Source organism: Marmota marmota, unplaced genomic scaffold, assembly GCF_001458135.2.
Source record: "Marmota marmota marmota unplaced genomic scaffold, marMar, whole genome shotgun sequence".
NCBI lineage: Eukaryota > Metazoa > Chordata > Mammalia > Rodentia > Sciuridae > Marmota > Marmota marmota.
This window is the reverse complement of record NW_026000174.1, coordinates 20,011,591-20,066,164: the sequence shown is the minus strand read 5'-3', so window position 1 is coordinate 20,066,164 and position 54,574 is coordinate 20,011,591. Positions and strand designations below refer to the sequence as shown.

General features: G+C 37.1%; 1 protein-coding gene and 1 pseudogene across 1 annotated transcript; one reads left to right on the top strand and one right to left on the bottom strand.

Moving 5' to 3' along the window:
• The first annotated feature begins 9,833 nt into the window (after positions 1 to 9,833).
• On the top strand, positions 9,834 to 10,790 carry LOC107157751 (olfactory receptor 2AG2-like). Its single transcript, XM_015504141.1, has one exon. The coding sequence runs from the start codon at positions 9,834 to 9,836 to the stop codon at positions 10,788 to 10,790; it is 957 nt and encodes a 318-aa protein (XP_015359627.1).
• Positions 10,791 to 21,488: 10,698 nt separating this feature from the next.
• On the bottom strand, positions 21,489 to 22,076 carry LOC107157741 (annotated as a pseudogene).
• Positions 22,077 to 54,574: the final 32,498 nt, after the last annotated feature.

Genomic DNA, 54,574 nt, shown 5'->3' with positions numbered 1-54,574 from the left:
AGCAATGTACTAGTGTACCCTTTTCCCCACATCCTCACCAGCACTTATTGTTGCTTGACTTCATAATGGCTGCCAATCTTACTGGAGTGAGATGGTATCTTAGGGTGGTTTTGATTTGCATTTCTCTGACTGCTAGAGATGGTGAGCATTTTTTCATGTACTTATTGATTGATTGTATGTCCTCCTCTGAGAAGTGTCTGTTCAGGTCCTTGGCCCATTTGTTGATAGGGTTGTTTGTTATCTTATTGTTTAATTTTTTGAGTTCTTTGTATATTCTGGATATTAGGGCTCTATCTGAAGTGTGAGGAGTAAAGATTTGTTCCCAGGATGTAGGTTCCCTATTTACCTCTCTTATTGTTTCTCTTGCTGAGAAAAAACTTTTTAGTTTGAGTAAGTCCCATTTGTTTATTCTTGTATTTAACTCTTGGGCTATGGATTTTGCAGGGAAATGGATGGCATTAGAGCAGATTATACTAAGTGAAGCTAGCCAATCCTTAAAAAACAAATGCCAAATGTCTTCTTTGATATAAAGAGAGCAACTAAGATCAGAACAGGGAAGAAGAGCATGAGGAAAAGATTAACATTAAACAGAGACGAGTGGGGGGAGAGAAAGGGAGAGAGAAGGGAAACTATGGAAATGGAAGGAGACCCTCATTGTTACACAAAATTACATATAAGAGTTTGTGAGGGGAAAGGGGAAAAAAAAAACAAGGGAGAGAATTAAACAACAGCAGATGGGGTAGAGAGGGAAGATGAGAGGGAAGGGGAGGGGGGATAGTAGGGGATAGGCAAGGTAGCAGAATACAACAGTCATTAATATGGTATTATGTAAAAATGTGGATGTGTAACCGATGTGATTCTGCAACTTGTATTTGGGGTAAAAAATGGGAGTTCATAACCCACTTGAATCAAATGTATGGAAGATGATATGTCATGAGCTTTGTAATGTTTTGAACAACCAATAAAAAAAAATACAAAAAAAAAGAAATAAACATGAATAAAACAGAACCTCCCATAACAGGAAGGAGAACTGTAAGGTTCCCTGCTCTGATGTTGAGTCCCACTTCTCATTAAAGAAACCAGAATTGACTAGAGCTGTGATTCCACTGCTCCCACACTTTGTGAAGGAAGCTGCTCTCTGTGGTGCACTTTTCTCTGGAGCAAACACGCTCTTGGCCTTAAGGACACAAACAAGTGAATAAGAAGTTAAGAGACAGAGTGGACAGAGAGATGTAACAACAGACCATGAGGGTTCTAAAATCCAGATGGGAAACTGCAGTTGGAGTTTCTTGATTAGGTTTCTAGATTCAAGGGCAATAATAGTGTCTGCTTCTACTCCCTGGGCTCTTGGTTCTGCCCTCTGAGTCATTCTTCCTTTTTCATGAATTCAATAAACGTTCAGACTTGAGCAGTTTGTCAGCTTGCTTCCTGCCAGTAGAATTTGGGAGTGGGGTGAGGGGATATAACAGCCTCCTCTTATTTTGTACTCACTGTTTCTCTTTCAATTCCAGCTGGCAGGCTCTCTTCTGTACTAATGTTATGGGCCTTGGAGATCAAACACAGGTGTTTATTCTCTGGTGTTGAAGATCAAACACCTCAAAATGTGAGGCAAGTGTAGAAAGAAAGTTTTACTTAAGGAAGTGATAGACAGACTTCCAAGAGAAGTGGCCACAGAGCTTGGTTTCTGCGGGGTGGAGGTGGGGGGAGGGCACATCTTGTTCTTGTATAGACCTCAGAACCTCTCTTTTAATCATTCCCTTTTCTTTCTTCTCCATGTAAGTGGCTGGGGGCAGGGAAGTGGGAGTTAGTTGTTAGCAACCCAGAGTGCCCAGGAGCATGATAGCAGGTTAACTACCCATTGTCTTCTGTTTAATAACCAGTTATCATCCTCTGTGGAACCCCATCATTTCTTACCTACACTGAGTGCCTGACCTTTGGCCTCTGCCTTGGTTTGCTGAGGAATGTGACATATCCTGTCCACTCAGGCCAGGTGAAGCTGCAGGCAGTTTGCTTTATGTTTAAGAAAACATGTGTGGGGTGGCTTGGCACCATGGGACCATTTTATAGAATTATATTCTTAACCTGGTATTCCCTCCATTCTCATCTATCTGTCCCCTTACACTAATATTCTCAAGAACTTCTGATACATTTCACAGGAGCCCCACTCCATGAGACACAAGCCACACTCGTAGGTGATTTTCACATAAATTCTCCCATATGTTAGCCTTGTGCTAGTTTTTGTGAAGGATGGTGTCCTAAAGCTTCCTCTGGGACTTCTGGTTGGATTGATAGCACTGTGCCAAACTCTTAGCTTCTTGAAAGAGTTCATTGTGTACCAGATTACTCCAATGTTTTGGTATTTTTGAGGTTTTAGCAAAAGATTGTCTAAGCATACCTGTTGTTACAAAAATCTCAGTGCTTGTCCCTAATGCCAATCCAACCATGAAGTTATACTTTTGAGACAAGGATGAATAATTTTTTGCCTTCTTTCTATTTTCAATGTTGTTAGATTTCTTCCCTGCAATTTATATTAACAGAGACCAGAAATAGTTAATACTTATAAATATTCACAGATTGGATTGTAGGGATACAAATAATATTTATTGTTATTATTCTTGACATATTTCTAGTCAAACAAATCTCTCTGTAAACATAAAGGAAAGAAATTTTTTTTTATCTTTCAAATAATCCATTTCTATAGAATTTTCTTTAAGTCTTACATTTTTAACTGAACATTACAATTTTATTATACAGCATAAAAGAAAGGAGGCCTTATGAATACCTACAGTTTATTAGGAAAAAAGTGAAGAAAACACATGAGTAAAATTTTTCCATAATGATAATGGAATTACTATCCATGAAATATTTTCTATGTAGCTCAGAGAGAAAGTTGGTTTTTAGCAGGGGTCAATTGATTCGCTAGGAAGAAATATTCCTCCAGAGCTGATGACTAACTTTAGGGAAGACCCAAGGAAACCTCCAGAAGGAAGAGAGCAATCATCACAGCTGCCATCTGACATTCCCTTTCTGCTCCACAATTCCAAACGCCACTTAGTCCAAGCTGGGGTCCAAGCTGGGGAGGGCTTCCTGGATCATTGTTTTTGTTTTTCTGTCAGAAAAAAAGATGTAGACAAATTCCCTCAGTTTATTCCGAATACAGCTAGAGTTCTTCCAAAGGAATTTTAACTAGAAAACGAAAAAAGAAACCCTAGAAGCCTGGATGTTGCGACACACGACTAAACTGGAGAGTGTCACTCCAAGTGAATGTGGAGACTTCAATAAAGACACAGACACAGAAAGTACCTTTTCCTTGTGTTCAGTGACTGCTCCTCACTCGCAGCTCCTACAAGGGGGACAAGGCAGGCAAGAAAGAGGAGGAGCACACCTCGAACCCAAGTATTTTTGGGGAGAAGTCATTCAAATGAGGCAAGAGGTAGAGTTTCAGGGGATTGAGTCTAGCTTTGTGATGTCTTGCTGTCAGCAAATTGACTGACATCTTGGAAGGTCACACCCATCTTATGTGCTTTGTATGGATTATAGGCAGAGCGGGCGAAAAGGACACATACATCCCAAGCCCAAACAGAGAGGCAACATCAATCCACTCGAATTTAGGAGCTTAATGCTCACAATTCACATATACAGAGCCCATGGCTGGCTCACCACACCTGGAGAAAAGTTTGCTGAGCACATTCCTTGATTCTTCATTCTTTGCCAGAAAATGTTTCCTGTCCTCAAAACTGAAAGCTGAGTAAGACATAGTCTCTACTCCCTGGGATCACACTCAGTGGTCTAAGGGAAGCAGACAAGATTGTGAAGGTTCCAATCAATGGTGTGTAGTAAATGTTTAACTCTCAGGAAAAGAAAACTCCTGATTTGGAATGTTGTCATTACTGGGGATCAAACTCATGGCCTCATATGTGCTAGGTAAGTACTCTTCCACTGAGCTACACTATTAGCCCATAAGTCCTGTTATAGCATTTTCCCATTTTCATTACATAAATACATTTATTAAGCCCAAATGAAAGTTACCTATTCCAACTGGAAGTTGGGAAGAGATGCATAGTAACAGCATTATGTAGTACATCCTCTGTACATATATGATGGACAAACGTGAAACGAGAGCATAAATAATAGTACAATATAGTGCAATATCTTAGACTGTTCAGTTTTTCAGTTGCACTACCTTTGGTTTTAATATACTTTATTTAATTGCAAATGTGCATGGTTTCTTTTTTTAATTAAGATGAATTTCACATAATATGAAATCAACCATTTTAAATTCTGTAGTCCACTAGCATTTAGTATATTCTCAATGTTACAGAACAAGCATCTCTATCAAGTTTCAAACTTTCATTATCACAAAAGACATCCCCATTAAGCTTTTGCCCCCCACCTTCTCACCTTCCATAGATCTTGGCAACCACCAATTTGCCTTCAGATCTGTGGTTTTATGTATTTTGAATATTCTTATAAAGGGAATGACACAATATTTCACTTTTTCTGTATGGTTTTTTTCACTTAGCATAATGTTTTTAATGTTCATCCACACTGTGGCTACATCAGAACATCCTTTTATGGTTGATTATGTTCCATTGTATCAATGTATCACATCTTATTTATGCATTAATTAATGGGCATTTGGGTTATATTCATCCTTTTGGCTACTATGAATACTACCTCTATGGACACTTGTGGATAAGTATTTTAACACTTATTTTCAATTTGGGGTGGTATACACATCTTGTTAGACTTCCTAGGCCATATTATAATCCACTATTAATCTTTTAAAGAAACTGCTAGACTGCTTTATATGACAGCTGCACCATTTCACATTACTTCCAACAATGTATGACAGTTTCACTTTCTGCATGCCCTTTCCAATATTTGTTAGTCCATTGTTGTTAAACCTATCCTAGTGGATGTAAAATATTCAGTGTAGTATTAATTTGCATTTTTCTAATGCCTAATGATAGTATACATCTTTCAATGTGCTTTTTGGCCATTTGTACATATTCTTAGGAGAAGTATCTATGCAATCATATGCCCATCTTTAAACTGGGTTGCTTGCCTTTATGGTAATGAGTTGTAAGAGTTCATTTTATATTCTGTGCATTAAATCAATATTGGATATATATCAGGTAAATATATTCTTCCATCCTTTGGACTGACTTTTCATTTCCTTGATCATATGCTTTGAAGCACAAGGTTAATTTTGCTAAGTCCTCTATCTCATCTCTCTCTCTCTCTCTCTCTCCTCCTCCCAACCAACCTTTGGCTATTGATGTCATGTAAGAATCCATTGTTGAATCCAAGATCATGAAGATTTATTCATGTTTCCTTGAAAGGAATTTACCTGTTACATTTATGTCTTTGATTCATTTGAAGTTAATTTTTTATAAATCATGTGACATAGGGCTCTGACTTCATTCTTTTGGATGTGGATGTCCAGTTGTCTTTACATAAAGCTAAATTTTGTTTCTGTCAGTTTTCTCCATTGCCTTTCCGTTCTCTGTTTCATTCATCTCCTTAGGTCATTGTTAACGGGCCTTTGAGGGTGACTTTGACTTCTTTCTTGATATTTTTTTACTTCCTGGCCATAATAAAAGCAGTTTTTCTTTGTTACTCACACCACTCCACTGGTATAAAGTACACCAACTGAGTCTCAAAGCAAGGATGAGCCCAGTCCTTGACTGGAACTCCAAAATAAAACTTTTCTCTTTGTAAGTTATTTTTTTTCAGTTATTTCATGATGGTAATGGGATGCTAACTAATATACCTATTTGTGGGTATGTTCCTTTTTATACTGGTGAAAATAAATAGGTGCTATATTTCTTCTGTTGTGCAATAATTTTCTTGGGTTTATCCTTTTTAATACTGAAAAGAATGAAAATTTGATTTTAACTTTCTTCATGTTGAAAGTAAAAGGAGTGAAAACTTTAGCAGCACTTTTCCAATATTACTGGTAAAATGAGTGATTAAGGAGTGAAAAATGAGAAGGATGAGGCAAAGATTTGGGTGAGAGATGAGAAATGCCTGAATCAAAGCCATGATGGTGGAGCCCAGTGCTGCGCATCCTTATCCCTCTGAGCAGCTGAGCCCACTGGGCAGAGAACACTAGGCACATGCCCATGTGCACATGCATGAGAGAGGGTAGAAATGAGAAAGAAATAGAAAAGCATATGAAGATCCAATAAATCACTGTAGGATGTTAACTAAGGTCAGTGAAGGAAGACCTGATGTTAGTATTGTTAACTCCCTCCAGCTGGTAATAGCCCATACAAGGGCCTCATAGAGGGAGATGGAGAGTGGTAGCCCTTCCAGAAGCCAGGCGATACACTCTATGATTTGGACAGAAGAAAGAATAGGGGTTACTTGCTTCTTGGACCAGTTCTGGACACCATCTACTTAGTCAGGACAGTCTCAGCAAGACCTCACGGGGCAGAACAAGTCCTCAGGCTTCAGAGCCCATAATCAGTGAAATGTTGGGCCTAGAGACATGCCCAAGAGGATTCATTAAAATCTAGTTTCCTGAAGTGGCATTTTCAGGGGAGAGCATGCCACCTGAGAGGAAGAGACTGCAATATGTCCCCCAGGACAAGGCCAGAGACTCACAATTGCCCCAGGGAGAATGGGGCTAGCCACTAGTGGGTCTCTTTTGAGTAACTCCTCCTGCATCTTTTACCTCAGTTCCTATGGTGCTTAACATTTTCATGAATCCCAACAAGAGAGGAATATATGAATATATGAGTACAGGGACTCAAGAATTCAGCCCAAATCACTCTATGACTGTGAAGTACTTTCTCACAAGGAGAGTAGAGGGGAGCCATTCTGAGCGATTTAGTTCCTCCCTTTCCTAGGATCCTGCCCAAGATTCTCAGCTTCCTGTCTGCATCTGTCTCTTTCCCCAGGAAGGAGTGTCAATGATAGTGACCAGAAGAGTCCTGGTCCCAATCACGATCATACACATACCTATATCCCACCCTGCCAGAAGAACCACCTCCTCTTTCTTCATCATCTTGACCTTTTGGAATCCACAAGTGAATCCCAGGATCCTTGCTGAGGTCTAGCAGTGGTATTTTTCCCCAATTGAGGTAAGGGCTCTCTCTGTTTCTAGGCAGTAGACCCTCTAAGTCTTGAGAAACAGAATCAAGATGGTACATACTCTGCAGCTCAGATTCTCTAGTGCCTTAGGCTTTACAGCTCATTCACTCCTTTCTGTACAAGGTGACTGTAGGCACTTTGAATATGTGGGAACTTTTGCAATCATTTATTGCCACTGGTCAGTACAGAGTCTCTAGAATTCCTGATGCTGGCTTCCCAATAATATTCTCAGTACTTACCCTTGGTGCACCTGATTTTCCTGGACTCTAGTAGTCTGATGAGGTCCCCCAAGGAAAGCACCTTCAAAGAGGAATACCTAACATCAGCTGAAGTTTCTCTTGAACATGCCACAGAAATCCAACTAACGTTAGTAAAAATGTTTAAATATACTGATCAATGACAGAGAAAAAACTTATAAAAATATGCTTCTAAGCTTTAGCATTATCTGAATGGAATGACCATCTACAATGGTCCTCTATTCATCTCAGCCTCTGCTGACTGCTCTTGGTTTGAGGTACCTATACACCTCCAACAATTTTCCAGAGAGAAAGTCCTTCCTTTGTTGGTCCAGTTGGTGCTCCCTGGCCTTTCTCAAGTGAGAAACCAGTGAATGGGAAAGGAGAGAAAGCAAGAGTCCTGTAACACAGAGAGCTGGCATGTAGGTAGGAATCTGGAGGCCTGGTGACACCTCCTTAACAAAACCCTGCTTTTTTTTTCTCCTCTTTGACATCTCTCCAAATACTGGCCCAGAGATCTGGAGAAAGGTGCTCAATTATTTCTTTCCCTTTATTTCTCTATCCATTCATCATTTTATTCACCAAAATCAAGAGCATTTCAGTTCTCATAATTGCCAGGAACAGTGCCCAGAATTGTTCTTGAACATCTTAATTTTTTCCCCATATGTGGTATTCCAATCAACATTCCTCAGTTAGTCATGTACTTTTGGTTTCATGAAGCAGCAGGAATATCACACACCACAACGAAGGGTGAGGCTTCACTTTAAGGAATATTTCTCTGGAGGCCTCCTTGCCTAGCGTTTTTTATGGCAAAAGTGCAGGAAGGACATCACTATACTGTATGTCAGTGTCCTGACTTTTACAGCACTATCTGCTCTCTCTTTGTTATGCCCTAACTGTTTTTGACCTTGCCAGTTTCTATTCATTCTCAACCTGTAGCTTATATCCAACTTTGTTGGGGAATCCTTTTGTGAAACCTCCTTTATTTGTTTTGAAGTATGTCATATTTTCCTTTATATATTGATTATTGCCATTGGATGAGGCAGTTGCTTTGTGATTAGTTTCACATCTATGCAATTATCCTAGCATCAAGTGTGCTACTGGATACATCAAAGGTCCGTAGCAAATACCCCTGATGAGTGAATTAAAGGAGCTGGATTATATGGGTGTCTGGATGTCAAGTTTTTATGATCCCAACTCTGAGATAACAAGGGTGTTGACATAAAGAAAGATAGGAAACAGTGCACATATTACAAAGGAAATAAAGGGAAAGAAATAGTTGAGCACCTTTCTACAGATCTCTGGGCCAGTATTTGGAGAGATGTCAAAGAGGAGATAAATTTGATATATTTGTTATATCATAACAAAGATGATAAATTTGTTAGTGAAATTTTCTCTTCTCTTCCAGAGTGTCTTCTACGTTCTCCATCTAACTGTGAAAGATCTGCATTCATAAAGTGCATGCTGAGTGGATACCATCACCCCTCTCCAAAACATTCCTCCTCAGTCCCTTCCATTGGTAGTATCATATGGATTCCAGATTCAGCAAGGCCAGCATCCTTCTATATGCTCCTAAGATTTGTGAAGCAGAGAAATGTATTTTTTATGCTCAGAGTGCTTCTCTGAGTCCCAAGTAAAAGTATAGCTTTGGGCCTTTCCTACAATGCTTCCTCTTTAGTAACTCATTACTTTTATGATATCCCACAAAAACAAACAACTTCTATGTCTCTGTGAATCCTATAATTTTATTTTTTTGTCTCCTCCTGAGATTGAATATATAATCACTGACTTCAAATAGGTAGATGTCTTTTCCACTGTTCCTACTCATTTACCTCCAAAATCTGCATCACTCCGACCATTCAATTAAGCCCAGAATTGTTATTCTCTAAAGCAGAGTCACTGTATCCCTATCAAAGAGGAGTGGATGGCTCAAGTGAATAAGAATCAGGTGGCCCAAGAGCCCTGAAATCCTACTAGTGGGGAAGGTGTCAAAAAACAGTGGGACCATAACATAAAGACAGACATCAGGTCAAGGGGAGAAGATGGCAAACAGTTTTTATGAATAAAATTTTAAAGGTAGAATTGTATCCCCAAGTAGATTTTAAGCAAAACAACAACAACAACAACAACAACAACAACAAAACCAGCTAGCTTTAAAGCACTTCCCAATGTTTTTGTTTATTATGGAGAGAGAGATGTTTTCATCTATGTACAAAAAATCTTTGTGCTTATTCTCTCACATATCTGTTTGGAGATAATTCTTAATAATTATCATCTTCTGACATGCATATTTTACATTTAGATGGAGGCATATCAAAATTCAATAAAAGCATTTAGAAATTCAGAATCCAGTGGGGGGAAATTTAGCTGAGAGAAGGAAAAGATGTTTCATAGAATTTCTATTGACCTCTGTCTACTATATTGGGGTGGTCCAAAGGTAGGCTAACTTCCTCTGAGATTCCATCTTCTTCTTAGCAATTAATAGAGCCATGCAAAATGGAGCTCTGGAATTCCTCCTCCACCTGGGGAAGCAGCTTCATCTTGGTGGGGATTCTGAATGACAGCGGGGCTTCTGAATTGCTCTGTGCCATGATCACAATCCTGTACATGCTGGCTATAGCAAGCAATGGACTTCTGCTCTTGGTTATCAAAATGGATGTCCGGCTCCATGTGCCCATGTACCTCCTGCTCAGGCAGCTCTCTCTCCTGGACCTCCTGTTCACATCGGTTATCACTCCCAAAACCCTCCTGGATTATCTGCGGAGGGAAAACAGCATCTCCTTTGGAGGTTGTGCCCTTCAGATGTTCCTGGCATTGACTCTGGGTGGTACAGAGGACCTCTTACTGGCCTTCATGGCTTATGACAGGTATGTGGCCATTTGTCATCCTCTGAACTACATGATCTTCATGAGGCCAAGGGTCTGCTGGCTCACAGTGGCCACATCCTGGATCCTGGCATCCCTGAGTGCTTTAGGACACACCATGTATACAATGCATTTCCCTTTCTGCATGTCCTTGGAAATCAGACATTTGCTCTGTGAGATCCCACCTTTGCTCAAGTTGGCCTGTGCAGATACCTCCGGATATGAGCTCCTAGTTTATGTGACAGGTGTGACTTTCCTCTTGCTACCCCTTTCTGCCATTGTTGCCTCCTACACACTAATTCTGTTCACTGTGCTCCACATGCCCTCCAATGAGGGAAGGAAGAAAGCCCTTGTCACCTGCTCTTCCCATCTGACTGTGGTTGGAATGTTCTATGGGGCTGCTACATTCATGTATGTCCTGCCCAGTTCCTTCCACAGTCCCAAACAAGACAACGTCATCTCTGTTTTCTACACAATTGTCACTCCAGCCCTGAACCCTCTCATCTATAGCCTGAGGAATAAGGAGATCATGGGGGCCTTGAGGAGGGTTCTGGGAAAATATGTGTTGCCAGTACACCCCACCCATTAAGGAGGGCTCTTGGCTCTTGACTTGTGTCTTATTATTTTGTCTCCAAATGAAATTGCTATGTTCCTTCATTCTTGACTATTATACTCTGTCTGAGATGATACATACACATTTGAAAATTTTCCCTTATTTTCTACTATGTAGCTCTTGTGTATATGGAACTTAATCTGAATGCATTAGGGCACTTATCACCCTGATTTTGAAGCTTCATATGAAAAAGGGACTAGGAAAAGGAAAAGCTTTGAATGGATGTCTTTGACTCACTCTGGTAAGGAGTCATCTTGACACATACCAAGGTAGCCATGGTAGGAGACTAACTTTCCATTTCAACATTGTGTAGTAGTAGGGACTTGGGATTGCTTTGGGACTGAGCAAAGTCCAATGGCCTCTTAGCATTAAAGGACTGTTCCCTTTGAACTAGATTCTTAGATAATTAGTACATAGAAGGTCCACAGAAGATATATTAGACTTGCTGTTTATTAAGATGTTAGCAACTGGTAGGAAACAGTAATAGAGATGTGATTGCATTTGTATTCCAGCCCTGAGGAGTCAGTCATGCTGACTTCATAAATAAAGGCATAAACCTGAGTTGGTGTAGTGGACGGGGCTAAGAAAAAAGATCTTGGCACTTTAAGTTGAAAACTTTCAGACTCTCTTTGACTTTGGGGATATTTTTACAGTTCCTAAAATTGAAATTAAAGAAATTAATAAAATAGAATTGAAAGTAACCATGTTTAACAGAAAATTAGGGATATAATAACAGTAAGCAAAATCTGTTGTATATATTTTGTTTGAATTCTGTTAAATGCACGTACACATATGTGCTTTGGAGCATTGAAATGACTGCAAGGAGCTGATATCCTTGAAGTGAATGTATGTGATGTCTCTGTCCACAGGAAAGGAATTATAAAATATATAACTCACTTTCTAGCTTCCATAAATGCTCTTTCTTTTATCATACATTTTAGTAGTGTGGGAAGATTTATAAGAAAATGTAGAAACTTGAACTCATTTCTTGTAAAAGCTCCAAAATACCTTACCTATGTAAAGGTTATCACGGTTAGGAACAGTGTTTATGAGAACTCAGAATTTCTTGTTTTCTTTCCAAAAATAATCTTAAATTGTTTAATCTATTAAGCTAAACCATAATATAAAACCTAATGCTGATTAAGCCATAATATAAAACATAAAGGTAATTAAGCTAATTTTATGAAAAAATGCAGAGTGCTGGGGATGTGGCTCAAGTGGTAGCGCGCTCGCCTGGCATGCGTGCGGCCCAGGTTCGATCCTCAGCACCACATACAAACAAAGATGTTGTGTCTGCCGAAAACTGAAAAATAAATATTAAAAAATTCTCTCTCTCACTCTCTCTTCCTCTCTTTAAAAAAAAAAGAAAGAAAAAATGCAGAAATTTAGAAAGAAACAAAAATCACCTCTAAAATTGTTTTGTTGTGTTTTTATTATGTGTACATGTATTTTACTGAATTTATATGTAAATGATAACTCCTTTTGTCATTTAAAATTTGGTGAATCTTCTTCCTTGATATGAGGGTATTTTTAATAGTAATGAGAGATAGAGAGGGGACCAGAGCACCTCAGTTTGAATCCCTGGCTCCTTTTTATCCTCAGTGGGCCATAGGATATTAAATTAAACCCTTTGTACCTCAGTGTGCTCAACTTAATAGTGGTTTTATTTAAGGGCCTGCTCTCTTGATGTCATTGGGTAGATGGAATAAGATAATAAATGTCAGGCATTGAGACAAAAGCCTGGTTAAATTGTGCTTAAAATGTGTTTGCTGTTCTATGGAAGAATAAACAGTCTTCAAAACATTTAATCTTTAGTGTGTGTGTGTGTGTGTTGTTTTTTTTTAAGTAAACACTTGCACATTTTGTTCATTTTATTTTATCTGCAAATGTTTTATCCATTTGTGGTGTCCAATATGATATCTTGATATTTGTATACATTGTGAAATTGCTAAATCAAGCTAATATATGTTTTACCTCACATACTTACATTTTTTTGTGATAAGAACAGTTAAAATATACTTTCTCAGCAATTTTAAACTACACAATGTATTACTGTTGTTGCTACTACAATCACCATGATGTGCAATAGATTTCTTGAATTTCTCCCTCTTAACTTTAAGCTTTTATTCTTTGTCCAGCATCTCTCTGTTCCTCCACACACCAAATACTCCAAATTCCGGTAACCACCATTTTTGCCTTCCCTTTCTATGTCTGACTGTGTTATATTTTATATGTAAGTGAGTTCACACAGTACTTTTTTTTCGTGCCTAACATCTTACTTAACATTATGACCTCCAAGTTTATCTAGGTTGTTGGAAAGGACAAAATTTCCTTCTTTCCTAGGGTTGAATAATTCTTATTGTTTATTTACACCTGTTTTCCCTGATTTATCCATCCACTGATGAACATATTGTTTCCATATCTGGGTTTTTCAAGTAATGTTGTAATGAACATAGGAGTGTGGATATCTCTTTGGAATACTGATTTTATGTCCTTTGGATATATCTCCAGTATGAAATTGCCAGATCATATAGGAATTCTATTTTTTAATTTTCGGAGGAGCTTCCACACTGCTTTCCACATGCTGCACCAATTTACATTTCCATCAGTAATGTGCAAAATTTCCTTTTCTCTACATTCTCACCACCACTTATTATCTTTCATCTTTTTGAAATAGCTATGCTAAGATTTGTGGAGAGGTTGTTATGGTTTGGATGTGAGGCATCTCCCAAAAGCTCATTTATGAGACAAGGCAAAGAAGGTACAGAGGAGGAAATGATTGGGTTGTAAGAGTCTTCATCAAATCAGTGAAGATAGATAGGGATTAACTACGGGGTAACTGAAGTGGTAAGATGTGGCTGAAGGAAGTGGGAATTGGGGCATGACTCTGGGATATATATTTGGATCTGCCAAGTAGACACCTCTCTCTCTGCTTCCTGATAATCATGTGAACCACTTCCCTCTGCCACACTCTTTTTGGGTCTTCTAGGTATAGATTCATATTGTCAGCAAACAGTGGTAATTTAAGTTTTTTTTCTCCTATACGTATCCCTTTAATTTATTTCATCTGTCTAATTGCTCTGGCCTGTGTTTCAAGAACTATGTTAAATAAAAGTGGTAAAAGAGGGCATCCCTGTCTTGTTCTAGTTTTCAGAGGGAATGCCTTCAATTTTTCTTCATTTAAAATGATGTTGGCCTTGAGCTTAGCATAGATAGACTTTATAATGTTGAGATATGTTCCTGCTATCCCTAATTTTTCTAATGTTTTGAACATGAAGGGTGCTGCATTTTGTTACATGCTTTTTTTTTGCATTTATTGAGATGGTCATATGACTCTTATCCTTGAATCTATTGAGGTGATGAATTATATTTATTGATTTCTTTATGTTGAACCAACCTTGCATCCCAGGGACAAATCCCATTTGATCATGGTGCATGATCTTCTTGATATGTTTTTGCATTTATTTTGCCAGAATTTTATTGAGAATTTTTGCATTTATATTCATTAGAGATATTGGTCTGAAGTTTTCTTTCTTTGATGTGTCTTTGTCTGGTTTTGGAATCAGGATGATTTGGGCCTTATAGAATGAGTTTCAAAGTGCTCTCTCTTTTTCTATATCCTGAAATAAATTGAAAAGTATTGGTATTTATTCTTCTTTAAAGGTCTTGTAGAACTTGGCTGTGTGTTCATCCTGTCTTGGGCTTTTCTTTGTTGGTAGGCTTCTGATGGCATCTTCTATTTTATCACTTGATATTGGTCTGTTTAAATTGTGTATATCATCCTGATTCAACTTGGACAAATTATGTGACTTAAGACATTTGTTGATGCTTTCAATATCTTCTGTTTTATTGGAGTATAAGTTTTCAAATTAATATCTAATTATCCTCTGTATTTCTTTAGTGTCTATTTTGATATTACCTTTTTCATCACATATGTTAGTAATTTGAGTTTTCTCTCTTCTCTTTGCTAATGTAGTTAAGGGTCTGTCAAGTTTATTTATTTTTTTCTAACAATCAACTTTTTGCTTTGTCAATTTTTTCAATTGTTTCTTTTGTTTCAATTTCATTGATTTCAGCTCGAATTTTAATTATTTCCTGTCTTCTACTGCTTTTGGTGTTTGTTTGTTCTTCTTTTTCCAGGGCTTTTAGATGTAATGTGAGGTCACTTATTTGTTGACTTTTTCTTCTTTTAAGTAATGAACTCCATGCAAGGGACTTTCCTCTTAGTACTGCTTTCATAGTATCCTAGAGATTTCAATATATTGTGTCTATGTTCTCATTTACCTCTAAGAATTTTTTAATCTCCTCTTTGATGTCTTTTGTAACCCATTGTTCATTCAGTAACATATTGTTTTGTCTCCAGGTGTTGGAGTAGATTTTATTTCTTATTTTGTCATTGATTTCTAATTTCATTCCATTATGATGTGATAACATGCAGGATAGTATCTGTACTTTTTTGTATTTGCTAAGAGTTGCTTTGTGGCATATCATATGCTCTATTTTAGAGAAGGATCCATGTGCTACTGAGAAAAAAGTATATTCAATTGATGAAGGATGAAATATCTATATATGTCAGTTAAGTTAAAACTATTGATCGTATTATTGAGATCTACAGTTTCTTTATTCAACTTTTGTTTGGAGGATCTATCCTGTGGTGAGAGAGGTGTGTTAGAGTGACCCAAGATTATTGTGTTGTGGTCAGTTTAACTCTTGAACTTGAGAAGAGTTTGTTTGATGAACATACATACTCCATTGTTTGGGGCATATACATATATATTAATAATCTACGTCTTGTTGGTGTATGGTTCCCATGAGCAGTATGTAATGTCCTTCTTTATCCATTTTGATTAATTTTGTCTTGAAGTCTACTTTATTTGATATGAGTATGGAAACCCCTGCTTGTTTTCGCAGTCCATGTGAGTGGTATGATTCCTCCCAAACTTTCACCTTCAGTCTGTGTATGTCTTTACCTATCAGATGAGTCTCCTGGAGGCAGCATATTGTTGGGTCTTTTTTTTCTAAATCCAATCTGTTAGTCTAGGTCTTTTGATTGGTGAGTTTAAGTCATTAACATTCAGGGTCATTATTGAGACATGGTCTGTATTCCCAAATATATTTGTTTATTTTGTTATTTAACTTGACTTGATTTTCTTCTTTGATTAGTTTTTCCTTTAGGGTACTACAACCCTCTGCTGATTTTCATTATTTTTTTTTAATTTCCTCTTCATGGAATATTTTTCCAAGGATGTTTTGTAGTGTTGGTTTTCTAGCTGTAAATTCTTTTAACTTTTGTTTATCATGGAAGGTTTTTATTTCATCATCAAATCTAAAGCTTAATTTTGCTGGATACAGGATTCTTGGTTGGCATCCATTTTCTTTCAGAGCTTGATATATGTTGTTCCAGGATCTTCTAGCTCTCAGGGTCTGTGTTGAAAAGTCTGCTGTTATCCTAATTGTTTTCCCCTTATATGTAATCTAATTCCTTTCTCTCATGGCTTTAAAAATTCTCTTTTACTCTGTATATTGAGCATTTTCATTATAATGTGCCTTGGTGTGGATCTATTGTGATTTTGTATATTCAGCATCCTGTAGGCTTCTTGAATTTTGTTTTCCAATGCATTCTTTTTGTTTGGAAAGTTTTCTGATATTATTTCATTAAATAGATTGTTCATTCATTTGGTTTGGAACTGTATGTCTGCCTCTGTCCTAATTACTCTTAAATTTGGTCTTTTTATGCTATCCATATTTTTGTAATGTTCTGCTCATGATTTCTTACCATTTTCACTGTGTGGTCTATGGTCTTCTCAAGATTATATGTTTTGTATTCATTGTCTAATGTCCTGTCTTCCAAGTGGTCTACTCTGTTGGTGATGCTTTCAATTGAGCTTTTATTTTGGTTTAGTGTTTATTTCATTTCAAGGATTTCTGGGTTTTTAAAATCTAGAACCCTGTTGAGGTGATCTTTTGCTTCCTGTATTTGTTTGCATAACTCCTTGTCAAAATGATATTTTGCTGCCCGTATTTGCTCTTTTATGTCTTCTTTCAGTTCACAGAAAATTTTAATCATGTATATCCTGAACTCCCTATCTGAGATTTCTTCCTCTGTGGATGCCATGGATTCTAATAATGTGGTAACTTGATTTGTTCAGGGCACTTTCTTCCCTTGTCTTTTCATGTTGCTTGTATGTCTTCCCTTCTAGTTCTGTGGGTCTGGGGTGTTATTGTTTTTACCTTATAGGTTTGTAGTGTTTCTGTAGGGTTCCAAAACCTCTCCTTTGTGGGCAAGGACAATGTTAACAGATCCCAATATAAAAAATATACCACCTATGAACAATTTGTTGCTATTAAGATGTTTATAGTTTGGTCACAATGTAAAGAAATGTTGGATTCGATTATTATCTATAATATAATCAGTAGTTTTCTAAAAGAGATTACAGTTTCTGATGGTGGACAATGAGCTGGGGGTGGGGTGTAGGATAATATGCAGAGGAGGCAGGATATGAGGATATAGAGTTAATATATCTTAGGAAGTGTGAAAGAGAAATCTAATGAAGAGGGTTAGTAGCAGGAGAATAGACACGAAGTAATTTTGGGTAGACAAGTATGTGGGAAGACAGTAGAGTAAATAAAACTAACACATATATGTATTTAGGAAAATAAAGGATGTTAAAAATAGTAAAAAATTGGGGGGGGGGAACTAAAGAAGAAAAAATAAAAAATAAATAAAAGGCATATAGAACACCACTATATTACATTATTCAGATGTCCCAGTCCTCAAAAATCCTAATTCATGAAAAGTTCTTGGTTTCACATATGTTGGGGATGCGAGGGGGAGGATAGAGGGGGAGAAGAAAAAGAGGAAAAAAAATTCTTGAAGGAAGAAACCATGATTGTTGCTAGTTTTAGAGATCCGTATCTTTCCTGCTTCTCTTCTCATCCAATAGGTGCCATTGTCTGTCGTTAGCTGGTATCTCTGTGCTCAGGACGGTGAAGGTAACCAGGGTGGGAAGGCTGTTCCTGGTGCAGGGTACTTGGAAGCAAGGAGTGGTACCCACCAGTCCCTGCAGGGAGACTGCACCTTAAGAGTCTTTTTTTGGGGGGATTGCTTGTATGACTTGAGCTCCCAGTTCTATCTCCTTATCTTGCCTGAAGATTTTCCAGTTCCTGTTTTCTCTGTTAGTCTCCAAACTTTTGTCCCATCTCCCTCTTCCTTAGTGGTTCCCTATTGAGGGACTTCTCTCCTCAGGACTCCCAGAGGCGGTGCCCTGGTCACAGTGTGCACTTGTCCCACTGAGTGCTGTTTTGTGTTGGGAAGCTACTGTGCTGGGTTATCGCCCGCTGGGGAGAGGGGGGAGTCAGAAACGTGGTACCTAGCCAGCTGGAGTTTCCATCTGGGAGCTGCCCCCACCAAATATGGCGAGGAAGGTGTGTCAAGATAAAGGCAGCCCGTTTCCAGTGCTGGGGTGTTGAGTGGGGTGGGGGGAGCCAGGCGATGTCATTGTGCTGAGGGTAGGTAGCAGCTGAGTGTCCTGTGTGGGAGTGGAGAGATGTCTGGGAGTTCTGCAGTGATGCTGATAGGTGATCCTGCTCAGGTGCTCGGGAGCCCTGCGTTGGCTAGCACTTCAGGGGTTGGGTGTCAGGAGCCAGGAGTCCTGCTGGAATGCTGAGGCCCCGGAGCCCTATGCGGGGGCACAGTGCTGGTGATTTCTGCCTGAGAGCAGCTGCATAGGGGCCCTCTAACACTCTCAGGGATGCAGTATTCCCACTAGGCGAGATCTGGGTCATGGAGAGACACAGAATGCTGTCTCCCGCTGGCCCACCATCTTGGATTCCCAGTACACTAAATTTTATTGGTGATTTTTATATGTCTATTGAGATCATCATCAAGTTTTTGTCCTTTGTTCTATAAATTTGGCATACCACACTTATTAATTTGCATGTGTATAACCATCATTGCATCTTTGGGATAAATCTTGCTTAATAATGGTGAGTGATTTTCATGTCCTGCTCAGTTTAGTTTGCTAGCATTTTGTTAAGAAACTTTGCATCTATGTTCATCATAATTTTATTTTCTTGCAGTTCCCTTGTGTGTCTCAGGTACTTCTTCTGGAGTGACTGGCCTGTGTTTAGGTGCCATGGGATTCTGCCTGACTCTGAGCCTCATCAGGGAAAGACTAACCTCAAGTTCCTATGAAGTAGTAACTTTGTAATACCTCCCTTTTCTTACCCAAGTGGAAAATTCTCTCTGTGTTATTCTTCCTAAGGTTGGGAGAGGTATTAAATGGGCAGTCCCATGTCCACAATTCTGGGTCATACCTGAAGCCCACAGTCTGCCAAATCCAGTCCAGCACCAAAGCAAGATCAAGATCCATGCTGCTGGGTCTTGCCTGCTGCTATGTTGCACTCATGGCCTGAGACCTTTGCAACTAGCATCAGGTGAAGCTGACCAGAACAGTAATCTGTCCAACAGGGGCTCTGAATTTTCACTTAGCACCTGGAGTGTACAAAGCCTCCATTCATGGTCACTGGCTTGGGGATAGGGGTCACTAAAATCTGCCTGGTATTGGCTTTCACCAGTCTGGCACTGGGTTTCAAGGAAAAATACTGTGTTTACTTCCCTGTTATATGACTCCTCCCCCACCACCGCCAGTGGAAAGAGTATTGCTTTGCACTATTCTGCCCAAGTATAAGGGAGAGGTAGTGGGGGCCATCCCTGAGCTGCCTGGCTAAATCACGTCCAGAGGCTTGATCTGCAGGCCCTGTTTTAGGCTGGATGCACGGGCTTGGGTTTCACTGTGGCATGACTGTACTGGGATTTGCGTTTAAGGCCCAGACTTAATGTTCTTTCTCTTCTCTAACCAGGAGACATTGCTTTCCACATAGTGGTGTTGTAGTTGAAGGGAGAAGTGATGAATTTTTCCATGTATTTTTTCTAATTATTATGTTAGAATAAGGTACTATGCTCTAGTGAAAGTAGTTTGGTGTATGAACAGCTGTTCAAATTGGTAATTTTGTAGGGAAAAAAACCCTGGAGAGTCATACTCAGCTAGTGTCTTGCTCTTCCTGCACAGTATCTTTTCATGTACATTGGGACAGTGAATTCCTAGGATCAGAACTGCTAAATCAAATTATATGATGTTTATTCTTTTAAAAAATTAACATAATTATGTTTTATTTATCTAAATAAACAAATAAGATTATATACATTCATCAGGTGTACCATGATGTTTTAAAATAATTGCACATTATGCAATGGTTAAATCAAGTTGAGTAATACATACCTTTCCTCACAGTATTGTAATTTTGGGTTTTTTTTTTTTTTTGTCTTTGCTCAAAGAAAACTTCTTGTGCTATTCTAAAGGACTTTTTCTTCCATGCCTCATTTACCCCACCTGCCTGAGGTATGCTTTTCTCTTCTAGTCCTGTCTACCCAGTTTCTTATTTGACCGAATTCTTTTTACAGGTGTCACCATCTGGCCCTCACAATAACAATTTAGAATTTATCAACATTTTTTTTGTTCTGTCACTTTTCCTAATATTATTATTAAAGCATTATTTATGCTTATTTGACATTCCAAATTTTTAGTGCCTAGCATACTGTCAGACACCTATTAAAGTATGTCTCAATTTAAATCTTTCCAAAGACAAAATTACAAATTATCAGAATAAAAAAGTAGCAGTAATTTTATACTAACAGTAAGAATAACTTCCTAGGCATTTCAATACAGAAAGCTCAGTAAATGTGTGTTGGTTGAGAGAATTATACTGATTAAAGCAGAAAATATTAGATTTTATGAAAAATAAGATTCCCTTAAAATTTGAAATTAAAAGATAAGATAAAAATTATTTCAGATATTAAATATCATTGACTGATAAGCTCTGAGATAATATCTAGTCCATAAATCCTTTGACTAATTTTGGTACTGTGATCACACAGATTGCCAAGCACAATATTCCACTCTGTTACTGTCTTTCAAAATGAAGCTTCTAAGCAAAGATATGACCAGGTCATTTGTATATGGCAAGTCTGACTATAGGGCAAACTGGTTAATCACATGCACAAAACTCCTTGCAGAATATTATAAAGCTAGCTAATCCTGTGACAATATCATTCCTGAGCTTTATTTCTTGACATATATTCCTGATTTTAATGTGCCCTCTCTAACCATCTTTGTTTTTGTTCATGATATAGTGTCTCTTGGGTATCTTTTCTGACCATTAACACTTATTTATATTGTATATCCTACTAATAAATCAATTTTATTTCAATGGAGACATGTACATAAAATATTTCTGATCTTCAAATAAGTTCTTGCCTTCACTTTTAATCTACAGAGTGTTTTTTTAACTTATCTAAAAACAGTCCCTTTAATTGAATTTTAAAAATGGATATCCCTTTATTTATGATTTCTTGTAAGTGGGTTGCCAGATCTTTTGAGGAAAGCATTGAGTTTTGCTCATCTTGTGGGTGTGGGCAAAGTCATTTAATGGCTATAGAATCAAATAAGCTGAGAATTGGAGCAATGGTAGGAAAAGATGAGGATATCAAAACCATGTTGTCCATCAAAATCTTCAAATATTTTTAAAAATTTCAGAAATCACTGCCTCTGAGGCATACTGTCTTCCAGCCAGCTTCCTGAGAGCCTCGCCTTCTACATCCTTGTTCCTAAGGCTCTAAATGATGGGGTTCAACATGGAAGTCATGACTGAATAGAATACCAAGATGACCTTTTCCTTTTCATTCATCGTCTTGGAATTTGGTCTCATGTAGGAAAATTTTCCAGAACCGTAGTAGAGAACCACAATGGTGAGGTGGGAGCCACAAATGGAGAAGACCTTGAGCCTCCCCTCCCCAGACTGCATCTGGATCACAGTGGAGATGATATTCCAGTAGGAGATGAGGATGAGGGAGACAGGAGCTAGGAGGATAATCATCCCCATTGAAAAGAGAGCTATCTGAATATTGTTGATGTCCATAGACACAGCTTTAGGAGAGCAGGCAGTTCACAGAAGTAGTGATTATGACATTCTGTCCTGGTAGGGGAGAAACAGTGTAAATGCACTGTCCACTGAACATAAAACTGCCCACTTATTCAGTACACTCTGGCCAACTGGACACAAACCCTCTGGATCATGATGGTGCAGTAGTGCAGGGGCTTGCAGACAGCCACGTACTGGTCATAGGACATCACTGCCAGTAGTGCACACTCTGCATATCCTCTCGAGGAGGAAGACAACTATCTGTATTAAGCATCCAGCAAAGAAATTTTTTTTTCACAAGGAGGTAGACCAACATCAGGATATAATGCTCATAGAGAAACAGAGGTCAGCAAAGGATAAGTTTTTGAGAAAAAAGTGCATGAGCATATGAAGTTGAGAGTCAACTTGGATGAGGAGTATTATCAGCAGGTTTCCAAATATGATATTTCCAAATATCAGCAGGAGACCAAATTCCAAGAAGAAGAGAGATGACCAGGAAAACACAGAACAACAAGATTTGGATCTGTGGATCCTGTGACAGTCCCAACAAGGTAAATTCAAACACAGAAGTTTGGTTTCTTTCTCCCATTGATTCATATTCTTATTTACCTGTCATCAGAAAGAGAACAGAAGCATTCTGAATGTTATCTTTCACTGCTTTATAAATATGTATAATGCTAACAAGTACAATTGTTGTCTATCAGGTTTTATCTGCCTCCTACAAGCAGCCAGTTAGCCTTAAGGTTCATATTTCTGTTTCCTGCAATGCGTATAGCTTTCAAACACATTTACCTTTGCTTGATAAACTTGAAAGTGAGTACCACACACTGGCTTCTTCACTAATCCAGATATGTATATATTTAGGTATTAATAAATTACTATGTAGATATTAAGAGAATTATTTTCGTTAAATTTCATTTTTATTCTTGAAAAATACTTTGTATATACTTTGAATTTTTTTATATTATAAAAACCTTTTGCTTTTAGATTTCAAATTATCTAGTAGCTTGTTAAAAACAGATATTGATGAAAAATTTGTCCACAATATAACAGGAATTCCAAATATGGTTTGGCAATCAAACAGATAACTTAGATATATTAATTTTTGTTCCTTTTCTATAGTTATTTAAAATAAGACCATTTTTAAATAAAACCACTCTTAAAAAGAAGTCAAAAGCCAGGTAGAACAGCTAGACTGACTTAAGGCGGTCATCAGAGAACATGTCAGGTTTGCTGGGAGAGCCAGTATGGAGCCGAAGTCAGTTCAAATCTGGTATTTTTGTTGTTCACCCAATTTTTGTAAATTTATTTTCAACACTGAGATTTTATTTGCAATGCAGAACATATGAGAGATACCAGAGCTGTTATGTCTAGCACTTTGTGTACTAGACAGCAGAACATAGTACTGTTAACACTAATAAAAATGTTCACCATCATCATCATAACAACAACTAAAAAACTCACTTTACTTAGCACTGTGGTATCCCAGGAACTCTTTAAAAAAAAAGAATTTCAAGAGGTGAACACTACTGACAACCTCATTTTATAGAAAAACATTCTAAGTTCCTATGATGATTTAAAAGGACTTTCAAAGCCATTGAGTTGCAAGTTATTAAATCAGTATTCAGTCCCAGCAGTCTTGTCCCTGATTTTAGACATATTTTTGCGCTAAAAAAATATAGATGATATTTCTAAAGATGCACTCTGGTATTGGGCTCCGTATGAATCTATAGAAGGAGCCATAAGTAGAATGCACCTCAGAATTAGGATTTGAGACAGGGTAAGCAGAAGTTAATGGTATATACTGAATAGTAAAATTCCTGTGTCTTTCTATGGTTTGGATGTAGGTGGAGAAAAAGTTTGACAGTATTAATTGTAAATATCTGCACTAATCAGGAGAGAATACTCTAGGACCCTCTAAATATATACTGTATTTTGCTTTCTGCTCATCCTTTTTTTAATCTCTGTGCTGTTATTTGAAAATCTCATTTAAATGTGTTTTCTCAAATATTACACAACAGAATGTCTCTAATATTATCTGATGCATGACTGCTAATCTAAATTTAAAGTGTTAATGCTACCATTTAACTTAAGAAGGACTTTTCAGACTGGGTAGTGAGAAAAAGTGAGCTCCTTGCTTCCCTTTTCCACCTACTTGATTTAGTATTTCAGTAGCTATAACTTTCAGTACTCTACTTAGAACACAAATTTGTTATTATTAGAATGTGTCCTTTGTAGGAAAAAGAAAAGGCTACTCAAAGTGTTCAATTTTAAAGTGTGAATTTATAGATTTGAATGACCTAAAATCCATAGTAGGGCTGGCTGAAGGTCAGGACTGTCCAAATATTCAACATGTTCCTTTATGTCCTCCCAGGTAGTCTTCACTACTGTCAACATCATCTCAGTAGGTACGAGGGCTACATGCTTTCTTGCTCACATCTAGCCATAAAAATAAAGTTTCTTGCAATGGCATCTAACAGCACTAGATAAAGTCCATTGTTGTATAAGAACCAATTCTATGAAAAAAAAAACGAGTCCCCAAAAGACATATACAAAAAATTTAAGCAGAAAAAAGTCTATTCAAAAGATAATGGACACGTATCTTATTTAGCTATGTATTCCAAGTTAGTTCATTTTATTTTATAATATACGTCAGGCTTTAATGTCAAATCATAACACAGAGTACATACAATGATACAAATTTCAATAATTTATTTTAATTTTGATTAAATTATACGATAATTTAATTTAGATTAAAAATGCAAAAAATATAGATGATATAATAACAAATGATATATATATGTATATATACCATACACACACTATCTATATAATATATGTATTATATATATATATATATATATATATATATATATATATATATATAATACATATATTATATAGATAGTGTNATAGAGAGAGAGAGAGAGAGAGAGAGAGAGAGAGAGAGAAATATCTAATACCTAAGTATTAAATAGAATTTTGCCAAGTAATGTGAGTACTGTTGAACATTAGGGGATGAGTCACATGATAAGACCAGAACAGAAATACAAATACACATAACCTGATTCCCATTTCTAGTAATTGTGGGATACATGATTTTCAACCAACCCTTCCATTGAAAACAACTATGAAGTCAGTAAATTCTCAAGGTACAAAGATGGAGAAAGACACAGCACAGTGTAGTGAGTCTCACAGCAGGATTCCCTGCCGCCAGAGGAAGGTTGTAGATTCTAAAGAAGCAACTGAGAATCTAATAAGCTCAAAAGAATTTGGGGCATGACAGGTTGAAAAGCTGAGGAAAACTTCCAGCAGTCTTAAAATAGTAGGAAACAAGGGATAAAAATTGGACTTTAAAGCTTACCAATATAAGTGATATTGACAAATACTCTAGGCTTTGTTTGGGATACCCTTGGAATGAGGAATGAAATGAAAATATAGAAATGATCCACTCTAAATCAATATAATCTAATTTTTCACAAGAGCTGCTCTTTTCGTAAGTCCCTGCCCAAATCTAAATAAATTTTCTATTTAGAACCTCAAACAGGTTTTATAGTACTGCATTCAACAAAACAAAATTACAAGGCACACCATAAAATAGGAACAAGAATAATGGAGAAGGAGAGGGAGAGGGAGAGAGAACAGCAAATAAATCAAAACAGGCAATCTGAGAGTCATGAGACACAGCCTTTAAAATATTATGAAATAAAATATATACATGCTTTAGACAATAGATTAGACAATTTAATCACAGAACTAAATCTGCTAAGAAGAAAAGAACAAAAATTTTAAATCTGAAAATTGAAATTATTAAAATGAGAACACAAAAGAGATTTTTTAAAATATTTTTTTTAGTTGTAGATGGACACAATATCTTTATCTTATTTATTTATTTTATGTGGTACCAAGGATTGAACTCAGTGCTTCATGTGTGAGAGGCAGGTGTTCTACCACTGAGCCACAACCCCAGCCCCACAAAAGAGATTTAATAGCATATTCTTCATCAATGTCAGTTGATAAATAATCAGTTCCTCACAACTCGGGAGGCTGAAGCAGGAGGATCACAAGTTCAAAGCCAGTCTTAGCAACTTAGCAATGCCCTAATGCAACTTAGCAACACTCTGTCTCTAAATAAAATATTTTAAAAAATAGCTGGGGGTGGTTAAGTGTCTAGGTTCAACCTTGATACCAAAAAGAACAAAAGAAAGAAGAAAAGGATTAGTGAACAGAAAGGTAGGAAGAATAAGCAAAAAATGAAGGATGTAAAGAAAAACCAAGGACTAAAACTTAGAAGACATGAAGGTATAGTTTTAAAAATATTTAATGAAAGGGTAATTAAAGTCCAAGTTGAGAAAAGACAAAATAGTGTGAAAAAAGACATTTGAATAAATAATATTTTTTAAATTCATGATAAATATTAAGCCAAATAGCCAATAAGTATAATAAAATTAAACTTAATGATAATTAAGTAAATTGAAATCTCATCATGTTTTCTAATTTTGATAAAGGAAAACAATTAAAACAGTTCAAGTACACAGGATTCATGAGCCAATTATAACTAAAAGACACAGAATGCCTAAATATTAAATTATCTGACTTAGGAAAAAAAATATTCCAGCTAACTATTTCTTATTCACCTGATATAATCTAAGTAGAGAGTGATATGTTAGCTCACACAGAATCCCAGTGACTTCGGAGCCTGAGGCAGAAGGATCAAAAATTCAAGGACAGCCTCACTAATTTAGAATGGCTCTAAGTAACTTAGTGAGTACTTGCTCCAGAATTAAAAAGACCTGGGCTTTTGTCTCAGTGGTTAAATGCCTGGCTTCAATCCCCAGTACCAAAACAAACAAACAAAAAACTGAGTGCAGAAAGAAACTGGTTGGAAGAGCTTAAGATCACTAGAAAGACAAAATCCTCCTAATGTGTGAAAACATTGAAAAAGAAGCTGAGTTATATGAATGAATATATAGATATCTTGAGTTAGTAATTTAAATCATGTCTGTTTCTATATTTATTAAATGAGAATATTAGTATCTCATTTTTTATTTGTTGCAAAAAATAAATTGATAATTTATATAAGCCTCAAGTTAGCATTTGGCACACAAGTTTTAGTTATCTAGAATATTAATAAATATGTATTCTTTATTGTACATGGATAGATGAGTAATCTGTGCATTTTCTCATTTAGCTTCAAAGTGAAAGTAATCAAACTTGAGGCTATATTTTTTCCCTTCAATTTGTATTCTTCAAAAATACTCCTGATGAGATATAGATGAAATAGATATGTGCAACTACACTAAAAGTGTAGTTTTACTTTTTCACACTGAAAGTAGAAGTCATTTTTTCTTCCCTCTTTATTTTCCCACCTAATGAAGAATATAACCAGTTATGAGATTTAACTCAAATCTCTCTCCTTTTCTCTCTTCCTGGAATTATTTTCCAACCTAGTAGCTTCTGTTTATTTCATCTCTGTCATCTCTCTGCCTCTTATATTGTTCCATTCAACTTATTTGTGTATCCTAGAATAATTTTTTGAGAATACTTATTTTATCATTTTCTGTTCCCCAATTTGACAACCCTCAATTGTGCATAGGCTTAAATTCAAATGAATATTCTTGGCCTAGAGCATCTCTGGCTGCTGATGTCTGCAAGCCAATCTCTCCCACTTCCTAACCCTTAACCAACGCTCTGCCATGATCAAAGGCACATGAGTCCTTTGTGGAAGTTTATTTCTTGCTTTATCTGCTAGGTAAATTCCTGTTAATCCTCCAGTGTCCCCACCCTTTTTTTTTTTTTGCCCAAGCTTTCACTACTTCTGTTAAGTGAAGTTATTTTTTGTTTTTTAAACATCTTCTTGCTTTTTTGGGTTTCATACTTACACTAATACATCTTTATATGATACTATATATTTAATTTCAAGACACTGTTTTTTTCTATTTTATCAATCTTCCAAAGATAGGGAATGTTAAAGATCTTATTGCCATCATTTGTTGCAGTTAAGTTTTAAAATAAATATCAATGGAGCAATTCACTAAACATATATCTCAGACACACATTATGAGACATAGAAATGTAGATCTCTTTTCACTCATATACTCAAATCCAAACATTTATACAACAAAAAGGGAAAGAAGTATAAAAGACACAGAAGCCATTAGGCCACTGGAATGCATTCAGGAATGACCTGCAGGACAATTGAAGCATGCTCACCTGGGCAGGCTCATCTATCAAGGATTTATGAAAGATTGCATAAATTTGTAACAAAAATTGCACAAATCATTACCTTCTATCTGAAACCAGAGTGAAGCACTTACACTGTGGCAGAGGTGATAGAACAAGGTAGTGATTCTGACAGTAACAAAATCCCTCAAATAGCCATCACATCCAAGGCTGTAACCACACATCACTTTCCAGATTCAGGGATTTTCAAGATCAAAAGACCAGATTTCCCTGTTCCCCTGCTATCTGCCAGAGATGGAAAAGACAGAAGAGGATGGGAACACTTCAACAAAAGGCTGTGGAGTGTATGCTAGGGTTACAGTTGTTGGGAAAAGAGATCCATGTTGGAGGCTATTAACCTAGAGATTTCGGGAATCTTTGGTGTAGACTGTGATCCCTGCAGACACCCTGGAGAAGGATTTCTGTACTGAGTCCTCTAGGAGGAGGAGGAAAAGTGGCAAAGGAGGAAGGTAGGAATGTGATCCTGGAGAGGAGAGGAAGGGCTGATTCTTCACAAACCCTGTGGAATCTCCTGAAGTAATGAAGCCACTTCAACACAGTCAGTCCTGCTTTCACCTGGTGGTCACCCAGTGGACTGAGGTGAGCTAAGCTCAGAACAGTGGGCTCACAGGTGAAAAGGTTGAGGGAGAGGGCAGAGACCTATGGGCTGAACACCAAAGTCCCACTAGGCTGTGTCACTGCATTTGTATGTATTCCTGAGCACTCGGAGTTTCTCCATCTTGAACCTTTGTCAACCACTTTTCTCAAGGTCACAAGCCTAAATTCTCCTAGGACCTGAAGAGTGCATTTTCGTAAGAGGGAGTTGTTAAAATTGAGGTCCTGAGAACTGATGTAAGTAACGCAGTCCTATGAGTTCTCAATCAAAAGATACCCTGTAGCCTTTCTAATGTGCTTGTAAATACTATGGAAATTTCTGAATCTCCTCTGATTTGGAACTCCATTTAAAAGCATTTTAAAAATATAAATTAACTGCAGACTTTGATTATTCAAAACATGCATTTTATCTTAACTGAATTAGCAGCAAATTTAGATATTTTTCCCATAACTAAGGGGTGCTGAGGTTGCCAGACCTTCCTTTTTCTTTTTTTTTAAGCTCTTGTTTATTTGTATTTGCATGTTTTTCTATTTTTATTTTAGTTATATATAACAGTATGTTGTTTTTTGATATATTCTGCATACATGGAGTGCAACTCATTATAATTTTGATCCCATTCTTGTGGATGAACATGATTAGGACTTACACCAGTCATATATTCCTAAGTGAGCATAGGAAAGTTATATCTGATTCATTCTACTATCTTTCCTTTTCCAATCCCACCTCCCTTCCATTCATTTCCCTTTGTCTAATCCAATAAACTTATATACTTCATCTCCCTACCCTCCCTTGTTATTAGCATCCACATATTGGTGAAAACATTTGGCCTTTGGTTTGTTTGGATTGGATTATTTTGGTTGTAATATTCTCCAGCTCCATCGATTTACTGGCAAATGCCATAATTTCATTATTTTTATGGCAGAGTAATATTCCATTGTGTATATATACCACATTTTCTTCGTCCATTCATCTGTTGAAGGACACCTAGCTTGGCTATTGTGAACCGAGCTACTACAAACATTGAAATGGCTGAGTCACTGTAGTATGATGACTTTAAATCTTTTGGGTATAAACCAAAGACTGAGATAACTGGGTCAAATGGTGGTTCTTTTCCAGGTTTTCTAAGGAATCTCTATACTGCTTTCCAGAGTGATTGCACCAATTCGAAGTCTCACCAACAATGTATGATTCTACCATTTTTTCTACATCTTCACTAACATTTCTTGTTTCTTGTATTCTTGATAATTGCCATTCTGACTGGAGTGAGATGGAATATAAGTGTAGTTTTAATTTGCATTTCTCTAATTGCTATAAATGTTGAACACTTTTTCATATATTTTCTGACCATTTGTAATTCTTCTGTGAAGTGCTTGTATAGTTCCTTTGACCATTTATTGATTGAGTTGTTTGGTTTTTGGGGGATGTTATTTTTTTAAGTTCTTTGTATATTCTAGAGATTAATGCTCTCTCTGAGGTGCAGGTGGTAAAGATTTTCTCCCATCCTCCAGGCTCTCTGTTCATGTTCTTGATTATTTCCTTTGCTCTGAAGAAGCTTTTCAGTTTGACTCCATCCCATTTATTGATTATTGATTTTACTTTTTGTGCTTTAGGTGTCTTATTGAGGAATTCTGATAGTAAAAGGATGATAATAAAAATGTTGATGGCTTAGAAAAGATTTTAAGAGAATTAAAATCACACAAAGGATTATCTTTATTTATAGTGGAATTAAACAAGAAATAAACATCAGAAAGATATCTGTAAAAATCCTCATTGTTTGTAAAGTAAGCGATCTAATTATAAGTACCCATAGTATATACAGAGGAGCAAAAGATAAATCAAAAGGGAAATAAAAATATTAAAGTGAAATAAAATCAATACATAATATATGGCGGTTAAGTGCTCCTGGGTTCAATCCCTGGTGCAAACAAACAAACTAAGAAAACAAACAAACAAAGCAAAACACACATATAAAATTTTGTATAATGCCTTTATAGGAAAGTTTAGAATTAAGTTTATAGCACCAAATGCCTAGAATATTAGAATACAGGTATGGCCTCAAACCAATAATCTTAGTTTTCAACATTAAAAAAAACAAAGCAGAAGAAGAACAAATTAAACAGAAAGTAAGTATAAAAATACAAATAATAAAGACCTATTATAAATATATATTGAGAGAAGTCAGGAAAAAATAGAGAACTCATAAATTGCCATTATCAGAAATAAGGAAGTAATATCAATTCAGATTCTGTAAACATGAAGTCTAATATGAAAATCTTATGAAAACATTATCCAATAATTTTAATATTACATGATATGGACAAATTCATAAAAAGAACCAAAATACTCGCACTCTAACAATAAAAAGTAGGCAACTTTAATACTTTTGTATTGGTTGGCTTTGAGTATGGAAGAAGTTCTATATCTGTTGGCAAAGGTTCTAGATAGCTTCTCAAAGCTGGAAAAAAAGAATCAGGCTCCTGCAGCCTGCATAAGGAATTTGTCCTCTGACATGTGGACTGTGATGAAACTGATTTTGACCTTCTGCCCATCAGAGCTGTAAGAGACTAAGTACTCATTGCTTTAAGCCATCAAGATTGTGGTAAAGTTTTAGAGTAGAAGCCATAGGAACTACAACATATGTACATGCTACCAATTCTTATGACCTTTATAGTATTCTGTTTCCCTACACACATAACAGCATTTGACAAGTGAAAGAATCTTACTACCCATTTATTAAATTAATAGATGAATGGATGGATGTTTTTCATAATTAATAAAATGTCAAATACACAGCAATGAAAAACAGTGCAAGATGATTGGGTTCTAAGACCATTTCAGAGTGAAATAAAATGATTGGGCTTGTAGTTCTAAGATATTTGACTATCTACTGAATAATCAAAGGCAGACATCTGTCTACTGAGGCTAGTGCATGATACAAGGTACAGAGGTTGGTGACCCAGGTCAGACTGGTAGCAGTGGAAGTAGGGAGAGGTGGTTGGATTTTGGATATATTTTTAAGAGAAGCGTGATAAGATTTGTTGATGAATTTGACACATAGTGTACAGGAAAAGGAGTCAAGGATGACACTGAATGTTTTTTTTTTCTTCTCAAATTTCACAAGCATACTTTTTTACATCCTGTCCTGTGCCTGTAGCCTGGTGGGTGGAGGCAAGAGAAGAGAGAAAAACAGTCTCATTTGGATGGTATACTCGTTGCCAGTTTTCTTCAACACTTTCCCATTCTCAAGATTAGTTAAGCTGCTCATTCTATTGCCTAGTACATTCTCTGGTTATCCCTGCCCTTGCATAGGACACCTGACAGCCAATGCTCTTTGTAGGAAGCACAGTGAGTTAGGAAATTCAGGTCTATAGATACATTTGAGATGGAGTCCTATGCAGCACAGACACTTCCCAGTCCTGTGAACTTGGGTTATTTCTATGAATTTGGAAATTATTTTTTTCTTGGGTGCTGTTTTATTTCCTTAAAAAATTTATTTCCCTGAATAATGACAACAAACTCATGTGCCTGTCCTTTTCTCCAGAGTAGATACATAACAAATGGTATCTACATTATTCTTCTTCTGCCTCTCACTCTATTTAACTATGTTTTCAATTTTAACAATTTCTATATGCTAAATCTGATATTGGACCTTTCTTCTGATTTAACCAAAGGGCCATGATTTTCCTCCCAACTCTTCTCCCTAATCATTTTCTTGAATTCACTTACATATCCTGGAAAGGGAAAGATTTTTATCTACAAACACTGTTTGTTTTATTCTTTATCAAAATTCTCCCCAAATTTTTATTGATATATTGATTAAATTTGTACAAAATATAGAGGAAAGTAGTTCACCTTGTTGGAAGGGTTAACAAAAGCAATACAAGAACAAAATCCTATCAAATGTGCTTCTGCACCATATGCAAAGTAATTCACCTGCAAACTTGAATAAATTTTAGACATGATTTCCATGATTAACTTTTCAGAAATTGCTGGTAATTATTTTCTCATTTTGCTCTAGTACCAATGAAGTTAGTATCTCCCAGCCATAAACCAATCCTTTCCACACTCAGCAGCATTCAAAGCCACCTCTGAAAAGCCCTTCCATCTCCTTTTCAGAACACTTTCCTGCTCTAATTGGCCAAATTCCCAAAGTCAGAATTATCTCAGCTCTGAACACAACACCTGAGGTAAGTCTGGTCAGGGCACAAGCATTCTATTCTATAATCTGGCACATTGCCAATAGTACTGAAGTCGGGCTGGGATCAAACCCATCAGACTTTGGCTCACATGGAGCTGTTTCTGGAGTGAAGTCTTGGGGTCTTTTTAAATTTCTTATTATAAACTAGTGCTAAATCACTTCTCTCTAATACCATGCCTGTGAAACTTATTTCTAATTTTTCAAGCTTAGTTACATTTAGCCTTTCTAGAGTGAGGGCTTGTGTTCCATGCCGGTGCTCTCACAAGACCCATGGTGGAGTCTAGTTTCAGTATCCAGGTCTCCTTCATGCTGGCATGCCCTTCTATCTTCATGCCTTTCAATTTGGGGATTAAAAGGAGGGGGAAAAGCAACAAAAGGGAGCTCCAAAGGCCAGAAAATAAGGAACAGTAGGAGAGAAGATGAACTGACAAGATGAAGAGGCAATAAAGACAGGGTAAAGGGGTTTCTCTGATAACACAATAATACTCAGGGGAAAAATATTCAAGATTTTCTCTGAGAAATGAGCCTATATTGTGAGCAAAAAAGAAAAATTCTGGGCTGGGGATGTGGCCCTGGTTCGATCCTCAGCACCACATACAAACAAAGATGTTGTGTCTGCCGAAAACTAAAAAATAAATATTAAAAATTCTCTCTCTCTCTCTCTCTCTCTCTCTCTCTCTCTCTCTCCCTCCCTCTCTCACTCTATCTTAAAAAAAAAAGAAAAGGAAAATTCTCACAGACTTATCTGAGGTCATCAACAATCTAATCATTCATGTTGGGTTTACTGGAACCTCCAAAGTCCTGATTCCAGAACTGAGCCTTGAAGGAACAATGCTGATGCAGCCAGTTCTGAAGATGCAGAATATATCAGTGAAGAGTTGTGCAATGATTCAGTTAGGATCTGGGTCTACTCCATCAGGCTAATCCCAAGCTGAGCAAAAACAAAGCTCTTGACTTCTACTTCTCTTGGTGGGTGGATAAAGAATGCAAAGAGAAAAGAGTTTGCTTGGCTGTTTGTGAATGAGAAAGAGCAAACCTTCTCTGAATTCTCAAGTTGTCAGAAGGCTCTAAATTGTAATTATCATAGTGAGCATATCCCAAGAATTTAGGCAAGCTTAAAAAAACTTTCCATGGGAATTCCCAATGGCAAGGAAAAGCTGCACCTTTTATGAACATAGGTCAAATTGTGATTGTGCAAACATACATGTACAACATACACCACAGGTTCTGGGAAAGGTTTGAAAGAAGTGGAATTGAGGTTGGGGAGTTTCAAGGAAGTCTGCAGGCATACAGCACTTTCATCTAGAACTATATCTTCTGTTGTCTTTGCTCATGTATAAAACCCTTACCTTGGAGCTGTGGCTCAGTGGTAGATCACTTGCCTACCATCAGTAACTAAACAAACAAACAAACAAAAACAAAGACAAAAAACAATAAAACCCTTACTTCCATGTCTGACATAAAGAAGCTTGAAGCAGGGAAAGAAGTCACAAAAATAAAGGAGAAACTCCTTTATGCCTTTCAGAATTAACAAAGGTTCAAACACAGATGAGGGAGATATTCAATCTGAACAAAATAGCACCTTAGTCTCTTCAAAGAAGTCTGTGCAAATGCAACAATCAAGGTGCTGTATCCCAGGGACAAAATTCTCAAAATTGTGACCACTTGGATTTACCAAATATTCAGGTTCAAGGAACAATATTGATTCTTGGAGACTTGTTGGAAAGAAACCACTTTATTTACTCTTTACTTTAAAACATACCTGATTACACTCACAATTGATAAAATAAAATGCCTTAAAGTATCAGCCATGATATTGTTATTACTTACTACACAGTTAACCAACTGATCCTAAAACTACAATTACTGTGTCTTCTGCACAATTTTAAAGATTCTAAGACCAATAAATTGTAATACAGATCTCAGTGGCTCTGGAAGCTCACACAAGAAGACTAAAGATTCGAAGCTCCTTTCAGCAATTTATCAAGGCAGGCCCTCGGCATCTTAATGAGACCATGGCTCAAAATAAAAGATAAATAGGCTGGGGATGTGGCTCAGTGGTTAAGTGCTTCTGGGTTCAATCCCTTGTGGTGGTGGTGGTGGTAGTAGTAGTAGTAGTAGTAAACAAATGAATTGTAGAATGGTAAGTTTTCTCAATTTTCTCTGAGTGCTAGAAAATTTAGTGATTGAGAACTTGAGATCAGAAGCCAGACTTGAAGGTAAGCATATCACTTAACCTTTCTACCCTTACCTTCCTCATCCCAAAGTGATGCTATTAATAGTATCTACCTCTTGAGGCTGTGTGAGGAATTAAATACCTATATGATTTCTTTAGGATAGCCTCTATATCCAAAGTTATTAGCAAATGATAGCTAATATTATCTTAATTATTTTCATAATTTGAATGAAGTTGGTGTACCATTCAGAATCATTATTCCATATATTTTTGCCCCTTCCCATGATTCATGACCCCAAGAAATAAATTTATTCTATGTGTAGTCTCATCTCACATTGTATTAGAATTGGCCTGGCATCAAAAATAGAATTGCTGGAACATGACAGTGTAGAACTTCTAGGGATAGATCATAAGAGGCCTGTAGCTCACACCCTGGTATTTTTTGGAACATTCTATCTTGAACCTGAGAGGCCATGTAAAAGTTCAACCATCCAGAGGTTATTATGCTAAGCAGGTGGCAACACAAGCCATGTTGAGGAGTTTCATGGAAGGAAAGAAGGATGCCCTAATTTGAATTTTGACAGCTATTCCAGTCATCTTATTTGAAGTCCTAAACATAATGGCATTAGCCTTAACTTATGTACTTATCAAACAAATACATGGTTGTCACTTGAGATTTGTTTGCTATGTAGCAGTAAACAATTGAAGCACCACTTTCCCTGTGTCTGGGTTTATTTTTGTCTTGTATATTTTGTTCTATCCTTTTTACTCATATTTGATGAGATTTTTATATAAAAAGTTCTATTTTAAGTTACCTCAAATTCTCCTGGGAGAAAGCATAACATTTATCAAAATACCCCAAAAATAGATATATAAATGGGTATTAGGAGTAGGTCTTGGATCTCCATTGCTTTCATACTCCAAACTGTCTGATTTTATAGTTAAGGAAATAATCCTGAAATTGTGTCTTCTTAAGGGCCTGGTATCTCTTCTTTGTTAGGAAATTGAGAAGTGAAGCCTGCATTTTCAGAAATCTAGTAAGGATTAGAGGCAGATGCTTTAGGATTTGTTTCTCTGTTGTGTTTGTGAATAAATTGATGGTGATAAGAGCCTCACTGAAGCTACTTTAAAACTCAAGATCTCAGGAGAAGAAAACAGGTAAGATCTATCCTTTTCATGATGTCTTCCCTTGAGCCATTTTATATTTTCCCTCAAACCTCATATCTCTCCTTGTTTCTTGGATGGGTTAATTCACTTTAGAAACCAAAACTTCTTGCATATCATGGAGATCTCTGTAATGTTCTGTTCTATCCCAAACTGGTTTGTTCTCCTTCTATATAGCAAGGAGGTTCTGCTCCCTTCACTCTCTCTTGTGGCCAGAAAGTATCTGTTATTTGGGTTTTCTCTGTCCCTCCATATCTACTCTCAGCCTGTCTCTTCTGCTCTCTGAGCCATAGGAAGATGCCCTCTATGAACTGCAACACCCAGGCTTTCTCACCTTCTGAATAGGAGCCAAATTAGGCTTGGGAAAATGAGAAACTTTGGCAGGAAGAGTTTCCTAATGGAAGTCTCCATAGGAGGTGTTTCATGGACCCTGGTAAGCCTCATTCACAAAAATAAGAACAGGGAGTACAAGCTAAAATGGATTCTCTCAAATTCAGAATGAAGCAGTATAAGATGATGATGAGGATGATGAGAATGATGATGATGATGATTTGATTATATTATACAACTTTTGGTGATTTTTCCTTATTCATTATATTATGGAAATTTTGGTCACATTTCCTTTTATTTTATTACAGTAAATGGGAATTGCTGTGGAGAATAATCAGAATAAGAATTCCTCTGTCTCTTCAAATCCACTCGGCATGAATATAATTATTAGAATAAGCATTCTGTTGATCTCTACTACTTGTTGCATATATACCACATTAACATCTTTCAGTCAAGAATAGTTTTCATCCCATGGTTAATATATTTTTTTTAGTTGTGGATGGACCTTTATTTTATTTATTTGTATGTGGTGCTGAGAATCAAACCCAGTGCCTCGTGCATGCCAGGTAAGTGTGCTACCATTGAGCCACAACCCCAGCCCTCATTCCATAGTTAATATTCATAGCCCAATACAATTATAGTATTTATCTATGTATTTTTCTGATTAATAATTCTCTTTGCATTTCTCAGCTCAGGTCTGCATTAGGTTTGTTATCTGAAATGGGAAAGTACCCAAGGAAAGGTTGACTTTCAAGTCCATTTTGTGAGGTTTTTTCCATCTCCAATCTCAGCATACATAACATCAATCTTTCTGTGTAGTCCTTTTGCAAAGTTTATCAATAATTTTCTTCAAAGTATCCTCTTCTCACTTTCAACATCTGACCGTTTTATACTTTTGGTGTAAAAAAGGGGTTATGGGCTCATTAACAATCACAGGGCCATTTGGCTCTTCATTTCCACCTTCCTTGTATGACTTATAAGGTGATTGTGCCCCTCAAACATGACACTTATTGCTTGAGGCATCAGTCAAAATAGACAAAATATTTTAAATATAATCCTATAATGATTCAATCAACACATACATATTTGCCTGTTAAAAGTAAGATATTTATATGCTAGAAATACTATAATGAATAGGATAATGTGCTTATCCTTGAAGAAACTGTAATCTAGTGATTTCTAAAAAAGACACTTAAATGAGCAAACACTGTGCAATGTGATAAGCTCTTTGTTAGACACACTCTGTGTGCTTTGGCAGATCCCAGATGTACCCAACTCAGTCAGAATGGAGTCGGGGAGTGCAACCGAGAAAGGTGTTGTTTGGCTGAGTTCTAAGTGAATTTTCCATGTGAAGAAAGGGAAAAGAACAATTTAGAAAAGAGAAAGTCAAATATATAAAGCTTTAAAACACAAACTAAAGAACTGCGGGAAGTACCTTTGTACTGAGGGAGGATGCACTGAGGATTGGTGGAAGTTCAGAAACTATAGTAGTCAGATCATGAAAGATCTTGTATTAACTACTTTGGAGATATTGGAAAACAATTGTTAAGCAGGGAATCTTTCATTTTTGAAAGATCTTTCCGATATATAGACGTGGACTTTCTATCGGTTACACAACAATTTGATACAGGAATGGGCAGTTCCACTCAGGGAGACATGAGTCAAACATTTTTTTATTTTTCTATATTCTACATAAGTTCTGAAATCAAGCCTTAAATCTGATGAACTGGAAGAACAAATTTAACTTTGGTGCACACTAGTTGCCACTGTTGCTAAATTTTATACAATGCTAATGCATTAGAGGAAAGGCAAAGTGTGACTCCACTATCAGTCCCACAGTTTCCCAAAGAGAAATGTCCAGGATTCCAGGGATATTCATCTCTGCTATACTTTCATAATATGTTTGGATGATGGAAAAAGTCTTTAGTAAGATGATTTTTGCTTCCTGAATACTGAATAGAGAAATACAAAAGGCTGCAGAACACAGCAGGAAGGAGAGGAATCCTGCAGGCCAGGGCAGCAGTTGAGTCTCTCAGTCTTCAAGGAGATGGAATTCTCCTCAGGACAGTGAGGCCCTCTTTGCTGGGCAGGCAAAAGCAGCAGCTGCTGGGACAAGGCCCTTTCAGAGGGTGGGACAGTGTCACCACTCCTTACTGGTCAGAACCTTAGATTTTAGACTTCTAGTGGTCATCTTTATTAGTTAATATACGCAGTTACTGCTTAGGGTTGTTGGCCTTGGTCTGCTTCTGGTGTCTGCTGCCTCAGAGAAACAGATCCATGACTACCCAAGGGATGACACAGTCTTTTCTTTTGAGCTTTAGGTAAAAGATAGGAAAGATTTTCTTTTAAATTCTCAAAACCACAGTGACATTTTTCCTCTGAATATAATGGGTGCTGCTCTCCTAATAAATACCATTATTCAAAAGGTTAGAATGAACAATACCAAGGAATCTTCTAACATCTCTCTCCCTAAAGAAGACATTAAAAAACAAAACAAAACAAAACAAAAAAAAACAAACAAAAAACGTGAATTTAACACAATGGGGAATCCCTTCAGTGAAAAATAATCACTAACTATATTAGGTACTCATTAAGAGACAATCACTATGTTAAATGGTTTATATAATAATTTACTTAATTTTCAAAGCAACCCTAAAAGTTCAGCACTGTTATTCTCATTTCAAAATGAGGAGACAGAGAATTTGATAGTTGAATAATTCAAACATGTAGCAACTGATCACGTTGGACTTTCAATATGAATTAGTGTGAATCAGTCCATGTTCTTACCACTAGCTAGATGGGGAAGATATTAATTCCAACATTGGACTTGAATCAATATGTAATGAGGTAGAATTGACAACATTTTAAAGCAGGGATTAGATAAAACCTCTAACTGTGTCCTACCTTCTTGTCAGTAGATTATAAGAAAGTTTGGGCTGGTAGCATCTGTGAGCTGGTATCACCCCATCATTCATTTTTCAGTTTCACTTATAAAAATTTAGCTTTTTAAAATAACCAATTTACAGAAAAACAGGTAAATTTTTAGTGTAAAGGACAACCTTCCCTCCCCTGGTGTGACTGAACTGGAAGAAGACTCAGGATTTATTCTAGTGATTATCCCATTCCCCCAGGGGGTCACAGTGAGGTTAGAGTTCCCTTTTCTCCAGAGGTAAAAGGGAAGATGTGTGCCTGAGAGAGGTCTGGGGCTCAAAGCTTCTTCTATAGTATGCATGAAGGCCTTCTTATTCCTGGGCACTGAATTTTTTTTCTCTGAGTCTCTGTCTTAGATGTTCTTGGTGGAACAATATGTCTCACTAATTCTGGCAGCAATCAAGACTCTGGTATATTAACTAGTTATGCAATTCCTGAGCAGGTGATGTCTCCAACATCTTAGAAGGAAGTGTCATTATTAAGCCACCCAAGATGGAGCAATAACAGGTCTCTGATGCCCTTTTATTTCTATTTTATTATTTTTAAACTGTGGCCATGATTAAGAGGATTGACAGGGACTATTTCCATTGCTTTACCAGAGGTAAAATTGTTGGATCATCTTTAGAACAACCAGAGTGACCTTACTCACCAAGTATTTCTGTTAATCAAAGTTGGAGGTTTCAAGATGATCAGATGCCCTGGTTTCAACAGTAAACTATGACTGATAATTTTACTTCCTATATTTTAAGTTTTGTTGTCTTCAAATGTTGCATTTGTTGTCTTTCTAACTTCTATAAATGTGTGAACAAAACCTTTGTCAATATGCTTGCCCAAGGATTTACATTGAGTGCTTATGACTTTTCAGAACATACTGAAGTTGAGTTGCTGAAGTTGAGTTGCTGTTTTTGAACTTAGTCCATTTTGTGTTTCGGATACAATGCTCAGAACTATTTAAACCAAAAGGCATACCTCTGGATCAAGCTTGTTCCCATCAGCTTGCAGCTTCTTCTTGCTCCAGTTCAGCCCTATGTCTCTCAAAAACCTTTTGCTGCATGCCTCTTAGGATCACTGGATATTTCCCTCCATGCTGAGACATGGCTTCCTGGGAATGAACCCTTCCAGCCCATTTGACAGGATCTTCCTTGAGTAGTGGAGAGTACTGACTCCTGACCCACATTCATGAGTATGGTCTTCACTAAAGCTATTGGATGAAAAGGAGGAAAGGACAGAATAAATAATCATCCACCTGCATCATAATACTACTAAACTTTCTCCTGATCATCTACCAATGAGGAAGAGAAAACTACTGAAACTATATAGAGAGCAAAAATATGTCTTGGATCCTCAAGGAAGAGAAGTCCCCAAGACACAGGCTCCAGTGATCCCTTCTGTGTCTCATTCTCTGACTCCTCTTCCCTAGATGCTTCTGTTTAATCTCCTTTACTTTCCTCTAAACGTTGTTATGCAACTCACTGCTGGGTTCTATTTTCATTCTCCAGTCATACTTTCTTCCCTAGTAATGTTACCAGTTACCTACTTTCAAATGCTGCCTTCAAATACTGATGACTCTCTAAAAAATACCTCCAAATGGGACCCATCTCTTAAAAGATATGTCCCGTGTAAGCCTAATTACTATCTCTACCTGTCTTCATATGGGTATTTCAAATTCAATAAGACCCCAATCTGCTCATGTAACAAACCACGACTATCTCAAAGCATAGCACCATCATCAATCTGTTTGCTTGGGTCAACATCCTAGAAATTACCTGTATTTGTTTTTATTCACTGCATAATAAATTTCCAAACAACATAGTGGCTTAAAATGCTAATTTATGTTTTGCAATTTCCATGGGTCAGGTGTCTGTGTTTGGATTAACTTGGTCCTCTAATTAAGCTTTTTAAAGTACATTAAAGTGCTGTCCATATTACAGTTCTCATCAGGAGCTCATAGATTTCAGTTTCTTGCACCTATAGGACTGAGATATCCACTTTCTTGATGGCTGTTAGCCTGAGATCACTCTCAACCCCTAGAGGCTATTGTGGTTCCTTAACATGTGGCCCATGCCAGCAGTTTATAACATGCTCTCTTCCAGATGAAGAGGAGTCCTCCTGCTGCTGCTTCTTGTCTCTTTTAACAGGTAAACTTATTAAATAAAGTGACCCAATGCATACAACTTGCCTTTTGTCATACAAGGTAACACAATCACAGCAGTGATATCTGATCATATTTAAAGGTTCATTCATACTAAAGAAAAAAGTATTATACTGAATATGTACACCCCAGGGTTAGAATCTTGGGGAATACCTTAGACTCTTGCCTACTACATTCTCTTTGAATTTCCACTTTTCTTTATAGCATATAATCAAACCACCAATTATTTCAGTGGTTATATGTATAAAAAAATCTGTATATAACCATTCCTCATTATTGTCCTTGATAACGTCATCATCTTCATTTAATCACTGAAACAGCCTCTTCATAGCTGCCACTGCCTCTTCCTTGGTAACCACTCTTCTTCATCTCCATCCAGCAGACAGAAGGATCTTTAAAAAGCTCAACAAAATAATGTCCTTCTGATGTTTAAAATATTCTAGTTGCTTCCCAGTACACATAGAACAAAGAACCAACTCCTTACCAGATCTAAAGGCGATACTATATGAATCACAACTTTTTGACTTCCATTTTCCCGCTCCTGATTTTCAGTTTTGTTCCAGTCACACTGGCCTTTATCATAGCACTCAAAACACAAAACTGGAATTTGTTTCAGGAATTTGCATTGTCTCTTCCTTATTCATGGAAGATTCTTTAAGACAGACATGTTTATACAGGATGAGGCAGTGATATCAGAAGTTAACCTTTGGTTCAGAATGACCAATTGATTGACCATCCCTTAGAGTTCAAGTAACCTCACAGTAAAAACAAACAAACAAAACAAACAAACAAACAAAAAAACCCCACATATTTGAAATATACCTAAAGACAACAACATTCCTAAATCTTTATCCCCTCACCACCACACCACTTGTAAACAGCCTTTCACATCAATAAAACTATCTCCCTCCCTTTGTTCCAGGAGCCAGCCTGACACTGTCCTGTCTTCTCTGTCTCCCTTCTCAAAGAGAAACCCTAACAGAAAGCTTTGCCTGCTCTCTCCTCTGACTTGTTTTTATTTCTACCATCACCAAGTCAAACTTCCAGCATCATTAGGAAAAGAAATCATATTTATTTTAACTTTGAGAATATTCAGGGATGGGGTCAAAGACCTGGGAAAGCAATGGTATTACTGATATAAAAGATGGCTGCAATAATAACAGCATTAATCTCAAGTGATTGCTGACTTAGAAAAGTTGTTTTACAACATAGGACAAAGTAGAGGCAAATGAGAGTAGGGAGCAGAGGAAACAGTTGAGGATCCTTTAGTTACAAAGAAATCAGAAAACCAATTTTCCTATCATATTTTCTCAATTTTCATGTGCAAATAGAATCTTCTAAAACACCTGCACACCCACCCAACACACAGTAATACAAACACAAATGTCTTAATTTTTCTGTTTCACTATAACTGCTACTAATTCACTTACTTCCCCTCTCTTTTGGGGAAACAAATGTCCCTCCTTCTTTTTACTATATTCCCACAAGGTTATTTAATCACTAAATTCTTCATTTTATTGGCACACTGTGTTGAGAAGGGAGTTACTTGGATCCAATTAAAAGAACTGATATTAATCATGTTAGTTATATAGTGACAATGTATCACTATGAAGACAAAAGTTATAGCAATATTACAAATATTTGTTTTTATGATATGACCTCCAGAGAATGACTGATTAAACTAACCAACATATAGGGACCAAAAAAAAAAATGGAGAATTTCACCTTTTGTTTTACTTTGGACAAGGATGAGTAAAGATATCTGAGAACTAAAAGTCAAGAATTATCTTTGTCATTTCCGAAATCAAAACAAGAGGCACAGACTTGGTCCCATTTGTTTATGGAAAGACTCATCTAGAAATTGAGTTAGCTTCTATTCACAAAGTTACCAGAAAACATGCTGAATTTGAGTGGAGATTTGTGTTACCCCAGGCTCTCTGGGAGGTTTCAGGGCCAAGACCTAATTGGGTTCTTTGTAACCTTATAGGTTTCTTGTGCTAATGACACTGGAAATATTGGTTAGGTGCCACCATACTAACTGGAGCTTTTGGCAGAAGGCCATGACTGCCATCCAGAGCATTTCTCCACTTGAAAGGACTATTAGTCTTTTACTTCTTAACTTCTTCTATTGTGACCATGAAATATCCTGACATCTGAAATATATATATGTTCTGGGTTATGACAGATCATAATTCCAACAAGGCAGAAAATGCATGGAAGAGTCCTGTCACTAATCGGTATTTGTATATTCAAGAACAAACAATGACAGAAACTAACAGGGATACCCATTGCACACATGAACAGGTGGCTTCCATGCCTTTGGTCCCTGTATTTTATTCTTTTTAGGACTTCCTAACCCCCCCCCCCAATAGACTACTATATTTGATTAATGTTCAGAGGAAAAGTTTAAATTCCAAGCATCATTTACAGTTGCTAGATAAATGGTGGCGAGCCAGATATTCAGCCAGAAGTGTAGCCCAAGTAGGAAAGTTGTACATTGTACTTTGGCTGGAGAAGGACGAAAAAAAAAAAAAACACACACACAATAAACAGAATGAAGAATGATGTTCCTATGGTACATGGGCTCTCTCTTGTCCAATGAGGAGGTCCATGGAGCAGGGTAGAGGAGAGTGTGGCTTCAGAGTCGTTAATCAAGACCAAGCAGGAAGCAGGTCTGATTTTATTGTGCAGTTACCATGTATATATACTCAGGCAGTAGCTAAGCAGATTATAGGCAGCCACCAATACAATTTCTGGCCAACTGTCCTTGCAGCGACCAATCAAGGAGTGTAGCCCCGGAGCAAGCACAGGGACTGCAACATAGGGCCTCACACCCAGGGCTGTGCCTATGGGGTAAGCAGTTTGCCCCTCACAGGCCTAGCACAGGGGAGTGGTTTGCCACTCAGACGCCCTCAACATATGCCATGTGTGCAGTACTCCATGCACTTGTCCCCACACTATGGGGTCAGAGGAATGAAATTATAATACTAGTTTGTTATAAATGTGCATTAATGGTTTTTAACCAATTCTTTTGAATGAGTCAATAGAGAAATAAGACAGATTTTAAATTTATATGGAAGAAAAAAGGACTGAGAATATCTGTTTGTTAATTTATTAAAAACATTTTAGGATTTCAATTTGCATTGCATTCAATATATAATAAAATCTACATTTTATAAAATATTGAATCTTCCAATCTACAAACAAATTATATTTTTTTCCATTTATTTAAATCTTTCACATCTGCTTGCCAATTTTCACTGTAAATTAGAGTTCAGAAATAGACCAATACTTTTATAGTAAATTTGTGACAAAATTGCCCACTGATTTAGCTAGGAAAAAGATAATGCTTTCAAGAAATGCTATTAGATAGCTGGTTATCTTTATAGGTGGTGTGAGTCTCAACTCTTTTCTCATACCAAAAGTAAACAAATAATGGTTCATAGACCTAAATATAATACCTAAAATTATTAAATTTTGAGACAAATATATCACAAAATCTCTATGACATTAAAGCAATAGTTTATTAAACAGAATATAAAACACAAAATATAAAAGAAAAGTATTATAGAATAAAATTTATTAAAATGAAAATGTATACTGTTAGAAAATTTTAGTTAAGGAAAGAAATGGCAATCCATAGAGCAAGAGAAAAATTTTCCAAAACGTGTATCTGACCAAAGACAATACCTAGAATACATTAAAAAAAAAAAACTTAAAATTAGAAAAAAAAAAAGAAAAGAAAACATGCAGATTTGGACAGATAATTCAAAAAGAAGATATACAAATAGTCAAAAAGGGCATAAAAAATATTCAACTACAATGTAAATTAAAACTACAATGAGAAATTATTGTGCTCCCAAACAACTAACAATACCAACGTTGACCAGTATGTGGAGCAATTGAAATTCAATTACATTGCTAGTCAATGCAAAATGGAACAGTGACTTTAGAAAACAGGATGGCAGTATTTTAGAAAGGTAAATCTACATTTACAATATGACATAGCCATTATATTCTGGGTATTTACCTGAAAGAAATTAAAACATATCTGTCTACATAATGATGTGCACTCACATGTGCTTATCAACATCATTTATAATAACCCCCAAAGGGAACAACTTGGATGGCCACCAACAGATGGATGGTTAAAGAAATTGTGCTATACTGTACTAATTTAAGGCTTTGTAATACAGTAATAGATCACTGGAATAGAATTTGTTTTCCAGATTTTCTTCCTTGAATGACCCTCAGTCCACTATTAGAGAATGACTATATATTCAAGAACAAGGCCCATCTCATAACTATTTCAGAGAAGGGAGAAAATCAGGCTGGGGGAGTCAACCAAATAACTTTATAAGGCCATTTAAAATCTTGTCAAAATTGGACAAGAATATTACATGGAAGAGAAAATATAAACCACACTGACTCACAAGATGCAAAAATTCTAAATAATACATTAGAAAATTAAATCCAACTATGCATAAAGTGGAAAAGACATGAACTTATTCTCAAGGAATTCAAGATCCAGAGGTAAATGGCAACAGGTTGTGACGGTAAGTGACATGGAAGTTCTGAAGTGGAAGAGTTGGTCAAAGTAGAGGGAATACAACTGGTTGATGAAGGGATTATTATAGTGAAGCTGCCTTTGAACAGACCTTGGAGAGATGAGATAGGCAGTTAGCAGTTCTTTTCTCAGTATATTATATGGGGTACACTCCTCAAGTCTGTACTTGCCATCTTTGAAATTCATCATTTACTTGCATATCAGCCTCCTCACCTCTGCCCTAGAAGATGGAGTTAGTGTGAACTATGGTCAATTTATTTGTCATATATTTCCTATGACTTCAGCACAGAGCATCATACTAGATACCAAATGAAGATCTGCTGAAGTCTTTAGAAAAGAGAGCTATTTATGCTAACCATCTCCTCTCTATGTGGAAGTGTCTTATGAAGAGAAAAGAGAAAGAAAAGAAGCAAGAGGATGCTGGAACAAGGAGGACTGGAATACCCAAGTTATCTCAGCATTTGAGGCCTGGAGGCCCAAGGACAAAATGGTACTGAGATGGGATGAATGTCCAGGTAGTGATAAGAGAAGAAACAGAGGGAATAACTTTAGGGGAAGTGAAAGTCATCTCCACAACCCTGACCTTAATCTCTGCCTCTAGAGAGCAGCTGGCTATAGTAATTGCCTTCTCCTTTCTTGTCCAGATGACTAGTCTAAGAAGCTGGGGGAAAGACCTGGGAGGGAGATGTGAAGAGAGCTGTCCTGAGGAGAGGCATTCTGGTCACTTGGACTCTAAGACTTAGGTGGTTCTCATTTCTAAATTCCACTCCAAACTCATCATCACCCAATGCCCTAATAAACTGCACAGCAAAAATCCAGCACTCTTTCAAGCAGTGGTAAGCTATACCCAATGTTGCCTAGGCAAAGAGCCTAACTAAACTTAAAATTGACCTAAAAGGAAAATACCAAGCAGTTATAATGCAAATGCAAAGTGAGGTGATGTTCATTTATCTATGGTGTAGATGGTAGGAAAATATTGGAGAAGTATGGGGTAGCAATAACTTTAGGTATTTGGACCTGAATGATGTAACTTACTGTATGACAAAAATACTGTCTTTCATCTATCAGGAAATTGTTTCAGGCAATGATTGACACCAGCAGTTGCTAAGTGTCAAAAGTAACTTTGTACATGCTTTCTTGGGTGTGTTTTATACCTGGAAAAGTATTTTATTTTCACAGGAGGAGACCAGCTCCATGAAGAAGGCAGCCCAGTGGTCACACCAGTCCTTCTGACCTCACATTGGCAGACAGAAGCCTTTACTGTGGAGCCTGAACTCTTTTAAGTAAGGACCTGAGCACCTCTGGGAACCTCAATCAAAGCTTAACATGAAGCTGGAGCTGAAGCTGGAGTGGCATCCTGGCCTGGGTTTTGTTTGAGCCTTCACCTTTCGCTAGCAGAGCCTGAGATCCTTGGCAATGCTGGCTTCAGCAAGCTTTCCAGGCTTGGGGTGGGCAATGCAATCAGGTCAAAGGATCTTGTGGGTGATATCTTTTGGGATCCTGGACTTTGTTGGGGTCTGATCTCCTGAGGTCATTGAAAGTGCACCCTGAAGAGTCTGCATGCAGAGTTCCTGTTTATGATCCAAAGCCAAGGAGGCTGGAATGCTGCACAAGGCAGAACAGCAATAACTCCTCACCTTAGGCTAATTCTTGTGGGGCACAATGACCCTGTTTAAGGAGAAAAATAAGGCTTCAACTGAATCACCTGCTATATATTTTAGGTATATGTTTCCTGTCATATTATGAGAACATATCCTTTTTTGTCTCTAGGGAAAATGTTTTCTTAATACAAGAAAACAAATCAACTGCTTCAATATGCTAACTCACAGTAGCTAAATTATGGAACCAAACTAGGTGTCCTTCCATAGATGAATGGGTAACAAAAATTGGTATATATACACAATGGACTATTACTCAGCCTTAAAGAAGAATAAAATGCTGGCATTTGCAGGTAAATGGATGAAGATGGAGAATATCATGCTAAGCAAAATAAGCAAATCCCCCCCAAACCAAGGGTGGAATATTTTCTCTGATATGTGGATGCTAATTCACAATAAGGGTGGGGGGCTTAGGGAAGAATAGGGTTACTTTGGATTAGGCAGAGGAGAGTGAAGGGAGGGGAGGGGGAAGGAGGGGAGGGAAGAGAGTAGAATGAATTGGACATTATTACCCTATGGACATGTATGACTGCATGATCGATGTGATTCTACATCATGTACAACCAGAAAAATGAAAATTTATACACCATTTAAGTATGATGTGTCAAAGGGCATTGTATTGTCCTGTATAACTAGTTAGGACAAATAAAAGAAAAAAAGATTTAACCTCGCACTGCTCTATAAAACATGCTGTGCAAGAGCAAAGCAGTCTGAAGCTTTGAAGGCTCCCCAGCTCCCCACAACAAACGAATGTCATCTTAAGACTCAAAGTCTTTGTGCATAACTGTAGCACCAAATGCTCAGCAGTAGCTCATTTGAGGCAGGACTTAACCTCCATTAGCTTTACCAGAGCCTTTATAGCACATGCACTTATGGCCTTAACTCTGTGTGTTTGCTTTTTCTGAGGCCCTTCTTGTGCTTCTTGACAAAACACATGTTCCACAAGAACCTGTGGCCTACTGCAATTAAGAGGTTCATATCTTTGTCACAGGGATCTCATGATGTCATCTCTCTGTTGCACAGTTTCTGAAGAGCACCTGGGAGTGGGAGAGTTGACTCTGACCACCAGTCATCTTTACTACCTTGCACACATTCCCATGTGTAGCCTAAGGGACAGGCTAGACAGCCAAACTAACTCAAAGATATCTTTTGTTCTTATAATTCTCTTATCCTTTTAAATGTTTCATAAATCGCATGAGTAGAGGTGATTATGAGCTTCATGTTTGCCAGTCCTCTCAGATTTATTTCTGAAACACAGACTCAAGGTGCTGTGCTCTTTCTAGTTTAGTGCATTAACTCTGGGCTGGAAAGGAAGAAAAAGACCAGAATTAAGCATATGCATTGATCACTTTAGCTATTATAAACAGAGCCATAATAAAAATGGTCATATTGATACCTCTCTCTATGCTGATTTCATCTCCTTTATACCTAGAAATAGGATGGCTGGATCATATGGTAGTTTTATTTCTAGCTGTAGGGTATGTATGTATGTATTAATTTATTTACTAATACTGGGCCTTGAACCCAGAGGCATTTTATTACTGAACTACATCCTCAGCCCATTTTGTTTTTTATTTTGAGACAGGGTCTCACTAAGTTGCTTAATTCTTCACCAAGCTGCTGAGGCTATCCTCAAACTTGCAATCCTTCTGCCTCAGCCTCCTCAGTTGCTGGGATTACAGGCATCTGCCACTGTACCTGGGTATTTTTAGATTTTAAGGAACCTTCATATTGTTCTCCATAATGGCTGTGCTAATTTACATTTCCACCAACATTGTATGGAATTCCTCTTTCTCTACATCCTCTCTTACATCTTATAATTGGCTGCTTATTTATTTTTTATATTTACCATGCTAATTGGAGTGAGGTTGTAACTCATTGTGTTTTTTTTCCTGTATTCATCAAGTTCATTATTGATGTATAGAAAAGCTACTCATATTGTATATTCATTTTGTATCTCACTACTGAGCCCATTGTTTCTAATTGTTTTGGGGTGCAGTCTCTCAGTTTTTCTATGTATAGAATCATATCATCTACAAGTGAGGACAATTGGATTTTCTCCCTTCCTATTTGCATGCTGTGTTTCTTTCTTTTGCCTAATTGTTTCGGCTAAAACTTTGAGTATTGTATTGAATAAGAACAATAAGAGTAGACAGTCTTGTTTCTAACCTTAAAGGAAATTCTTTAAGTTTTCTCCCATTTATTATGTGGTTGGATATGGGTTTGTCATACATAGCCTTTCTTATGTATGTATTAGGTATATACCAGATTTGTTCAGAGATAATTATCATGTGATTTATCAAATAAATTTTCTGCAACTATTGAGATGGTCCTATGATTTTTGTTGTTCATTTTATTGATGTGATGTTTTGTTTTATTGGTTTGTATACCTTGAACTATTCTTACATGGCTGGGATGAAAGTTGGTTTGATCTTGGTGAATGATCTTTGAGATATGCAGTTAAATTCTATTTGCTACTTTTTTGTTAAGATTTATTTTTGCGCCTGTGTTCATGGTATATTGGTCTATAGGATTCTTATTCTTTTGTCTTTTTCTGGTTTGGGTTTCCTCACAGAATGAATTTAGCACAGTTTCCTATTAATAATTGATTAAAATAAAATTAATTATCAGAGAAAAACAGAAAAGAAAATCAACATAAAAATTAAAAAATACCAATAGGAAAAAGAAAGAAAGCAGGTACAGGTAGAAAAGGAAAGCCATATTTGAAAACAAAGAAGAAAAAATATTAGATCTTACAAAGAGAGAGTAACAAAAAATAAAAACTTTGCATGTGTGTGCATGTGTGTATAAATATATGTGGACACTCCCTGCCTCTAGGGCCAAGCCAAGGCTCAAGACATATGTTTACGTGTATAGAATTGTGTGTGTGTGTGTGTATATAGCACACAACAAATGCAAAGCATTCTAATCTTGGCTCTGTTGAGGTGTTCAGCCTTGCAGACAAGTGTGGATGTTTGTTCCCCATAAGGATTGGCTTTTCCTTCTTTGTTTTGTGCAATCCTTGGAGACAGCACAGGATGAGGGTTATTTGTATCTTTCTCTTAACTTTTGTGTTAATTTCCAGATAATTGACAAGATTGTATTGGGGTTGTAGCCAGTTGGAGTAGCTCTCAACTGCCCTGTTGAACAGTAGGAGCTAGCATGGACTGTGATGTTCCCTGGGCAGAAATCTTCAATGGAATTATTAGTTCAACGCAGGTCAAAGATTGGCCTGATGCCCAGCACTGTGGCCTGTTTGGGTCACTGGTTTCCTGTGGAAAGCCCAGTGGGTTGGTATGGGAACAATCTGCAAAGTGAGGTCAGTAGGTCTCACACAATCCACACCCAGGGCTCTGGCCTTCCAAGCCCAGGTTCCTGGTGTACTCATGCCTGTGTCTGCTCAGACTCCTGAGCCTCATCAGCTGGCTACCTGAACAGCTGACAGTCTTAAAGGGGAAACAAGCTCTGCTCTGTCCCATGTCACTAACTAGTTTCCCACTGGAAAAAAGATTTTAGTGGATTTGTTTCAGTGGTGCTCCCTTCCCCTGGGGCCAAGTCAAGTTATGTACCCATTGAGGAGGCATTTCCCACCCACCCCCCCAAGCAATAAGCTGAGATTCAACCATCTGAAGATGGCTTCTCATTACAGTCCTCATAGTGTATGAAAGAAGTTGAGAGAGCCTGTCCAGTGCCAAACTGCTCTGCAGATTCTAGATCATCTGGGTTTGGAATGTCCTTCTGCAATGTTTCAATTTCTGTCCTGGTTCCATCCACTGTGACTCTCCCTTCGTCTCTGTTACTTCTGCCCCAGAGTTTCTGCTGCTTCCCCCACACTGATGTGTGCTTCCTGCAGGGCACGTTTTCTCACTCTGTTCCACTCTCTAGGGTGCCTGGGCTTCTCCAAGTCTGTCCTCTGCTGATCCTCAACATCATCTCAGTCACCCACCTTGATGAGGAGCTGTTCTCATTCCAAATCTCAGAGAAGCAGGTGAGTGTTGGCTCCCTTGAATCCCTTGTTTCTGCGTTTCAAAATAAAAATCAATTATCAAACAAAGAAGAATATTTTCTGTTTTCCCTTGTTAGGCGTTGGTTAGGATGAAATCGGTTTTGATTTGAATGTTTGGTCAACTTAAGAGAATAAAATTTTAAAAAACAGATTCCTAAGAATTTTAAGTCTCCAAAAAAGTAAGAAATTAAAAGAAAGAAAATAGAAAAATGAACAAAAAAAGAAGAAGAAACAATGCATAGAAGAACAAAATACTGGAGGGAAAGGGGAAATACTGGGGAATGATATTGGCCCATTTATATTGCTATTTTGTGTGCATGTACAAAATTGAAAAAATGAATCTACCCATTATGTACAAGTATTTTATAAACACACTTACATTTAACCCATCAATTAGTATTTCTTGAATTCTATAAAGCCATTGGTTTGAAAAAAATTACCACGAGGGTATTTTAATTTTTGACACTCAATGTCAAATTATTTCCCCATTTAACCTCTTTCCTGAATCTGTGCTTTCTAATTATAAACACCTATTGCTATGTCTAACTGGGCCTGTGGTGTCTGACCTCCTCCTGAATCAGCTTTACTGTTTCTCCAGTGGAAAGACCATGAAACTAACAAACAAGCAAAACCCTGGAGAAAAAAAAAGATGAGGTTTCAGGGACATGGGAAGTGAAAAGTCATTTGCCTTTAAACATAGACGTCAAGAATAACTTGAACAAAGTTGCTCCAAGACAATCCGCCAAATTGAGCTGATGTGCATTCATAGTAACCTCCCTGCACCAAAAATACCTTCAGGTGCTCTGACTGAATGATTTTCATTCTTTTCATATTGGTAAATTTTCAAAACATGAGGATTGGTCGGTTGTAAGAAAACTCTTGTTGAAAATACAAATAGGTTGATCTAGGTATAGAGTTCTTTTTTTTTTTAGTTATTCACACATGTCTTTTCTTTTCCAAATCAGGTTTCATTCCTTTCTTACACATGCTATGAGATGGGTACCCCAAAAAATATTGAGAAAGATTTAACACAGAGAAGGGTAGAGGGTAAATTTAGATATTATGTACATGGAATGAAAAAGAAAGAGGAGGCACGGGATGAAATGAGCAGAATAAGACCTGGACAACTACAAGATAGGAGCTGAAAACAGGTAAACAGAGTGAGAGAGGGATTTAGAAATGACAATGATGACAGAACAGTAAACCAAGGCCTCCTGCTTGTCACACTTTCACATACAGTCCCTTGTCGAGGAGAAGGGAGGGGGCTTTATTTCCTCATCACCTGGCCACATAGCATTTGTCTCTGCTGTGAGGACCCAGAACGTGGGCTCTTAAAATAATTCATTTAAACTATAGATTAGATCAAGCCTGGGTCATCCTCTGGCCCATTTACCTGATTATGCTCTTACGTGTAAGTGACAAATGTGCCCATGTTCCTGACACCTTAAGGATTACATTTTTTTCTTCCACATTTTTTAATTAGTGCATTATAGTTGTACATAATAATAACATTGGCTACATATTCATACATGCACACAATCTAACAGTATAACTTGGCAATATCACTCCCCAGCACTTCTGCCCTCCCTCCCTTCCTGCCACTCCTTGGTTCCTTTCCTCTACTAATCTCCCTTTGGTTTTCAGAAGATTCCCATCTTCTACCCCTTTTGTTTTCTTCTTCCACATGTTTATAGCTTTCTAGCTTCCACATGTAAGAGAAAGCATATGGCCCTTGATCTTCTGAGTTTGGGTTAACAAAATGGTCTCAAGTTCTATTCATGTACCTACAAATTACATAATTTCATTTTTCCCTGATGGCTGAATAAAACTCCATTGTGTATATATACTATTTTCTTTATTCATTCACCCATTCATGGGTATCTAGGCTCATTCTATAGTTTAGCTATTGTGAATTGTGTTGCTAGAAACATGGCTATGTATGTATCACTGGGATGTGGTGATTTTAATTTTTTAGAATAAATAGGATAAATACTGAGAAGTTGTACAGCTGGGTCATATGGTGGTTCCATGCCTAGGCTTTGAAGAACTTCCATACAGATTTTCATAGTAGTTGTACTAATTTATGATCCCACCAACAGTGTAAAATTATTCCTTTTTTCCCATATACTCTTTAGCATTTATTATTTGTATTCTTGAAGATTGCCATTAGAGTGAAATGAAATCTTAGTGTAGTTTTGATTTGTTTTTCCCCGATTGCTAGAGATGTTGAACATTTTTTTTATATTGTTTTTGGCCATTTATGTTTCTTCTTTTGAGAAATTTTTGTTTAGTTCTTTTGTCCATTTATTCACTGGGTTATTTTCTGTTGGCATATATTTTTTTTAGTTCTTTATATATTCTAGATATTAATTATTCCCCATTAGAGGAGTAGCTCATAAAGATTTTCTCCTATTCCTCAGGCTCTCTCTTCACTCTTTTAGTCATTTACTTTGCTTTGCAGAAGGTTTTTATTTTTATTTTTTTATTTTTTTTTTAATTTTTTATTGTTGATTGTTCAAAACATTACAAATTTCTTGACATATCATATTCCACACTTTGATTCAAGTGGGTTATGAACTCCCACCTTCACCCCATACACAGATTGCAGAATCACATCAGTTACACATCCATTGATTTACATATTGCCATACTAGTGTCTGTTGTGCTCCGCTGCCTTTCCCATCCTCCACCATCCCCCTTCCCCACCTCTCCCCTCCCCTCCCTCCTCCTCTCTCTCACCCCCTCCACTGTCATAACCCT

Coding starts and splice junctions, on each gene's coding strand:
- LOC107157751 (XM_015504141.1), top strand. CDS start 9,834: ATGGAGCTCTGGAATTCCTCCTCCACCTGGGGAAGCAGCTTCATCTTG.